The 72,089-nt window shown below is 40.9% G+C and overlaps 3 protein-coding genes across 3 annotated transcripts; 1 reads left to right on the forward strand and 2 right to left on the reverse strand.

Annotated features, from left to right (window-relative positions):
• Positions 1-8,096: 8,096 nt before the first annotated feature.
• On the reverse strand, positions 8,097-12,938 carry tent5aa (terminal nucleotidyltransferase 5Aa). The gene is made up of 2 exons (XM_085473405.1): positions 11,774-12,938; positions 8,097-11,319 (listed from the first exon to the last, which is right to left on the reverse strand). The coding sequence occupies exons 1-2, from the start codon at positions 12,197-12,199 to the stop codon at positions 10,540-10,542; spliced, it is 1,206 nt and encodes a 401-aa protein (XP_085329531.1). The 5' UTR covers positions 12,200-12,938; the 3' UTR covers positions 8,097-10,539.
• An 11,987-nt stretch (positions 12,939-24,925) lies between these two features.
• Positions 24,926-47,735, reverse strand: ibtk (inhibitor of Bruton agammaglobulinemia tyrosine kinase). Its single transcript, XM_085473406.1, has 29 exons — positions 47,549-47,735; positions 46,104-46,959; positions 45,866-45,962; positions 44,489-44,613; positions 42,960-43,070; positions 41,459-41,629; positions 41,174-41,291; positions 40,621-40,801; positions 39,409-39,532; positions 38,909-39,086; positions 38,552-38,705; positions 36,349-36,733; positions 35,898-36,154; positions 35,725-35,811; positions 35,538-35,620; positions 34,610-34,647; positions 34,384-34,480; positions 34,141-34,242; positions 32,647-32,764; positions 32,416-32,476; positions 31,689-31,816; positions 31,402-31,514; positions 31,167-31,312; positions 30,886-31,004; positions 30,516-30,614; positions 30,151-30,306; positions 29,065-29,265; positions 25,777-25,909; positions 24,926-25,331 (listed from the first exon to the last, which is right to left on the reverse strand). The coding sequence occupies exons 2-29, from the start codon at positions 46,425-46,427 to the stop codon at positions 25,206-25,208; spliced, it is 4,032 nt and encodes a 1,343-aa protein (XP_085329532.1). The 5' UTR covers positions 46,428-46,959; positions 47,549-47,735; the 3' UTR covers positions 24,926-25,205.
• Positions 47,736-50,056: 2,321 nt separating this feature from the next.
• tpbg (trophoblast glycoprotein) lies at positions 50,057-52,303 on the forward strand. The gene has a single exon (XM_085473408.1). The coding sequence runs from the start codon at positions 50,565-50,567 to the stop codon at positions 51,696-51,698; it is 1,134 nt and encodes a 377-aa protein (XP_085329534.1). The 5' UTR covers positions 50,057-50,564; the 3' UTR covers positions 51,699-52,303.
• The last annotated feature ends 19,786 nt before the right edge of the window (positions 52,304-72,089 follow it).

Raw genomic sequence — 72,089 nt, forward strand, 5'->3', positions numbered from 1 at the left:
GGCCTCCCTGCTGCTGCGGAGTCGGGGTGGTCTGCCTCTCCCCTCCGCAGGGAAAAGGGTAACACCACCTGGGTCTGGGTGCAATTCCCCCCTCCAGGGGCAAGGGTACCTAGACCCGGTTTGTAGAGTACGCTTGGGGAGTGTGATTGTGTGTACAGCGTCTCTTTATGTCTGTCTCCACGTTGGTTGAGTGTGGAGTGAGTGCATATGAGAGCATGAGGGTGGGAATGGATGTTTGTGTCTGTGTGTGCCTGTATGTCTGTGTCTATATGTCAGGTTGGGTATCAGACGCCACCTCTCTGGGGACACCTCAGGCCCTCCAAGGTTTGGAGGCCTATCTCCACCCACCACCACTTCCCCTGCCGGTGGCGGACTCCCTCAGGTGTCGGTGTGTTGGTGGTTCTTTGTGTCTGGGGGTGGGCGTCCGGGTACACACCGGCTCACTCCTTGGCGGCCGCTTGTCGGGGCCTGGGGCTCGCTCGGGCCCCTTTGGAGGTGGGGTGCCCCCGGCCTCTCGGCCTAGGGCTCGGTCACTCAGGCGCAGCTGGGGGCCGGCGGAGCTCACGGGCGCGTCACTGCAACTCCCCCTGACTTCTGCTCCGCGGCTGCTGGGCGAGCCCTCATCTGGGACTCTCCTCAGCTCTTACTGGGACAGTGGCGCGGCTGCCCCTCTGTTGGTCTTCCATGGTCTCTTGTGTTCTGGGGGCCTCTGGATGTCTGGAGTTTTGATCTCCTCCATACCCGCTTCACACCCTGGAGGACGGGGCTGTGGCCCCCCCACACTCCCTAGCAGATCATTACATGGAGAAACCTTTGGAATGCAAGCATGCTGATCCACACAGGTATGCACACATGGGTATTCACAGACGCGGACTAAAGCTTTCTTGGCTGCTGCCTCAAAGCACACTGTGCGCTGTCTATCTTGCGTGCTGCACAATATCGTTTATTACTTAGTAAATACTGATATCTATGACTAGCTAGTTTATTGTGATGGTGCTTTGTTTTCTCTATTATTATGTTGCTCTTTGTTGTTTGCTGTCTCCTCTGTTTGTTTTTGTTTGTTTGTTTGTTTGTTTGTTTGTTTTTTCTCCATACAGGTGACCCAGGAGTTTTGTTTTTTTTTTTTTTCTCTCTTCCCCCCCCTTCTCACCGTCTCTTCTCCCCTTTGGTTTTCTTTCTTTCTCTCCCCCTCTCTCTCTCATTCATTCCCCCTGTCCTATTTATTAAAAAAAAAAAAAAAAAAATGACAAAGGATGAACTGAAGCTCTGCCATCACGTAATGTCGCATACTGCTGTTTCTGATGTCATTTAGGAAGAAAAAAAAAAAAAAAAAAAAAAAAAAAAAAAAAAAAAGAATGCAGCTCAGAAATAATTCATTTAATTGATGTGAGATTAAATGTCAAATTTCCCTCCAGCTGACCTCAAATTGTATCTCCAATCTTTATTGATCTATTAATGTGGCTTTTTTTCACTTCATTTCCAACTTAATTTATTTTGCTGGGACATTGATTTGTATTCATCTGTATTACATGCATTCATATTGTTTCATTATCAACACACAAGTCAGTGATAAGTTCCTCTCTCTATCATTGCTCTCTACTTGCCAGTGGACTCAATGATAAAAGGCTTATGGGTCAAATGGAAGAAGTGTTTCATAGTTTAAATAATCATCTTTTAACGTAGAGTCTAAATTCACGGTTGCAGATAGGATCTCCCAGGGCTACACACAGAGAGACACACGATGACAGTTTGCACTCACATTCACACTCATGGGCAATTTAGAATCACCAATTAACCAAACCCCACTAATTTTATGTCTTTAGACTGTGGGAGAAAGCTGGCATACCTGGAAGAACCCACACAGACACCGAGATAACATGGAAAACCAACATAAAAAAGAAGTAGCTGGATGATGGATTCAATCCAAGGATCTTCTTGCTGTGGGGCAGCAGTGCTAACCACCTTTTCAACCTTTAAACCTAACTTCTTTGAGTGTCACAGAGTTGATTCAGTTCATCTGGATGTTGTGTTTTCAGTGGGAGAAACATTTCATCACTCATCTAATTCAGCGGTCCCCAATCCCCGGGCCTCGGACCGGTACCGGTCCGTGAGTCATTTGGTACCGGGCCGTGAGAGTTGAGGCTCAGGTGTGAAATGTATGGTTTTCAGGGTTTTTATCGGTTTTCAGCGTTATTTTGTTATCGTTTTTATCGTTAACTCGGTTTTCCTGGGTCTTTTCACGTGTGTTATGAATAAATCTACTTTTTTTCGGTACCGGTATTAGTTTTATTTTGTTGTATTTATTTTTGACACCTTAAAGGCCGGTCCATGAAAATATTGTCGGGCATAAACTGGTCCGTGGTGCAAAAAAGGTTGGGGACCGCTGATCTAATTGACTTCTTCACTCTCAGCTGACTGCAGGTTTCCCCAATCTTAGAAACGATACATTTGACCAGAACTACTGACTAAAAGTGGGCTGTGAGGTCAGGTTCACGGTCATTCATATGCACAGAGAGTTGGGGAAAGCATTTAAACATTCTTGCGACCACATATTACAATATATTTACTCAACACCTTTTAATTAGTAATGAACAATACATTGCAGGCCATGAGAGAGAAAGAGAGAGATCTTAATATCACTAAACTATCTTAAAAACTGTAGGCTCAACAAAGACTTATTAACAGGTTAAGAAATCCTTGCTATTGCATCTGTGTTTGCAGCCATCTAGTAAACTCGACCAACTCATTAGGAAAATGTCGCTAAACTAATAGCTTAACTTCGCCGACTAGCTAGGTTAATGCTAAGTCTTTGCGTCTGATGCTGGAAAGACTGCACAGAGTGGATTTCAAATCAGAATATGTGAGGTCGATACTACAAATGCACATTCTTGTGTAAAATAGTCATTTAACCTTTTGCTGATGAAAACCCATTAATGAGTGCATGTTTAAATATAACCTTTTTCCTATTATGTTTTGCACATTCCACAGAGTGACAGAAATTTGCCACAGGGTAAAGCAGGAGACAGATATGCATCGCTTAAAGCATGAAACAAGGCCCAAATTAAGGTAATGATAGCCAGTAATTTAGTTTGACATGATTATTATAAGGGTGACTTGGGAAAGTTTCCTACAGTGATGGGGAAAGTGATGTGTAAAGCAGTTCTTTTCAGTGTCCTGAATATCTTGACTCTTTATATTGGTCACTGAATCTTTCAGAGCTCTGACTGTACTGTCCCAGTCACTGAACTCAATCATGGGTGAATGGTGTATTTTACTCATGATACCTTTGATCACTTTGACTAACATTTCAAACCTTATAAATCTTTATTTTTTCAAAGTCTCTTGATTGAGTAAAGGAAATCGTGGAGGGTTTTTTCCAGCCCATTTTAAACTGGATGAGGTTGTATATCATGAAGGGCTACGGAAACGGGGTCACGTCACGAGACAGTCTGGTATGATGGCCGAAACCTTGCTGTAAATACAAATTCTACACAGCACAGCCTGAGCACACTGAGTGGGACATGCTGATGTAAAGCATTGCCAAAGGCAAGTCGGCCTGCAGCTGACCTTCACTCTTATCTCACTTATGGCTGCTAGCATGCCTGATGGATGTTTCCTTATTGTTTGTACAGACTGACCCGTGTGGAATCTGTTTACAAGATTTGTGTGTATGTGTGTGTGTATGTTAGGGGGGGTCTGGGCTTTTATGCTGTCTGCTCAGTAGTATCCCACACTACTGAAAAAGAAAAACACACACACAATACTGAAATGTTCCTATAACTGGGATTTTAGAGAAATTGAAACAGCATATTAGTCTGGCCACAGTTGTAGCTCCTCACCAGTGGACTGGAGTCGGGACCAAACTAGGTTTGGTAATGCTGTGGTCCAAACAGTTCCCACTTATTCCATAAAAACCTTCATCTGGAAAAAATTCTTCACAGCAACAGGGAAGGAAAAAAGGAGCAAAATCACATGAAGCCAGCCACTCTCCAATCTTTGCGGTGGAAAAGCCATTAAAGAACAGATGAGTACAGACTACCAGAAGGGACGAAGAACTACAGGATGAATGACAAGTGTCTTAGACGTTATTTAAAGGTAAACAGATAATTATAACGACACTGGATCCACTGTGTGGATTCCCTCTGTTTCATCTATCTCCCTCTGCCAGCTACCTACTGTGGTAGGAGTCTTTCAGAACTCTCTCTTTAAACTCTAAATCAAAGCTTCCCTTAAATTAAGAGGGCTACTTCACTTCATGCTGCATCTCAAATTAGGGACCTGAGATTTAGGTCCTTTGGCGCCATTACATCAATCTGACTTCTTTATAGAGCCAACCACAAGTGAGATGGGTTCTTAAGAGAGGATTAAGTAGAGTGATGCTTGAAATCAAGACTTAGACTAACAGCACCAGAAGGCAGGCGTTGACAATAAGCAAATAAATATTCCTGCTGGTTGACGGTTGAAGGACAACATGATAAAGGTGATGTTACACAACTTTGACATTTGATACTTTAAGTTATTTTAGGCTCTATATGAATGATACTGGGCCTCTGGTGATATGATTTGCACACTCCTTGTCTTTTATATGCCCCAACAAATGCCAAGGAGTAGCCTTGATGAGTACTGCATTAGATACTGTATCAAAGATGTGTGGTGCACACTGGCCCCTAAATCAATAAAGGCACAAATATCAGTAAACAAAACACTGCCAACCAGCCAAAAATGTTAAAAACGTAACTCAAGTAGCCATCACTTATAGAATAGAGAAACATTAAACTGCATCTAGGCTTGTGTTTCTAGCAATCTGATTATGACATCTCTCCTTTTAGTTTTTTTTTGGGGGGTTTCCACTAAATTCTGAGAGATAAGAGGAAACTGTGCCAAAAAAAAGGGAAATTCCTTGAATGGCCACTTCTACTCTCCAGAAACAAGTCGATCTCCATGGATCCCATCCCTAAACACTGAAGTGTCATAATAAAACTAGTTTAGGGCTCTTGGACCTCTGAACTGCGCTATAGCTGTTATCTGACAAATAATATGGTTTGCCATGCAGTTAATTGACACTATTAGCTTGTACAAAAACTATGTATGTATATCTATGTCACACACCTTTATCGTAGCTATACGGTCTATGGGTGTACCTTGCTAAGAATGTTTGCTAACACCGATAAATGACCAGTCTGCCATCTTGTTTAAATATGTTCTGGCTGCAAAACAAAAACAACAAAAGGCTAAAAGGCAAAATGCTTGAGGTTTCAAAATGCTAATTCACATGTAGAGAGGTTGATGGTTGCTATATGCAGTTTATTTTTAACCTGTAGTTGCTAAATGGCATATTCTCTTTTGCTAAACGGAACTTTTAGCCTTTGATTCTAAGCAGAGGCGCACAAAGTGTGCTGGTTAAAGGAAATTAAAAAGTTCTGTTAGACGAGCAGGAATAAAGCAAAGTAAAGTAGAAGTTACTTATTTAAAATCCCCCAAAATGGGCTGAAAGATAGATGGTGAAAACATGGAATAACACTTTGTGTAATTATGATTATAAGTGACACCAGCATAGATATTTAATCCTCTGTTCATTTTATTTATATAAAATTTGTATATAAATCCCAACAGTTACCTCAAGGTACATTTATTGTAAGGTAAAGACCCTACAATAAAGACATTTATACACCACGTGTGTAATGTTCATGCAATACATGCAAATATTTTGTGTATTAAAAATATTTCTCAGCCTCACCTACTCCTAATACAGCCTTTCATACCGACCACTTTATTTCATAGGACGATTTTGCAGCATTTATTTTTTAGGATCATTCTCAACTTTTTTGGGATCCAAATGAACAGATCTGACTAATCAGATCGCTGCATTTAGCGACAAGTGCACGTGCACTTCAAAATATGCACTAGTACTGAATTTACAATGATATAAAAATGGTCAAATAATAATATTTTACCTCAGACACACAGTTAGATGCTGCTCTGGGTCAATCTGCTCTCTGAAATGGTTTCTCTGCCTCCTTAGATGTGGTCCCAACTCTGCCTGTAAGAGTTCAAACTGCCCCTCTGACATCCTGAAATATGTTGTACAAAAGCGTTCACGATACAGCTTCAACTCCTGGATGAAACCACGAAACTCTCCCTGCTGCTGCCTTCTCATGAAAACTGGATGAACCCAAAACCTCAGTTTCTTCCTTTCCTTATGTAGAACCTCAGGACCAGCTCATCATCGCTTGATGTTGACTTCATTTTTTTCACACTGTGTCTTTTAAGGATGAATATTTCTCAAAATCACAACATATTTGGAGTGTGTATACATTACACAACAACTATGCATTCAAAAAATTCAGAATTTTGTGTTGTTTTTTCCACACATTCTCTGCATTAAGGCCTTAATACAGCAAAACCCCAACAATTAGACAGTGGGAATGAAAAACTCCCCTTTAACAGGAAGAAACCTTCAGGGGAACCAAAAGTATTGACTAGCACTGCTTTACTAGAGGTAACCCTTCTGTTTTCTAAACTCAGCAATTTCTGTCAAATTTCCAGAACAAAATGACTGGGTGTGCATCAGTTAGTGAGCGTAATCTCTGCCTATACGGCATACAAGGGCTACCCTAATGGTCGTCAAACCACATATTCACTGACATACACACTTGGTGTCAAAACTCATCATTAAAGGTAATGGAGAGGTCATTCGATGTCATCTTTCTGGAGGAAAGCGTTAAAGAAGGACATATGCAGCATTGTGCTTGGTCCTGTTAATAATGGAAGGAATCTATATTGCAGTGGTATTGCCTATTATGTGTGTCATCATGACAAAACGTGGTCCTGGAGATGCTAACTGTAGCGAGAACTGCCACAAAAGTATTTTTGAGTACTTTGGCTGGTGTGAAGTTAAGATTAGAATGAATTCTTAGCCTTAACTACCACAGGGGTATTTTTTGATTAGGGATTCATATGTTGGTGTGATCACATCTTAAAACTGCCTCTTAGTTAAAGGAATGTTCACTTTCTTTTCAGGTCAATATTTGTAAAGTAAACTGGTCAATACTGGACATAAAGAGGCGTTTTCCTCAAGCAGTTCCTTTGTAGGTCAATGGAACTTCCTACAATGCAGTTTTAGGAAGTTAAAAGCCTGCAGAACTTGTTTTGTGCAAAAAAAAGAGCCCTCAACTTTTCACCTGAATATAGAGATAGTAAAAAAATTCCTTTTCTTCAGTGTGTAGGAATGCTAGTACTGTTTACAGTACTAGCATATGAACCTATCCTGTAGTTTGTAGGAGTGGAAGGTCCAGTAGAACGCATAGGCATACACAGCAAATATTTCTCTTGTCTGTAGGTGCTCTACTGTTTAGCCCGGCCCTGTCAATCATTCCTCTATTGCTCAGATTTAATCAGCTGCAAATGCGCTTAAGTTCAAGCTATAATGTCCTTATCTTATCGACTATATATAGGACCATGTGGTACAGTGAATCTCTTACTCATTATGTGTTTACATCTCTATATCCTTCTGTATCTAGGACAGTCTGTCATGTGACCTGTGTGACAATCAGCTCTGCTGTGGCAAGTTTTCTTTCAGCCTGACAGCCATGAAACATTTGGACTCTGGTCACAGTGGGCCTCAGCGCTGATCGTCACTGCATTTCTGTCGGCATATGGAGGGGCTGGAGGGGTGGGGGGGTTTTGTTAACAGAGAGAATTCGATGAGCAGGCAAAGATATTCATTCTGCAAAAGCGCTAAAGTCTGTTTTTATTGGGTGGACGCAAATCCCTTCACATTCAACAGCTCTTTCTGGCAGCAACGAGCCAGTTCTGGATGGGTTTCTGGCTGGGCCTGTTGGGCCCAGCAGGCCGTGACAGGGATTTGACTTTCCCAGCAAGTAAGCGGGGAGCCTATGTGAAAACCACTGAATGGCTCACGACAGTTAAGAAAGAAAGAAGAAAAAAAGAGAGATTACGACTCTAAAAAAAGAAATCTGAGGTTAATCGATAAATGAGTAATTTCTTGCATTTGGCAGGAAGTTTGTTTCTGGAGCAAACCAGTGCAGTAAACTTGATTTACAGTCAAACAGATGCATAACAGAAGACATAACAAATCTGGTTTTCAGATATTTTATTGAGGAAAACATCTTTAACCTTTTGACCCATTGGACAAATAACATAATATAGCAAAAAAAAAAGAAACCAAAAAAAAAGCTACTGAGAACATTTCCTCTGAAGCTCGATCACAGATTGAAAATCACTGCAACACCTGCAGTGTCTGATACATTTATAAAAATAACAATCATAAAAAATATACATACATGACAAAGATTTTTTTCTTTTCTTTTGCGATTTGTAAAAGACTGCATGAAACTGAGCTTTGGACAACACATACAAGACGCTGCAGCAACCCACAATCTCTAACTGATAGGCACGATCACTAGCTGACAAGCAGACTGGAGCCACTAGCTAGTCCACTGTTAGGACTTCACTGAGTATAAAATTACAATACATTGCCTGCACAATCCAAAGGATACCATCAGCATGGACAGCTATTTAGAAGAAACAACTGAGCAAAGAAGTTATGGGTCACCAGACTAGGGGATGAGAGCGAAATGCTTTTCCATCGAGAGAATTTCTTTTTTTGTTGCAGTACTGACACGATGCTAGTCGCGGATGTTTTCAGATTTTTTTGTCTTAATGCAGCTGGGGGAGAAAAAAGCTACAGTATAGTTAGCAAGCATGTAATCATATATTTATACACAATTCTTCAAAACAGGTGAGGAATGAAGCCTTAAAAAATCAAAAAAGAAAAACATTAATAACCATCAACCCTCACAACGGAAACATAAGGTGCAACTTAGTCGTCTGATGCTGAGGTGGACGCATGCATGCGGGATTCTTCGCTTTCCATTCTTTGTTTCAATGAGCAGATAATTAAAGCAGGCGCTGATAACAGGATGGTTTGGTTTCAAGCTCTCCGACAAGTTGTAGCTGTAATCTGACCTTAACAAAGACAGTTTGTACAGTAAAACACAGTAGCCCCAGATAGATAAACCCCATCACCAGCTGCACCCATCTCTCCAGATCATCAGTTGGGTTTTTTTCCTACTAGCGTCTCACTCTCTTCTGCCTCTCTTTCTCTATCAGCATCTGCTTCAAACAATGGCCTCATTAAACTTTAGGGCTATCAACAAAGGGGCAGGAGGGAGGAGACGCCTAAGTGTTTGGCACTACATTTCCTGAACAGAGTATCTGCATTCCCAGCTAAGTTCAAGCTCTTCAGCAGCAGCTGCGGAATTCCCTGCCAGGGTGCTACAGCAAACAGTTTCTCATCATCTGAGGTGTCTCTGCAAGCCTCCTCCAAAACTGAGGAACACAGTCTACGATCGAGCTCTCCCTGCATCGATCATCTACTTATTGTCACTCCCACCCCTCCTTGTTTTTGTTTTTCTTCTCAGATGAGAAAAAGTGAAGCACCACTACACAAAATATACAGGAAACATTGTTTGTGACTCCATAAGTCGCTGATATTTAATCGGGCTCTGTCATGACATGCTGGTAATCTGGGACGTTTACTGAATATACACAAGAGGAAACGTGAACCTTGCAGGAACTTTTCGTTCGTACGTTTGGCTGCTACTTTACTGCAAAATCCACACAAACAGTGCTCCTTTTTCACCCGAACACACGCGTGTACACAAACACTGACTGTGCAGGATTTCACATATACATTCACAAGCCTCTGGGGGTGCTACTGTCTATAAACAGCGTAGGGGGTCATGTGGCCTGCTCGTTCTTTTCTCTGCCTGCTGTGAGGCAATAGGCACTTTATAAACACATAAATGTTCACATATACAAACAGACATTACAATAGCTTCATATTTTGTTTCTATTTCTCCCTTAAAAGTGGGTGGGGTATTCGAGTTAGAAAAAAAAAATCTTTGGTCTGTAAACAACAAGAATTATATCCAAATGTGAGGTGATGTTTGTTGTCCACTCTAGTTTAATAGGATCTCACCTCGGTTCAGATGATGTAAAGCACGGCGCGCTTTGGAGCACTGTGCACCTCTGATTTCACCTCAAAGTGCATGTGAGTGTCTCGCTTAAAGACTCTGATGCAGCTGATTGGGCTGCTGCTGCTGCTGCTGCTGCAACATGCTGGCTAATGAGTTTCAATTAAAGATTGAATCAGTCTTCTGCACAGTGTCAATGATACGTCTGCAGCTGGCATTCAAGGCCTTAAAACTCAGATATTGCTTCCAAGCTATCCAAATGAGTCTTTTCCGAACCTGGTTGGCCTGGGCAGGATCAGGAGACTGTCGGTGTTTCGGTAAATGTGAGATAATCACATCTGAATTTTGCCAACTGTTCTGGATTTACCATTCATACTCAAAGTATGAACAAAAGCAGAAGCTTTGATGCAAAACACAGAACAAAAGGATGCCTTTTTTTCAGTCAGCTGTCAAGCACTGTGCAGGGTTAAGGGTACGACTGTGCCACTCGCTCCTGTTTAAAGACATCAGGATCCCTCCTTCCTCTCTCATTTAGGGATACTCAGTTACACGGCAGCCAGGTGGAGTAGGCAGGCTGCTGGCAAGCAAACACTGGCTGCACCTGCGCTATGTAGTAGTTACTGAAGTTGCCATCTGCCACATAAGGAGCAGGTTGGTAGTAACATGTAACATTAGCCACATTGGGGATGACATTCTGCTCAGCCAGGACACGTACAGCCAGCATGGCTATGAGCCCTAAGGTCTGCCGTCTCTCGTGTCCCATCAGACACACGGTGCTCTCGTTGACCACTCCGTGGAGGGTCATCAGGTAGTCGTACTTGCGGTCCTCCAGGCCCACAAAGTGGTTTTGAAGGTAGGACTCCAGCTTGCGCTGCTGCTCGCCAATATCAGGGAAGTCAATGAAGAAGCGCGAGCACATGTAGCGCTGCAGGGACTTCATCTCTGACTCTGACGCAGCCCGGAACCCCCTCACCAGCAGGTGACAGTACTTCAGGAGACCCCCTCCACGGATCTCCTCCGGGTTCCGCGTGCAGATTATCTTGTGACGTAGGTGGTCCAGAGCCTCACTGAAGTCACCATACACGCTCTCGCCCATGATGGTGGGGTGGAAGGTCTCAGCCATGGGGTTCTCTGAGCAATCATAGAACAGCAGCAGAGAGTCAAGCTTGATCTGAAATGAGTCCACGCTGAACTCAAACTGCCGCCGGAGAGAGTCCACAAACTTCAGCTCCACATTCTTCCCCCGGTTATTGGAGAGGGAGATGAGACTCCAGCGGTCTGAGTCATTGCACACCTTCACCATCTTTTGCACATAGGCTTCCTAAATGAGTGAGTGTGCAGAGGGTGAAAGAGAGTGAGAGAAAAAGAAGCACAAACAAAGTGAAAAGAACTGAAGCTGCAATTACTAATTCAGTAGAATTCTGCCTAACTTTGCATTGTACAGTAAGGATTTGAATTTAATGCCTATATTTATACAAGTAATTACTGTATGTTGTTGAGCTATTAATGCTACTGACCTCAATATTAAAGGCTATGGAATGTACTTATATGGCTGAGCTCAGGATCCCTTCCAAATTGGTTTAACTCGATCCTCTTAACTACAGCAAACAAATTTTTTAACTATCACTAAAGTGATATCTAATTGCACATTAAGCTGTGCGTAATGGTCGCTAATCCCTGTTGGCACAAATACAATTCAATATTATCACATATATAAAACTAATCTAACAAATCTGAAGCAGAAATAAAAATCTGCCAGGGCGTGTGTAGCCTACCTTTAACGTTAAAGGGGTTATTTTCTCCTTATTCACACAGTCGGGTAAAAAATCCAGGAGACAGTCCAAAACTATGTCCTTCACAGTCTGAAAATCACTCTCTCCTTTCATATTTGCGCAAAATATGAGGTCAAGGTCTTTATAGCCCAGTCCGCTGTCCTCGTGCAGAATGTGGCTGGCCGCAGAGCCGTTTAATCGAACGTCCCGGACATGGATCTGTTTTTCCTCCATCCGACTGCGCACCACTTTAACTATCTGCCGCGGCTGCATCTCCAGAGTGGGGAAGTTTCCCCGGCCGTGTATCGGGATGGTCTCCGTCAGGATGGCATCCAGTCGCTGCACTTGCTCCCAGCTGAGGACGCTGACGTTGCTGCTGTCTGTGTCGGACACACAGCTGGTAGTGGAGCTGCTATCGTCCTCTGACATGGTGTTGAAGTCCTCCGGAATTTCAATAAAACAAAATTCAATCGTTTTCTCAAAACAGTAGGGTCTTCCGCATGAGGAGTGCCAGTATTTGAAATAGTCCAAAGTGACTGTAAACAGAAATAATAATAATAATAATAATAAAAATATATATATATTAAAGAGCAGCGGGGCTGGTGGCTGTGCGTTACAGTTTGCGCACTCTGGTTGGAGATCCAAGCGGAGAAGTGGCGCAGCAGTCGAGCTGGTGACTGAGCTAAGGGAGAATCTGAGCCCGCTAACAAAAGCGTGCGGAAGAGCGAGCCCTAACTTTCTCTTCTGTCTCTTTTACGCCTTTAAAACATTTGCCTCGGTGCTGCTGTCAATGCGTCCGAGCGCTGCGCATCACAGTCTTTGAAGGTCGCTGATGATCCAGGAGGGTGTTTGCTTTTCCGACTGTGACTCCATCGCCCAAAAGGCACGCCTATGACTTTATGAATTTGCATGAATAAGCTGCTGCTCAAGTCGCGCTTTTGGCACAGTCCTCCCACTGACGTTCAACCCCCTCGGAGGAATCTTGTGGATTTTTACGCACGGCTCCTACATATTTTTTAATATCTCCTCCTGCTGCCAAATAGTAATCCCGTTAATGCAGCTGTGTGCGCTCAGGAAATCCAGCTTCCTCTCCTCGAGTCTCTTTAGATCAACATATTCCCCCCCGTGCTTTTTTTCTATAAGTTAACCGATACTTGCCCACTTGACACGCAGCATCCTTCTGCAAGACTCTGGTCTGTAGTCTGAAGTTGTCAAGCTGCACTTCACCCCGCCCCCCATCTGCTTCTCGCTGCTAACGCTGGTCAGTTTGACAATACTATAAGGCTCTGCTTTATCAAGCTGCTCCATAGCCTTATAGTAAAATTTTAAAATGAATTTTAATGAGAAGATATATATTAAATTTCATATCACTTCATGAGATAACTGAGGCTCCGAACCACACTGAATACGGGAACAATCATTCAGTTACTCATGAGATCATTCCCGTGGTCATGATCCCTCTTTTGTCAAATAAAATTACAAATTAAAAAAAAAGAGGAAAAAAAAATAGAATTAAATTGTTAAAAAAAAATAAGCAAATAAATAAATATAAAAGTATTCTAATCTGTTTAGACTGAGCTGATCCGCAACTCGCTACACGTCGTCATGTCGCCATCTATGGGATGGCTGGTTTAGGCCTTTAAGTAAATCAGCTGAGCTACACTGAGTCTAAGGCTACCTTTACAGTGTCACTATCTACAGTCATTGTTAAAAGTCATCAAAGAAATGCGACTTTTAATTTTAAAAGAAAAAAAAAGTGGGTAAACATTTTGCCTGTGACATTAAAAACCTGTTACCTCTGACCTCACATACACCTTCAGCTGCTGATATGCTCAGTGACCAATCAGGATACTCTCTAAAACACACTTTAGCACAGGGGTGGGCAATTCCAGGCCCCGAGGGCCGGTGTCCTACAGGTTTTAGATCTCACCTTGGGTCAACACACCTGAATCACATGATTAGTTTGTTACCAGACCTCTGGAGAACTTCAGGACATGTTGAGGAGCTAATTTAGCCATTTAAATCAGCTGTGTTGGTCCAAGGACACATCTAAAACCTGCAGGTACACCGGCCGTCGAGGCCTGCAGTTGCCCACCCCTGCTTTAACATGTCCATCATGTCATTGGTTGCAATTAAGGGTTTGCATTGTGGCATTTCATCTCTTTGATTAATGTCATTATATTTCTGTATGGCTTCTTATGAACCTCTCAGACTCTATTAAATCAGCATGTGAGAAGGTCAGGGGTTGCATGAGCCCGAAGGGATCAGTGATGCCCAGGGAATGCCATGTGGAGGCAAAGGAGGCTGTCGTCACGGACACTCTATTAGGCACGGGTAAAGCCCTGCGTCACTGGAGCCACCCAGATCTGTAAACCCTGATTATCCCATATACTCTACTGCACTGTCTTAACTCAGAGTCCCACACAGGAGCTGTGCGTAACTCCCTCATCATGACAGGATGCAGACACACGCAGTCAGCTATAATGGCGCTTACAGTTAACTTGCACCCCTGTAAAATCAGCCTTAATTAAAGAACGATTTTCAAATTTGGAAGAAAAATATTATTTTTAGAGTGTTTTAAAAAGCTTGACCTTCACTTCATCTGTTGCCTGTAATTGTGTGTTTTGTTTTCTCTTTACTTTGTTTTGGCATGTTGAACTGCAGACAGGTTGAACTGAAACTGAATCCCACATCTGGAAATATACATGGAACCGTTAGTCAGTTACAATGGACTGAAAGCAGCTCTGCCAATGTGTTTCCCAGGTGTGGAGACACGGTTTGCAAAGCATTGGACTGGGCCCCGTGGCCATGCATGGTGCTGCTGCTCCCCTCTGCAAAGCTAAATCAAAGCCAGCAGCAGGTATACACATCCATTACAACACCAAGGACTGCAAATGAAATGTTTTGTATAAACACAACCTGGCACCTCATTACTCATTGCGAAATGGATGATTTATTCTTTTGAGCGTATTGAAAGACAGGAATGAGATTATGTTGTCAGAAATTCAAATGGAGGCGCAAATTCAAAAATAATACATACCCTTTCCTACTGGTGATGTTAATGCCTTTTCCTGTCAGATGACTTGGTGGTTATTTAGATTTAAAAATCATTTCCAAAACAGAGCCTTGTTTTCCTGCTCTGCAGGATCTAATGTATGTGGATGAGACGGCTTCAATGCCTCATAAAGCAATCTTTTACAATCACACAAAGTTTTCCTCTGGGGTCTATGAAAACATTTCTGGACAGTTCAGCCCAATAAAGAAAAAAAAAGAAAAGAAAGAAAAGAAAAGACAGGGAGGGAGTCATTTTGTTTTCCAGTATCATTTATCAGACTGCATGAGCTGGTTTTATCTACCATGAAGTGAAATGTCGCTGCTCCCTTTGAGCTTTTCCCTTCAGATCAGGACTGTGTGGCAGATGGACCTTTAAACGTACTTTTTACTTTTCCTTCTAGTGACAAAGCCTTTGAAAAATATTTATAGACATTACATAACAGATACAGACAAACTAGTCATCATTGCAGGTTCTTCACTTGAAAGGACAAGTCATTATCAGACACTGGATTACAGACAAATGCCATTAATAATGGATTGGATTTATATAGCGCTTTTCAAGCCACCCAAAGCGCTTTACAAGGCCACTATTCATTCACTCTCGCATTCACGCATTCTTTCATTCTTTTTATTTTAAGTGCAGTTTCAAAATGAATTGGACTTATTATCTGCATAGATAAAAGTAAAACATCAGTGCTTTTTGACAATACAGCATCGCACTGTGGCTGCAGTTTTCAGCTGCACATCCAAGATAAGAATCTCCTCTTCTACCCCATCTTAACTGTGCTCTGCTGAATTGAGATCTAGTGACTGAGGAGCAGATCTGAGTACAGTCAACCCATTGTCATGTTCAAAAAACCAAATGAGATTATTTGAGTTTTGTAATATGGAGTGTGGGTATTTACCCCACTGGAAGCGCAAGATGAGTACATTGTGGTCCTAAATTGATGAGCAACAATGCTCAAGTAGGCTGGAGTTTTTAAATGATGCTTAGGTGGTACTAAGGGGCCCAAAATAAACCAAGAAAATATCCCCCACACCATTACAACACAGCCAGCAGCCTGAATTATTAATACAGGGTAGGATGGAGCCATGCTTTCATATTGTTTACATCAAACTCTGACACTACCATCCAAATGTCACAGAAGAAATAAAGACTCATCATATTATTAGTATTATAATCATACTAGGCAACATCATTCCAGTCTTCTATTGTCGAACTTCTGGTGAAACTCTGAAAACTTTAGACTCAATTTCCTGTTCTCAGCTGACAGAAGTGGCACAAAGTGTGGTTTTCTGCTACTGTAGCCCACCTTTCTCAAGGATCAAAGACGCTCTTCTACATACCTTGGTTGCATTCCCATCACCTCAAAGCAGTCTGGCCATTCTCCGCTGATCTCTGGCATCGCGATAGATAGATAGATAGATAGATAGATAGATAGATAGATAGATAGATAGATAGATAGATAGATAGATAGATAGATAGATAGATAGATAGATAGATAGATAGATAGATAGATTGATTGATTGATTGATTGATTGATTGATTGATTGATTGATTGATTTGTAACCACCTTGTTGGCTTTGCTTACTGTTAGCTGAAGCCAAAACCTCTCCTACCTCTCGTTTTATTGTTGTTTCTTATCATAAGTCTAAACATTCTATAAGTTAGCATTAGCTAGGTTTGTATTCAAAATAAAGGCTGAGCTACTGTTACTAAATGGCTAATTTAGGGTTAGCATTTTTAAAGACATTCTTTTTTTTTTTTAATCAAGAACAAAGTCAAATGACAAATTTACATCACAATAGATGGAGACACAAAAGATTTCCACACCATGTGTTTTTATTTGTCAAGCTGAAACTCTAGGTAACACTATATAGTAACACTTCAGCTATTGTGCTAATGTCACTAGCAGTGCATAGTTTCGCTATAGTGTTTTAGCTAACCTTGTTGCATGTTTTACTTTTAGAAATTTAGTAATACACCCAACCTTTATAGTTACGAAAAACAATTATTATGCTATTATTCTTATATACTGCAAACAACCACGTTAGCATTTTTTGTTTGTTTGTTTTTATTTTTCCAGTTTGGGCCAGTGGCAATTTTCCTATGTTTGTCATTATGATTGTCGTGTTTCCTCTGTTCAAAGTCTTGATGACATTGTGAGGTTTTGAGATGAATGTATCACATCTGACATCCTGACGTAGACCCTTTGCATTCAAAGAAGGTGGAATTGACTCCAGAGTAGATGGTGGAGATGCAGCTCATTAAGAGCACAGACTGAACATTGACTGTAGGATGTAGCCAATATGACATCACCCACTGCTTTGGGAAGTCTCATTTAGACTCTTCAAAGTCAGCATTTTGGGTGCCGTCAAGTTGGCCTCTCACCACCATGCTGGTTTTCTGGACCAGGCAGTGACCATTTCTGGACAAGTGGATGGAGCTCTATAGTATCAACTAACGCTAGCCTAGCAAGTTTAAATAAAAACCCCTTTATTAAAAAGTCATTCTAAATCCCTGCTGTGGCGGAAAGTTAATTTTAAATGTAAATGTTATGTTTTGTTGAGGAAGGATGCTGAGTAGCGAGGTGTAATGACATATAATGGTTGTGCACTACATTAGCTTAAGCACTTATGTAACATTAGCCACTGCAAACATTTTACCAATGGAACAGTTGATTTTACAACATCAATCTGTGTACATGGCTCTACCAATAGGACCATCTTGTGCGTGCATTATTTTTGGTGCTTTTGCTGGTAAACTGTTTCAGCCAGGAGAGATGGTGACTGAAACAGTTCCTCTAAGATAAATATGTCTTTCTCATTGCCAGCAAAGAAACCAGAAGCAAAGGATTTACAGTACAAGCACTGTCACATAAAAGACAATTCATTTTCAAGTTGTTTTGGGGGGGTGGGGTTCCTGCTGCCGCTGTAACTTAGAGAAGAAAAGAAGATGGAATAATTGGATGTCAGATTCGATCAGAAACACTTGCCCTGAGAAGCTCTGCAGCATGACTAAGATCTCACGTATGGGTGACCAGTTTCTAAGGCAATGTTGCCTAAGAAAATACATGCATAACTAGGAAACAAAGATCTACTCATGCTTCTCAGCTCTCTGTCTCCCCTATCATCCTTTACCCTCGTCCTCTCTTTTCAGAGATAACTGGATTTCCAGGAGGGTCGCATTAGTTTGTCCCAGCTGTCGGAGAGATATTCCCACTGCTGACAGCAGAGTTAGTTTTGGTTTTGGATCAGAGGCGCAGAGAGAGAAATGGGATTTCCAGCCACCTTCAGTCGAGCTGCTTCTGACCCCCAGTGGCAAAAAGCTGGAGAATCGCTCTGCCTTCAAGGAAAAGCAGTGCGGGGTTATGTGGGTTCTGTGGAGTGGGAAGGAACAGTCACCTTTGCACAGAGGATCCCATTATTTCAGCTTCTTTTGATCCAAAAGAGACACAAACTGTGGTGTGCTTGGCTTCAGATTACTCAAGGTCGATTACGGCTAAAAGTTACAAAACAGGTCTTATTTCATTGGGAGATAAGTGAGGCCCATCTCATCTAATCTTCCCCATTACAGGGTCTTTGTGCAAGACCAGGAACAGCAAAGGATCTGAATGCTGCTCCTAAATTAATTCACCACCTAATAGATGCTACAGATATGCTGTTTTTTAGTACTGTATGTGCTTGTGTCTGGCATACTTGCATTCACTTGACCAACGCTAATGGTATGACAGCACTCCCCTGCACCTGGAAGCTCAAACTATGCTGGAAAGCATCCACATCAAACAGCCACACCTTAAAGTTGAAGGCTTTTAAATGTGGTTTTCTAATCTGTGGCTATGTGACTTCACACATAATTGTACCCTGCATCCTTTACGGGTGTGCCCATTTATACTAACAACACGTCTCAGCTGTCATTTGAATCTAGAGGTAGAACGCAAACCCAGCTAACTCTACGAGGCCTTATACTGTCTATTTTTTATCCACTGACATCATCAATTTTGGGCAAAATGTTTATTTCTTTTTTTTTGCTGAGACTGACAGAAAGGTGGAGTCTTGGGGCTATACAGTAAATATAAAGAAATAGCAATGAGTGCTAGAAGCCAGACCTCAAGCCAGCTAGTCAGGATATGCTGTCAATGATTTCAAAGAGGAAATCCAAAGTTGTCAGGTCATAGGACAAATTTCCACTTTCTGTCTCTTATATAATCATGGGCCAGAAAACATAGTGGCATTTTTGATTCCTGTCTCTATATTTTCTTCATTTTCTTGGTGTCTTGCATTTCTAAATCTCGTTTCACTAAAGAAGTGTTCCTGAACCCAAAACAGAAACTTCCATCAGAGAATCACATAATAGTTTTTTATATTTATGTATTCTCTGACAAAGCCAATAGACAGTGTATTCTTAAAGATCCCTTTTTGCCACACAGTCATTCATATAGTAGTAAAACCTTCTTGATCTTTATTTAACAGAGCCAGGATGCCTAACATATTTTAAAAGATCTATTAAGAAAGGCCATAATTAATGCATCACGTTTCTTGGAAAACAACGTGAAGCTGAGAGGGCACCTCCTGAATGAGATCCAAGACGGCAGGTAGGGTGCCACGTTTCAGCCACACTCTGGGAGTAAAACACTTGCAGAGGCTCTAATGGTCTTTGTAAAGCTGCCAGCTCTATGACGGCCGTGGTTAGGTCAGGTAATCCTGAGCTAACTGGCTTCTTGTCTGGCAAATAGGATTGAAGAAGCTTGTTGAACTTTTATTCCTGACAGAGGCTCTGAAAAGAAACCAAGCAGCGGGCAGACTGGTGAACAAATTAGTCAATTCTGCTGAAAAATATTTAATCAAGACATCCCCACTGTGTTTCTATATAACGCTTCACTGGATGACGTGGACACGTTGCAGGCGTAATTTGTATTTTTGTCTCACTTCCAATCCATAAAATGTTTATTTAATGTAACACTTGACGTTACAATGGGCAAAGATAGCAAAGGTAGATGAGTTTAAATACCTGGGGTCAACTATCCAAAGTGACAGACAGTGCACAAGAAAAATGAAGAAGAGAGAGACCAGCTGTGTTTAATGGTTTAGAGACAGTGGCCGTGACACAAAGACAAAAGGTGGTGCCAGAGGGGGCAGAGCAGAAAATGCTATTATTTTTCATTTCATTGTGTTACCAGAATGGAGAGGTCAGAGTGCATGAGGATGGCTCAGGCTGAAGGGTTTGGAGACAAAGTTAGTGTGACATAGCTGAGATGGTCTGGACATCTGCAGAGGAGGCATAGTGGATAAGCTGGAGATAGGAGGTTGGACGTAGATGTAGTGAAGGAACTCGCAGAGGATGAAGAGGAAGCTCGGAATAGGGTGTGATGGAGGCAGACGATAAAGTGAAACTGAAACAAGAAGAAGAAGAACTTGAATATGTATTAAACGCTTGTTGGACTGAAAAAAAAAATAACAACCTTTAGTTAAAGTGCTTATTTGTGTGTTGTTAACCTTAAATTTATAGTGTGAGTTATATTGGAGAAACGTTCCTACTAACCTTTTGTATTAACTTCAGCACATCATATAAATTTTTACCTTCATACTGTGAAAACTGTCCAAGTTACAATTATCATTTTAATATCACTTTTTCCCATCATTTTTGAGCCCTTTGATAGTCTGCTTGCCTTTTGATCCCACTTATTTCAGTTCATGTGACAGAGGAGAAAAATAGTACAGTCTACAGCATGGATGTGGACATTACTTTTATTTTTATTGTGCAAAGGATGAGAGCGTGATGGTAAAGTGCAAACTGCATCCAGGGCAAAAACAACTGCATTATACTGCTATCACAACTCCGGCTCTTTGCAAGCACCTGCACTGACTGCATGTTAACGTTAAGCTAGCCAAGAACCCAGAGTGTTGTTACAGCTGAGTGACTGTTGACCCCAAACCAGCAGCCAGACCCTGAACTTCAACAGGTAACTAACCAATGAGCAGTCAGCGGCAGTGTGTGGGACATTAGCCTATAGGTTCATGCTGTTAAACGATCATTTTATGAAGAAACACGAAAGTAATGTAATGAATGAATTTCTCCTGGGAGTAATTAAGTAACGCACTGCAGTGCACGTTTCTCTCAATGACCCCAACACTGATCGCATCAAGAGCTAGTCAGATGAGGACAGTGTCAGGACTGAGTCAGGACCTGGATGAATGAGAACCTACACAGACAGTGATGCATGTAAGTTCTGTTAAAAACGCACCTTGTAATAGTTCTACATGTTGAGATTGAATATATCCATTGAGAACATCCAGGCACAATCATTTTCCTGGTGCTGTAGAAAAGAAAAGCACTAGATCCTGAGACAGCAGGTCATTATTTTTCACATTTTGATAACAGAAGCGCCAACTTTCACACCAACAACACTATCCAGCCAGGTATCAAAGAGTAGGTATAAAAGAAGACCTATCAGATACTATAACTTGATTTGACTGGTCGCTTATGCCCCTGGAAAGTGTACCGGCCACTAAAAATGCTACATCACATCACACACGGTTTTGTTATTCTTAGTGAAAGACACTATTATACTCCCATTATACTGGTGCTCAAATCTGGTTATAGGAGAAACAAAAAAACTATTTCTTCAAATAGCTTCAGATTGTGACACTTGGACTGAGTTTAAAAATAATCTGACTGCAGTTTTTAAATATAACAAATATTTTTTTCAGCCCTGAAAACTTCACGTATGTATCTCCTGTACTTAATAAGTTCGGAGGCATTTAAAATACTGAAAAAATAAGGATATCTGGAAAATGCCAAATTTGCCAAATTTCTGTCTGTTATGTACTTTGATGGACTTCATTAAATTTACTGAAGGAAAAAAAAAGAAGAAGAAAATCAATAATTCTGTGGGGGTGAGGTGAATTTTCACTGAATGACCCAGATAGTAAACAATTCACCTCAGGATTAAAGAAATGAAAACAAATTACTATTCTGGTATTTCCTGGCATACTGTATACGCAGTATTTAAAAAGAAAAAAGAAGAAGTCGGAGCGCTGCTAAAGCATCATAATTATAACCATGACCATGAAGAGCAACTCGATGAGTGATTAAATCTGGCTGGATGAATGGGGGTTTGACCTTGATTTTGCTTTAACCTGGAACTCTCCAGGCAAAGCAGTTGGGAATGTAGGATGTGTTCCATGAGACGTCAAGCATGTCCCTTTTTCTCCATAAACAAATTAATCCTGAAGTGATCTTCACCATCCTGAGGACAGCCCTATGATTTTCCCATCTGCCCGGCTGGAAGGCCAGGAGTGAGCACCACTTGAGAGGATGAGCGCTCCTTCCTCGAACATGCCGAACAGCTCGGTCACACTTCTCCTTGCCAAATACTACAGCACTGATTCCTAACCAGGGTAAATATAGCCCAGGAGGTACTAATGCAGCTGTCAGAGGGAATGTAAACATTACTTAATTTAAAAAAATATAATCTACATTGTCAGTCACTGAAACTGAGTGAAAAGCATCAACATAGCTAAATGGATATAGATGAAGTAAAAGGCTATAATGACATGTAATGATAAAATTGTTAAGCTTAAAGGTTGCTAATGGCTATTTATCTAAAAGTAAAGGTTAAGCAGTTAACAAAGAGTAGCTAATGGCTAAAACAATCCTCCCATAGATTTCATTGTCTCGTTTCTCTCCTATAACGTTTCTGGTAAAGGCTGCGTGGCTTGCTAATCTAAATGGTAAGAGCCAAAAGTATTGCTTAAATGGCTGCATTTGCACTGAAGTGTTGATGGTGGCATCAGCCCCAAGGTTCTGAGGACCTGTGCTAGCCAGCTGTCTGAGATCCTGGGTGAGATAGCAGAAGATACCAGCTGTCGAAAACATAATTGAATGATCCCTATTTTTCCTGCTGTTGTGCAGTGAAAATCTTTTTTTATTTGTTGAACTTTTTGCCACACAGCTATTCACCTCTCCTTCTGAACAACTCTAAGATGTTCCTTTTTTTTTTTTTAAACACAACTCTTCTACTCATTAACCTAATTAGCAGTGAGATGTTTGACCAGTTTGAATGATTTTTGGTAATACGTTTCTTCTGTTAAACTCACGCAGCATCCCAACTGAAGAAAAACATAACGGTGAGACTTTAACAGAGCCAGGCTTCCTGTTTCCAACACTTCTAGTCTGTGTGACCCTCTGCTGTTTGTGTACAAAGAATGAATCTAATCATCCACATGCTGCAGAGAGCCTGCTCCCATTTGGGTGGTAGCAGCTGCACAGTGAAGATCACCTCCTTTAACATGATTCAGCTGCTGAAAAAGAAGCTATAGGAAATCTCAGTAAACATGTTGACCAGCTCATACATCAATGACCACCTGACAGACAGGGTGCAGTATATAAGACTGTTGCTCTGTCTGCATTCCTGTTCACAGTGTACAGCTCAGATTTACAGTACTACTACGGGGTCGTGCCACCTACCTACAGTACTGACAGTTCTGCAGTGGTTGGTTGAATGTGTTAGTGGGGTGGAGGCACTAGTGGATGAGTTTGTGAAGTGGTTTGGAAAGAATCAGAGACAATCCATGTCTACCCCGGGGCAGGATCTTGATGTAATGGAGGAACGCAAGTGCGTCCACATCAACAACAGGCTGAAGGGGATAAGTGGTCTCTATTTCCTAAGAAAACCGAGATCCTTCAGAAGCCAACCCACACAACCCACAAGATCTGCTTCCTGTCCTGTATCCATGCCCTGAGGGGGCTCTACATATTATTAGGTTTTAAAGTTATAGCTTATTGGTTAATACTCCTTAATACTTTATCTGAGCTTGTGTTCTACAGTCATATTTAGGAGACGTCGTGTGGCACTACACTACACGCTAAACCACTTAATTTTTATTCAGCACACAAATGCACAGCATGAGCAGTCCTTTTGAAAAGAAAAAAAAATCTCTCATTAGTTTCCAGGCTACGTTGGTGTGATGTCAAAAAGGAAGTTTTCTCCCTCCGAGGCATTGATTCATGTGTCATCTCTGCACCAGCTAATAGATCTTAATCTGTAATTAACATTTTCCCCGTGAACTGTCTCTTCCTGACTTCCAATGTGATGCTCTACCTGTAATTACAGCCAATAAAATCCCTCAATCACCGTGCTCTCTGCTCAGATCGGGGTCATCACAGTTAATCACAGGTTGAGACTTAATAATGGTCATTTGCTCATGCAGGGCAGATGACGTGCAGAGAGATGGAGAGCTTAAATGTTATTTTTTATTAGATACTTTGAGATCCACATTATCCAGCGAATGACTGAGTCTCTCTGATAAGACTTTATTTAGAAATTCTAAAATTCTATTCTGTCCACTCAGATCTATGAAACACAGAGAGGAGCCAGGTTCATTGCACAGGTGAGATGTTTTATTATTGCATGCCATTTTCCCATCACATCTTTAGGCCTCAAACATACAAACGCACTGGCAAAAATGGCATCTGAAAATGAGAACATTACCTACCAAGCTTACACTGGCTCCAGGAAAAGAGCTGGAGAGTAAAACCATAAGGAGAAAAAAAATTATTTTTAGCTGCTTTACTTTGTTTATCATGTAATAGAAAGGCACCGGAGCATTTCTAGAACACAATCAACCCTACTGAGTATAGTCTGGCTTAAGCATTCGCTGTAACTGCATCAAATAACGCTTTTTATTCTATGACAAATGTGAGCGTGTTTGAATTTAAAGTAAAGGTTACTGTTTACTGCAAAATTACCATGTCACTGCAGATCAACTGAAGCACACAATGTTGATATAAAGCAGGGGGGTCCATAAAAGAAAAAAAAAAATGTACTGCCTTGCTAAACAGCTCACATACGACTTGCTCCTGATGCTCTACCACAGATGATGTTTGGCACTCTTTAACTTCTCTTAAGCTCCAGAGAGCCCCTGTGATGTAGCCTGGACACATTCTGTGTGGCCTGGAACGTCTCACATTTTCACTTCTTTGACAACTTCAACTTCACATCACTAATAATATTCATTTGTAAGAGTTGTTTAGTTTTTATGCCATTGTTTTTGCTGAGTAAAGAGTACATCAAAAGAAAAAAAAACATGCACAACTCATCCCAGTCCCAGTACTGTATTCAGTTGTGGGAAAAACACTCATTCTTTCACACACAAACAAAATGCTGAGCAGCAATAAAACAAATTAAACCTAAAACTGCAGAGAGAAGCGAGCTTCGCATCACACTCCTCTTAAACTAGGATGATGAGTCCCAAGTACGTCTTAGTATGGACTGATGGATCTTGAGGAAACTGCCTGAAGTATAGAGTGACTATGGGATGAGATGTTCTCACATTGATGGTATGTAGCGGTTGCGGTGAACGTCACTGGCGTTAAACATCAGTGTTTGTTCCAGGTCGGGACTGCTATGGGACCTCTGGAAGACCTCTCCACCACTATCAGCTCATCTGGGTTGTCATGGGCTTTATAGTGGAACAGAAGATCCTGGATGGCCCGCTCTTCAATCTATAAAGACAGAAAATAACAAGGAAAAAACTGAAAAAAAAAAAACCAACAAAAAACAAACTTCAATTGAGAGGGAAAAGAACAAAATGCTGACGCTGAAAGCTTAATGGTAATAAGTGTTTTACTTAATAGCAACCAGAAAACCTCACAGGGAAAAAGTGTTTTTGTGAAGGCTCTGACAGAAGTCTGGCAACCAGCTGGAGAGGAGAAGAGTGTGCTGTCAAAGAGACAAACCTGGAGACACCTCATTTCTAACCAGCACTGTACAGAGTGCAATGCTGATTAGGTAAAAGTCAGTCAGATAAGGCAAGACAGGAGACACAAGAAGCATCTTCTGATGGACCACTGCCATGTTTTCCATACCGACGCTGTGCACAGAAGCTATCCAATCAGTGATGCCAAGGGTGTGTGTGCGTGCTTGTGACACACAGACACAATGTGTTACCTGGATGAGCGCCAGCGGCTTCTCTCGGCTGCGGATCAGCGCGGCTTCCTGCTGCTTCTCTTCCTCCACGATGGAAGCAAAGGTCACCAGGGAGGAGAGGGGAGGGCTGCCCACTGCACCCAGCACCCACGGCCTGAGGGGATAGATGGTACACACACACACACACACACACACACACGTTGGTATCCAGTGCTGCAACAAGAGTCTGAGTCAGTGGACAAAGGTTGAGTCAACCACTACTGACAAGCTCCGGTGTGTGAATGGCCACCTGTCCACCCGGCTTTAACAAGCCTCTGCCACTACTGCACAACAGTACTGAAGTTAAAATGCTTTGCTGAAGACTTTAACATGATTGCTGCACATGCTACAATAAAAAGTCAAGCTACAACCCTTTCTGATCTCTGCTGCATTTGACACAGCACTCTTCCTAGGTGTGCTGTGTCAAATATCATGGTATTTATTTGGGTCTGGGTCAGGGACACAGGGATGGATGGGAAGAGACAGAGGACATAGTGACATTCCCAAGCCAGCCAGACAATAGACATAATCTCTCTGGGGTTTCCTGGGTCTGCCCCAGAGTCCTCTCTAAGTAGGATGTGCCTGAAACACCTGATCTAAAAGGGATTCAGGAGTTATATCCCTCAACCACCTCAGCTGGTTCATTTTAATGTAGAGGAGTGTCTGCTCTACTCTGAGCCACACCAAAATGACTGAGCTCCTCATCTCTGAGGGACAGCCTAGAAACCACTCGGAGGAACTTGTTTGTTCCTTCACTTGTATCTGCAATCCAGTTCTATCACTACCCACACCTCGAGGCCATAGGTGAGGGTAAGAATGTAGACTCACCAGTGAGATGATAACTTGGCTCTGATGTTTGGCCCTCACTTTACCAAAACAGACTTGGTAAAGCGTCTTCATTACTGCAGACCACATCATCCGCAAAAAACTTTTTGCAAATTCAATTTCAAATTTCTAGTTTCACCTCTTGGCTGAAACTAGAAATTCTGTTCATAAAGATATGAGCAGAATTGATGACGAGGGGCACAAACCACTGGAGTCTGACTTACTGCTGAAGTTTAAAAATACCAGCATATTCTAATGCTGCCTTGTGTAATGCATTTATAGAGTAAAGCTGTGTCAGAGTTTGCAGTTCTCACTGCACTCTCCCACTCATTCAGTCCCCCCCAAAGCTATTCTGATAGACCAAGTTAATAGCTACATGTTTCATTACATTCAGCAGCTCAGTGGGGTTTCTGATAGCATGCAGCACACTGTTCAGTCTGTTAATCTTCCTTTGTCAGAGGAATGAAGGTAAGAACAGTCACAAGCTATATCCATTTACACACCGAGGACATACACAGCAACATTTTTTGGGATTTGCGTTCGCAAACACATTGTTTAGACTTTTATATTCAGCATCCTTGTTGACTCTAAAAATTGTAGAAAAACAGACTCCAAAACGTGACGGCTCACACATCAGTGTCCAAATGGATTAGCCTAAAAATAAAATGCAGACCTTGCTCCAACAGTATAAGAAAAGTCACACCTGTTATCATTTGTAAACATGAGGCGAGTTACTGCAACAGCAGGAAAAAAAAAAAAGCTGTCAGAGGATTCAAAGTGTGCACAAAGGTTGACTGAAAGTCGACTTAAACCCCTTTCCTGCTGCTTATAGATGGTGTTTCAAGGGAAAAACACCATGTATATATATATATATATATTCACATTTCTAAATCCTCCTAAAATACTTGTACAACAACTTAGAGAAGAGGGTATAAATATATAATGTTTGTTAAAGAATACATCTATTCAACACAGTGGGTAAAATATGACCTGACTCATACAAATGAGCTACCTTTAGACTGATTTGTGTGTGCTTTAAGTGATTTTTTTTAGTTTGTAGGTCGTTTATATAGCGGGTTGTTACAAATCCTGCCAAAAACACTCCATTATGGCGCACGCTAATGTCGTATGGAAAGAGGGGCCTCCGTTTGTCTGATCGTTCATCTGGACGAGAGACAACGCTGGAAATATTTCCACAAGACATAAGCAGAGGAAAAAATGTCTGACATTCAATCACAGCGCAGATTATAAAGGCATCTCTATTAAATCTGATTTGGGATGTGGAAACTGTGTCCCAGAAGGCAGACACAAGAGCGTGCACGGCTGCTTCCTGAGCCTTGAACTCGTCCGTGTCTGCTCATCCAAATACCCGGGCGAACCTGAAACCTGCTCCCGTTTCTGTGTGATCTGCTGTGACACAAGGGCTGCCCTTATCAATTCTGATTAACATCACTGATTTCACTTGACTTACTTTCACAGCTGTTTAATATCTAGCAGTCTGCTCTTAACAGCATGAAGCATGGCCAAACATACAGCAGAGGAGGATGAAATCAGATAAGAGATGTGCTTACATACAGATAGACAAGATTAACTTGACTTTGCGGACCTGAAAGGAATTAAAAGCTGCAAAGGTGGCCAAACATAGAGGATTTCATTGCTTCCGAGCTACCCAACGTCAGAAAGAAGAGCACGCCACTTACTACAGCTAGGAATATCTTCTGTGCATGCCGTGTTTATCCAGCTGTTGAGGAACATTGTAAAGGTCAGGGTGACTCAGTCAAGGGCAGGTCAACCCAGCAGCACTGGGTCATTCAGAGCCGTTCACCTCACACAACAAAGAGCTTAATGCGTTTCTCAGGCTGTCAGCCTATCCAACTACAGCACATCTTATCAGTGCCCTGGCACTAGTTAGCGTTATGGTTAGTTACAATCACAGCTTTTATTTTTGCGTTTCCTGAACAATAAGTCTAAACAATCACTATCACTTCCTCTTTTATATGTCTTAGCTGCGAAACAGTGCCTGCCTGTGTTACGTATATACTGTCTTCCTGTTTTGGGGGCCAAGTTTGATGTTCAGGCTGCAGAAATTAGAAGTAAAAAATAATGGGAGATTACTGCTAAGACAATTGGTTATCTACAGGGCTGCAGACTGCTGGAAAAAAAAAAAACACAACAGCTGATACATGATGAAACCTCAATAGTGCCTCCAAGTGGAAATCAGCAGCACAAGTCAGAAACACTCAATCTTACTGCAGCAGCAACCTATAATATGTTTTATGTAACAGATGAGGTACTCTTTGGCCATCTCAAAATATTTGGCACAGATTCGAGTCTCAATTCAGGACTATTTCTATCTCCTTAAAAAGAGAGGCTATTTTGGCTCTACCTCCAGTGTGTAAGGAAGAAACCCTTACTCCTGTACGCTACACTTTGACTTCTGCTTACCCCGCGGGTCTCTCTGACTCGCTGCCTTCAGCACACTTGAATGTGACCCTTCTGGCAGCAGGTGCAGCAACGATGGGGGATCCCAGGGTGCTCTGGCCCCTTTGCGTTCCGGTTTGCCCTGCTCGGATCAAATGGTTCTCTTCCTCCTCCAGCAGAGCCCGAAATGAACACGAGGAGGGTGGGGACTGGACAGCAGTTACCCTGCAGGTGGAAAGAAATCATAGAAGGGAAGAAGAAGTTCACAATTAAAAGCAAAAGGTGGCTACCCTTTCTGTAGCTGCTGGTGCGTTTAAGACATTACATAGTGGCTCACAACTTTCTTCATCTTGTCCCTTTTTGAGTAATTTAACCACAGATTCAGGTTTCAAATGCCCAAGCTCAAAGGGGACCTATACTGTAAGCATGCCCAACTTTGAGGGTAAAAACAAATAAATAAATACTAAAATCATAGTGTAGGGTAGATCACAAGGCAGATGACTGTGGCACATCTTATAACCTGTTTCAGAAACAGAATGCAAATTGATCATATTGCTAGTATAGTTAGTGTTACCTAATCCAAGCACAGCAACAAATATCCACCACAAGTATTCTCCAAGCCTTTTAACTAAACACTGGATGCAACATAAGCCTTCTGCTGTCAAACCATCAACAAGCAGGCAAACAATCACAATGATGCATTTTCACTAAGCCAACTTTTATCTGTTGTACAATGTAAACAAATATTTTTCTTAATAAAGCAGATCTACTTTACAAATAGGAAATATAAAGCTTTTGTAGCTGTTTGTACTTGTATTAGCTGTAAACCTGCTTTGACACACACACACACACACACACACACACACACACACACTTACTTTCTGTGGAAGGGATTAACAGTAGCATTTTAGCTAAGAGGAGAAGGGAGATTTCCACTCTTGATATTTTCTACATGCTACACAATTTCACAAATACTTGTCCCATCCAGAGTAGGAATGTGTGGGCTCACTGCACAAAATGCATTTTGTCTCTTTTGAGATTTCCTGAAATATATCAGGAACACAAAGGTATTCCATGACAGTAGCGGTATTCGTATTTGGGCTCACTCACCAGGCCTTTCCACTGCTTTTGGATGGAGTGGCTGTGGGGGTTGGTTTGGATGCTGTGGACTCCGCACTGGCCTCCTTGTTAGCCATGGCCAGCATCTTCCTCTGTTTCTGGGACAGTTTAGTGGAAAGAGGGGAGTGCTTAATGCTGGTGCTGACACTGTGGACAGGTGGGAAAATAAGCAGAGCTCAAGTAAACAACAGTTCTCATTTCCAGACAGTGGATTAAGAACTGAAAGATACATGTGTAATGTACAGATATTAGTCATTAATTAAACCCATCACTCCCTTCTATTGACTGGAATAAGTGGTATAAATCATTTTTTCATTGAAGATTTCTCAGTTAAACACTGTAGACCACCCGCCCACCTTCCAGGGCTTTTAGGAGTTGCTCCAAGAGTCTGCAGAGAGTTGGCTTCCATGTCCATGATGGTTCTCAGATCCAAGACTGGAGGTGCACGAGCAGGACTGCAAATTGAAAAAACAGAGTCAAACTTAATATGAAAGATATACTGCTCAGATTTCAGTGGTTATTCATTTATCAGGGCTGAAAATGCTTCCTTTCTGTTAACCACCCCCTCAACATAAAGTGGGTGGATATAAGGATAAAATGACATCCTCTCAAGATAGCCTTTGTTCAATCTTAAACCTGCATTTCTCAGCCGAGGAGATGTGGGAAAAACAAATTAATAAGACAACAAAAATGTTGATAAATTTCAGACCATCAAAGTTACCCTACCAGGGAAGGACCTTTGGGATGGTTTGCGGAGCAGAGTTGGGGGGAGTTGGGAGGCAGTTCTTAATAGATGTTGGGGTGCTGGGTGGGGTCTTCAGCCTCTGGCTAAAGGTTTTCTCATCCTGCAGATAAAAAAATAATAAAACTCACAAACACTTCAACTCTAACTTAACAGTGTTAACTCGACCATCTTTGCAGTCTTGATTTTAATCTAGCAATTCATCTAATTATTTCACACTTCTAACTACACGCAATGTGCAACATATTAAAGATGTAAAATTAACCTCAGCTCTCTCATGGAAAACAGGTGACTGCATGTCTCTGGGACTGCCGACCCCCATGTAGCTGCCTTCAGAGTCTGATGTGAGGAGCTCCTGCAGAGACTCAGTCGAGTTCACCTTACCTGACTTCACCAGGCATGGGGAGACCACTGAGCAAAAAAAGAAGCATGTGTTAGGTAACGTCATAAATTCAATAACAACAAGATCCAACTTCACAAAGAAGCTGACAGCCACATACCAGCAGCAGGAGGGCTTTGGATGATATCAGAGAGAGTATAGCCCCCTGAGCTATCAGAGCGCCTCCTTGGTTTCTTCTTAGCCTTCATTTTAGCTTTTTTTAACAGGATTTCCCTGAAAAAGACAATGTGTGAAATTATTAGCAGATTATTGTTAGGCTGACACACTGAAGACATTTAATAGACGTCTTTAAAGGTATCACAGATAATTCCCTGCCTTTTAGCTATAAACCGTTAGAAATTAACATAGTGATACTGTGTACCAAGTTAATACCATATTTGACTGTACCTGCAAGAGTGATCCAAATCTGCTTCTGGTTTAGGGCTGAATGTGGAGTCCAAATCCTCATCCTCATACATACTGAGGTCTGGTGCACCAGGATATGGTGTGATAACACGCTTCTGCATTGCTGGGATCTGAAATCAAATGGAGAAAAAGAAAGAAAAACTTATGAAAAACTCTATGCAATAGACAAATAAATCTAAGTATGGCTGTCTTAGAAAACATTACATCACCTACAGTTAATCAATGAATCAATCGACAAACATGTTTTCAGTCTGCAGAGGCAGGAGAAACTCTCTACAGCTCAATCTCTACATTGTGTAGATAATTTTAAGATTTATCAGTGAAAGTCAGAACAACAGGATGATTTCTGTGACAAAAGACTGGAAGTAAAAGGCAGATGTAGCGACATCACTTCAGACTAGGTGAAGCCCCACCTGTTGATAATAATGTACAAAGTGAACTTTATGTTGTGTTCAGTGTAACTTTAACCTAGCAACTGAGCCCATAAAGTCATCAGGAAACTGAAGCCAAGGGTTGCTCCCCTATAGGCTTTTATACAACTGCATGTCTTTCTACAACTACAAGAGCTGCCCCCTGCTGTTCACTTTAAAGAATTATTTTATTTCACTGGGGGGGAAAAGAAAAAAAGAAATCAAGTTAAACAATGAGCATCTTTAAAAAGAAATTTTGACACAGACTGGGGTGTTTTTAAGGGTGGAAGGGGACTCACCATCTTCCTGTAGGCTGCAGAAAGCTCCACCAGCACTTCATCACTGAGAATATCCAGAGCTCTGAGGACACCAAAGTAACACAAAACAAAAACATATTGATTAGAAAACACTTCTCCTGTTTGCTCTGCTCTATGGATCCATATTTACATGCACACGTTCTACTAAACATATTCATGATCTTGAACACACCACTTTGAATCCAAAATGCTACACTGGCTTTAAGTTCTCACTTTGATTCCAGCAGAGCGGCCATGTTGAGCACAATGAACTGGAGGCAGGACAGTTTTAACTGTTCTGCATTGTACATGATGGCAAACTCCAGGAGCTCTGCAGCGTTCTTCAGAGTCACTGAGGGCAGAAAAGCAGCGGTTTGAAACGATGCAGCTGTGTGTGCTTATTGTTTTCATGAGTTCTATGTATAAAATTATTCAGAATCAAGATGACACGAGGACAATGTGAACTTAACTTTAAACAGATGCCCCAAGGCTAATGCTGAGAATTAGATACTCTAGATTAGATTTCAGTCCTGGATAGAGAGTGGACTAACAACATTCCATTCCTTCACACATAAAGGGACACTACAGAGTTTCCAGTCTTTACAAATAAGAAATGGCTTAAGACAAGTAGATTTCTTCAGGTTTCTTCAAATGAGGGATTACTTTAATAAACACTGCAATATCCCAAACCCAATATGGTTGAGTCAGAAATTTTTAAGATAGTCAAATTAGCATATGATAGTTCTCTGAGAAAGGCAATCTCCAAACTATATGATGTGCTCCTTCAAGCAAGGAAGGATACTACTCAAAATGTTAAGATTAAATGGGAATTGGAATCGGGGATGTGTATAACAAACGAGAACTGGGAGAGGATTTGTAATTTTCATTGGTACTCAACAAGTTCTTTATCTTGGAGAGACCACTGTTGGAAGAACATTATTAGATTTTTCAAAACCCCTCATCAAACTAAATATAAAAATGGGACAGCAGAATGCTGGAGAAGATGTGGATCAGAAGAGGCACATCATTATCATATCTTTTGGGACTGCCCTAACTTAAAAAATTACTGGCTGGGAATCCATAAAACTTTGTGTGAGGTTTTTAAGATAAAATTTGACATCAATTTTGTAAATTTGTACTTGGGCTTGGTTGTTGACTCGGTCCGGGGAGGGGACACAAAACTCTTACAAGCGCTATTAGCGGCCAGCAAAAAAAAAAAAAAAAAATCACTAACCAGAAAGTGGTTAAATCCAACTCCGCCAACACTTGAGGACTGGTTTAATGTGGTTTTCGAAATATTTAAAATGGAAAAACTGACATTCTTTTTAAAAATTCGGAAAGACAAATTCTACAAAATATGGAATAAATGGCAGGTTGACCCTCAACTTCATAATATGTACCTAATGTAGTTTTTGTAAATAAGTTAAACATGCTGCATTATGTAACACATTGTCAAGCCAATGAGTTAATTTTATTTTTTTGCTATCAGAATGTAAAACAAAAGGACTAAGAAAAAGGTTTTTTTTTTTTTCCTTTTCTCTTTTTTTTGACTAAATAATGTCAATGCACTTTATTGTAACAAGTCCTTTTTTTTTTTTCTTCAATAAAAATATAATTAAAAAAAAAAGAAGAGAGAATTAGATACTCTCAAATGAAGGGGGCTACTAAAAGAAAAAGAAAAGTGCAAGTGCAAGAAGTTATGTCACAAACTGGAGTAAGAGAACGTACGGTTCTCCGTGATGACGACCTCGCACATCTCCTTTAGCCGTGTGATGAGGAGCTGGTCAGCGACAACCAACACGTTGCAGACAAACTCTACATTCAGAGACTCTGGCAGGGAAAAGTGAGAGAACAGTATGATCAGTGTGGGGTTTTCCCCCACAGTCATCTAAATTTGGAGAGCACATGACCATAAAAAACAATTCAAAATGTGTTTTCATTAGGAAAAAAAACCCAAACTTGTTAGGTTACCTTTAATCGTGGGTGACTCATCTGTGTAAATGTACTCAAGAATGACCTGCAGGATCTCTGAGCTAGTGGGCATCTCGAGTGCAGAACAAGACGTGGCCTGAAGGGTTGCAAGACAATATTATCAGAGTACCAGTACGAAACTGTATGACTTTAGAGCTGTGACTGGTTTAAAAAAAAAAAAAAAAATTATATATATCACAACAGAAGGATGGGGGACTTGGCATACCTCAATCCAGGGGTTACCGAGCATACTGTTGAAGTACTCTGCAGAAGGACAGAAACAAGAGAACAATTGAAGTACATTTTTCCAAAAAAAAAGAAAGAAAAAAAAAAAGTGTTTCTAATCAACACTAAAATTTGGCTACTCACGTGAAGCGAACATTTACATAAAATACAGGTTTCAATTTTGGTCAAACTGGATGACTATCGAAAACATGTTACTAGGTTTTCTCACGTGTACTTCTGGAGAATATTGTCTCCAAAAAGGCCTACAATAATTAAGGAAGAACTGGATGTGGAACTGCCTCGATTGCATTTGCAGAATTTTGGGTTGGGGGATTTATTTATATAGACAGCTGGTGTTGGGACAGAACATGGACCAATATTAAGTACCCTAGGAATGTCAGAACGGTTGGCTGCAAAACTGCAGCCAACCCCACAGTCTTCTAAGAAATACTGTTAATTACAATCCTACTGCTTGAACAGAAACTCTGCATTTACATTCAACTGGGTTTTTATCTTAAAAACAAACCCATTTTAAAACATCTGGTTCACTTTACAGGTATTGTATTTTGTGAGGTTCATTTTTTACACGTCTCTTTGTTACCTCAGCTAAGGAGAATATGGTGTACGGGATTACTGAAAAAGTCATTCTGGATCCAGGAGGGGGTAGCATGTGTATCTAGATGACATGCATGATAAAAACTCATCTTTTCAGTAACAGTATTTGAACCTACAGACTACCTTTGCATGCTCTCTTACAGGCAAAAGGAAGGAAAACCAGTTGTGCTACAAAAGGTAGTGAGTTACTTTCTTAAGCGGTTAGCCCTTTTAGAATTAAATGGTGCAAATGATATGTTATGCCATACACAGCTGTGCAAAACAAACTGAAGTTACAGTTTTTATTGATTTGAATGCTACCTGATTCATCTTACCTAGTCTGGCACAGAGGACACTTTTATGACAAGAAAACTCTTTCCCATCTTCAGATTTCAGAGTGACATCACAAAGATAAGAGCTGCACAGACATAGAAAGAACAAAATATACAAACAGTTAAGTTGTGTCTGACAAGTTTGCAGTTTATTCAGTAACTAAAGCTGATTATAGACACACATACGTACCATTTCTTCTGGTAGAATTTTGGTTTGTTGCCTGTTTTCTTGTTTGTAACATTAATTTTTCCATTTTCGTATTTGACACCATCCAGTCTGTGCAGAAATAAAAAAAAATGGATGAAAACAAAGGACACGAAATCTGTATTGCCCTTGAGCTTAAAGTGCGCTCGGCTTCTCACCGTGCCGACAGGCTGCCCAGGCCGAGTTTTTTTGCAACACCCTGTAAGGTTTTCACTGGGTTGGCACCTCCCTCGTTGGCTCCGGCCTTGTCACCTTTGCTTCCTTTCCCCTTTTTGCCAGGCTTGGAGCCTTTGCCCTTGGCCTTGTCACTGTTGCCTTTGGCTGCAGGTGGAAGGGAACGGTACACCTCGAGGGCTGAACGACCACTCAGACCCAAGTCCTGCAGGCTACTGATAAGCCTGCCCTCCTCTGAATCCTGGCCAAGGCAATGGATACAGCAGAAGACAGTCTTCATGAATCAACACAGCCGAGTCAGAGCTAACAGACCTCCCAGGTCAATGAAAATGAAATTATTGTGGAGTTAAAAATCAATGTAGCATAAAGAAAAAGCTACATTACAGTACAGCGTAATCAAGCACATATGATTTTCCTTTTTTTTCCCCCCCTCACCTGGTTTGGGACTGTAATGACCCCTGACACTCTCGGCCTCGCCCCGTGTACCAGCAGCTCACAAGAGTCTGTGTAGATGAAGTGAAGAGCGTATTCCATCATGTCCGGTGGGATTTTTTCCAGAATGAGCAAATCGCACCCCACGGCATCTTCGCTCTTCCTCACTTCCTTATCGAGCTCCTCATCGACCCCACAGTGCTCAGACATGAACTGCTTCCGGAAGAACTCGGACCTCATGGACAGAATGTACTTGTGAGCCGGAAAAGTGCGATCACCAGCCTGAAGCGTCACATCGTGGATGCTGTCCATTTCGTCCGCCTCATCCAGAAGGCTCCCGAAGTGCTGGGAGAAGGATGACGGAGAAATGCTGGGAACCTCGTACAGGCTGGAGTACATATACACAGGGAACATGATTGAGGTTTAAATGATAAAAACTCATTCATTACAAACACACACACAAAAACCCAACTGGATTTAATCTTTCAAATCCAGTTTAATCAGAAATGATATAACATAGCTTTTGAATAACAAGAGAAGAATGATAGCAAGTAGCTTAGCCCTTAAAGAGACAAGAATCTTCCCAGCTGACTCCTAATAAAGCAATGAATGTAATGAGCAGAGAGGAGATCTAAAAATAAAAAATAAGGCACGAGCTGCTCAGAGAAATAGTCCACTCTCCTGATTCATGCCTAAGCAGCTGCAGTGTGAATCCAAAACACATCATTTAGTGACCTTTTTAAGTATGAAGGGGGGGGGGGGGGGGGGGGGGGACTTTAAAGTACCTCTTTTTAAGTATTTAACATTTAAGATTTTACCGAAGTGTGGATAGTAGGGCTGGGTATCGTCACTCATTTCTAGAATCGATTCGCTTCTGATTCACAAGGTCCCGAATCGATTTGATCCACGATTCGATTTAATTCGATTAGATTCAATTCAATTTGAATCTGGGAAATTTTGACAGTCAGAAATATTATAATTCAGATCAGTAGATTTACATATTTTTGTATCTATAAAAAGGAAGCTGACACTCGCAAGACTTTATCAAAGGTGTGAGCATCACAGCAGATGCCTTTGTGTCAAAGTAGCTGAAGATAAAACACAGAAAAACATGAAGGTGATTTTCCTGGCCTGGATTTTATAAAAATATTCTGCAGTACATCAAAAACGAAAGAAAATCATTAATCAACATATGAACATTACCTCTGACGTTACAGCGGTTTTATTAGAGACACGGCTAAGCGTTTTGCATTTTGCATAATTTTAAAAAGTTTAAATTTGTTCAGTATTGAACAGCAGAAATGAGGGTGGTTGTTGAAATTTTGTGAGGTTTAACCTGAGATTCTGGCATTTCGGGCAAAATAAATTTATATTTATATAAATTTATATTAAAGAAATCGATTCAGGATTTTAATGAATCGATTTCACGTTATCCAAGCCAGAATCGATTTTAATCGATAAATCGATTATAAAAACACACCCCTAGTGGATAGTTATAACCATGTTTTTATTGCGGATGGAAGAACTTATTACACTAGTGATTATTATTAGTAAAGATCAGAATATTAAACCTCTTCTTTTTACTTAAGTTTAGATATCATACTTCATAGACATAAAGAACTAAGATTTTAAGACTTTACTTCTTCATGTCAGTTGTTCCTTAGGTGTTAGTCATTTCATTATCTACGCCTTGTTCGCAGAGGCTGTGTTTAAGCTGCTTTCTTTCTCAAGCTTTAAGTGGATAACCGATCCAAAAGTGGCTCTCTAGGCAATAATAATTGAATTTTATCCAAAATGTTTAAGATAAAACTACCTTACAATCATTCTGGACAGTGTACCTTCTGGTGCTGCATTGTTGCCTTCATACTGGGAAGTAGTCTGTGCTCACTGGCACACACAAAAAACTTTTTCATGGCCATTTCACCTACAGTGGGTTACCTAACAGAGATGTATAAACTATTGCATGTGTGGGCTGCTGGATTAGGCAATTTTTTAGGTTTGTGTACCTTTATATAATATTTTGGTTTTTTTGTACACGACATTTATTTTTTCTAATCCATCTCTAATTCACTTTTTCTTCCTGACCTTGTACTCCTGTAACAACTGTATTTTCCCAGCGTGGGATGAGCAAAGTCTCTATCTACAGCTCTACTAAAGTGTCCGTCCCTTATTGTAGTGCCTTTTCTTCACTTGAGGGTATGTGTACCTGGTTTTTGGGTCAGCCTGGAGAACTCCAAAATTCCGGCCCTTTGAGTCCATGGTAATGCTGACAGCTCTGTGGACATAGGGGAGTTTCTCCAGGCGGATTCGTTCATACAGTGTCCCAACATCCGAGTGGCCACACACCTCCACACTGCCCTCTGTAACACAGAAGGAAAACATTTACCACATACTGTAATAATCCATTTCAAGGCACTCCTCTTAACTTTCATTGAAATGTATTTTATAGATAGGCCACAATATAACAAAGTCTAATCCCAGCACAGATAAAAAAAAGTGTGGAGGAAAAATAAATCAATCAATTGCCAACTTAACACACCTTTCTCCCCCCTAAATTCCTCACCTTTCTTTTCCCCGTACTTCTTATATTCTCCAGCCCACACACCACTGAAGCCCTCTCCATCCTGAGTCACAAACATCATGCTGTTCTTGCTGAGAGCGATGTCCGCCATGAAGACCTGACGCGCGTACGCCCACCGGCACTGTCTCACCGAGCTGCCAGTGGAACGCCAGCAAAACACCTGACAGAGACAAGAGAAAAACTAGTCTTACTCACCATTTTTATCTATAGGCTGTCACACAGGTAAGGCAGATTTTGGATTGTGTAACCGTGTAGCATAGGTTAGATAAGAATAGGAAAAGTAAAGTGATGATAAAAATAACAGGATGTATTTCTTTCCATGTACCAGAATTTAATAAGTGAAGCACAAGTGAACTACAGCTTTACTGTTGTACATCCCTCTTCTGTTGAAGATACAGGAACTAAATGGTGCTTGTCTTGTGGTTTTTAAAGCACCTCTAAAGTAGAACAAAAAGCACAGCGCTGCATAACAGTGCACTTACCCTCCCAGCTGTATCCAACGCCAGAATGACCACCTTTTCCGCTCCTCCCTCGTTCAAGATCTGTGGAGCTACTCGATGGTCCAGACTCCCCCCACTGACCAGGACCTTCCTGATGTTGAGCTGCCTGTAAGAGACCCATCAAAATCAATAATCGGAAAAGAAAGAAGAGCAGGAATGTATTTACAAATACATACATTTGTATGTACGACACTAAACTACAGAACTCACAGAATAGACAACTATTTCCAATCTAGGGGATGATATTTAATACAATAAAATCAAACTTCTAATAAAGCTGTTCTCAAATATTTTTTGTCAGACACAGAGCAGTGCCTGAAATGCAGTTCATTAAGACTACACGTTAAACAAGCAGCAACTTCTGAGCTGCAGTGAAAGAGACTTATATTTATAGATAAAACAATCGCTCGAAAACAAAATAAATGAGAAAATTGCTGTGCTTGTAAAAAAATCTTCACATCTGGCTCTAACATAATGACAGATAAAAGCGCTGCGTTTTTTGCCAGAGTATGAGCAATTTTCAGTAGAAAAATATGAGAAGGTTGGAGCAAAGTGAAGACTGTCCATTAGTTATTTGATTCCAGATGGTATTGTTCTATCAAATTAAAAGATGGGCCATTTAACATAGCTTAATCTAAAAGCTATTTATTGATTCGGGTATAGGATTATGGTCTAGTCTAACACAATAATAATATGGCAATGTGAAACCTTTGAGTCTCTCATAGTGATGAACCGACAGAAAATTATCAGCCGATTCTGCAGCTACGCTTGGCTTTGCTACGAAGATCAATTTAACCCTTTAGCCAGCCAATTTTAACCCTTTTTTTTTTTTCAACTTTTGTTTAGCAGTGAGTATAAGCACAGAAACACAGTTAGCAAACCACTGCCAAACTGAGTATATCATCTAGCAATCAGGAGTCAGTGGAAACAACAGCGGCGAACAAAACCAAAGCTAAAGGAGACTGAATACTAGATGCAAGCTTGCCAAATAGCCAGACAGATGACTCAGAATAAGTTACTGCTCAATGTGTAAATGATTAATTATTTGATCACAACACCAATCTAAATGGGGATCATGATAATGTTGAGCTCATACTTTGTTTCTGCTGCCCCCACATGGCCCAAATATACATTTTTGCAGGTTTAAGAGTGCTAAACTTTAAGGTTGGCACGATATCCTACTGATTTATTCACCTTGAAGCCATCTTCTTGCATTGGTAGTCAGCTAAGAGGTACACATCCCCCTTCTCGGTCACAACTACCGTTGCACCATCACTAGCTGCTGCCATAGATATGGCTACATCCTTGTGGTACAGAGCTGACACCTGCCGGGGGGCTGTTACGCACTTTTCTCCATTTGGATCCAGCAAGTAACCTGGAAAAGAGGACAAAACATACCAGAAAGGAAGTGATTATTAAAGAGTTTTTTCAAAACATGGAATGATTTTATTTTATTTTTTAAATCTCCTTATTATCTTATTAATGGCATTTTACAAAAATAAAACGTCTCTCCTACAATAAGTAAACTGGAAATTGTGCAAAGCTACTTTTGCAATACAATCATTATTCATGAATTTGTGCTAAATATACTGGCTCTGTTCTCTGGCATGGTCACACATGACCCCTTGCTGTGTGTTTCATCTTAAACTGACTGATCTAAACTGTTAAATCATATCATGTATCTGAAAAGTGTTTATTTTTTTATTTTGTGGTAATATTTTGGCTGACTTTAAGGATGAGGACTTACCCAGTTGGCCTCCATTGAGTCCCATTGTATAGACAGCCTCCCTGGTCCACAGCACTGTGTGGAACCTTCCTGCTGCAACTCCAATCACAGTCCTACCTTTGAGCATCTTGGAGAAAACCTTTATGAAAAGCAAATATTACATCATAAAAAAAACAAAAAACAAAACAGATAACATCAATTCATAAGGTCCTTTTATATACTAATAATGACCAAATTAATTAAAGGTAAGCCAAAGCTTGATTGATTCACTGCAAAACATCAGCAGCTCCCACTGCTACCTCCTACCTGTTTAGGTACAAATGCAGAGGCGGGAGGAGGAACTAGGCCCAGCTGGTGGAATGTGTTGAGACCAAACGTATAAACATAGCCTTCCTCTGTCAGGACCACTGTGTGGTCTTTAGCTGCTGCCACCTGGGAGCAGTGATGGGACATCAGGCCTTCTACCATTCCAGGAACCTGAAAAAAAGCAAAAAAAGGAATGAGACAAAAGAAATATAGCCAAAAATATAAAACAAGATAAAGAGAGAGAAGCAGAGGGTTTAACAACTGTTTCCAAGCCCATCTGAAGTACACGAAAGAAGTGTTAAATTCGTATCAGCAGAAGGCTGATACCACAGCTCTACATTTCATTGGTTAAACCATTAAAAGCTCAGAAAGCAAATGAGACTGTGCATTTAGCGTAACAGACTTAAAGACATTTCTGTACCGTATATCTGTGTAGTTGGGATCTTAAGTTACAGATGCGATACAAGCACCTCTCTCACTTACCATCCCCGTCTCCAAGTCCCACAGACAACCATAATCCTCTAGTGAACACAATTATTGTACTTCCTGTGGCTTTATTGAACACAAATTTTTCAGCATGTACTGAAAAGTGTCAACTGAACAAAGTAAGTGAACCTTTGTGCTGACAGCTTTTAAAAATCTCCTTAAAATATGTGTTTTGAGTCAAGGAGATATTGAGCGCCCCTCCAGTTTGGCAACTGACAAAATCTGCTTTTCTACAGAAAAGAAAGGAAAAAAACGTTGGTGGGAATAATCACGTCACTAGAGTGATGTGGACACCCAAGATTGTGAACTCGAGGACGAAGTGGAGTGACAAAAATAACCCATCAGCCTTTTACGGCTGAAGAGTAAAAATAGAGGATTTTCAAGACTGTAGATGCTCACAAGATCAAACAACAATGTGATGTATGAAGTTAAGTTCTGTTAAGCTTTGTGCATTAAATCTCATGACTAATATTTAATTCTGCAGGATTAATCTAATTTTATTTTTAAAAATGCTACATTTTACTGACATTTTTGTATTATTTATATATTTTTTAATCACTATTTTATAATCATCATCATCATCATCTAAAAACATTTCTGACTGGAGGAGGCACTCATAGGGATCATTTTGTATGTGAGCACACATGGAGACCAAAGCAGAAAGCTTGGCTTACCAGAGAAAGCTGATAACCACCGTTATGATACCCGTTATCTACAACTGAGGTTTAAGGTTTTCCCAAGCCAGCAAGCACAAAGAAAACCTGGCTGTTTTGAACTTCATTTATAATAGATTAAAATAGATTGTGTTTGTCTAGAATTATGATTTAAATGAATATCAAATCCAGATCAAGTTTCAAAACCACTTTTTTTTTTAACCTAAATTTTCTGTAACTGAAGCAATAAAATGCACAAGCACATGATTATGATGATAATGCATTGATATATTTGTTCATTAAAGAGGAAGGAATTCTTCATTTCGTTTTAAATATATTTTGACATGATGACCAGATCTCACCAGATAAGTCTGTTCATCTCCATGGCCAAGTCTGCCTCCCTGTCCATGCCCGCAGGTGAACACCTGGCCTTTCTGAGACAAGAACACAGAGTGGAACTTGCACAGCACCACCTGCAAAAAGAAGAAACAAACGTAATTGTGGTATCCCCTTGTTGCTTTCAGTTTTAATAGCCTGCATATCCCACTACAGGAAAATTACAAGGTGCTTGGTTGTGCTGATTAATGCTCTTGTCATTATAATTTTGACCTCACGTACGAGGCTGCAATGCATCTCTTTCCATGTCCCTGGGCCAACCCTTCTTGTAGCGATAGTAAAACACTACGGCAATAAAAGGCCAGGGCACAGGTGGAAAAGCAAACATCATTACTAATACATCGCTCCCCTCAAGCCTTCAATAGAGCACAGGGATGTCTCCTGAAGTATCGCATTGATGTGGACATCCACACACATGCGTACACATGAGTATAGCTCATTTAATTAAAAACATGTCATTGTGGAATTAATATTTAACCTCTGGCACCTGCTGGATTGGACTAGGTAGACAAAGACTACACTGAGTCTCACAGGGTCATGAAATGGTCATGAAATCAGATCCACCTGTCCTCGACTAGCTTTATGAAATGACTCCTGCAGGTTAGACGAAAAAAAAGAAAAAGAACAACCCTCACACTTTCAGCTGTAAACAGCAATTACACAACATTGGGCACAGATAAATTATTAGTCAACAGATAAACAGAAGGTGAAAATATAGCAAACGCAGTCTTATCTTATTCCGACACCCATTGGGTACACAGGCCACTGGGGGTAATTGAACTGGTTCCAGGAGCTATATTAATCACACTAAGAGCCTAGACATGACAAACGCATGAAATTGTAGCCTGGCTTGGCACAGTTTAGCTAGCAGGGGTTAACAATGTACAGACCAGCTCCACTAAGTCACAAATGAAGGTTGTACAAGAGATGGTAGACCACGCCTGATGATACAGAAACAATGCTGTATTAGACTCAAATAACATTACTGATCCAGCCACCTCCTAGATGAACCGGGAAATGAGGCCATGACTCACTACAATATGCCCCATTATAGTATGTAATATGCTTTAATGTATAACTTAATACATTTATCGCAGGTACAGTTTGAAGCTCTCCAGCATAAGCATTATTTCAGCTGCTGTGGACTAAACAGTACTGGACAGCTGAAAGGGGGAGGAAAAAAAAAAAAACATTGCAAATTTTCATGTGCCCTGAGGAGAAGGTGGTGTAATACAGGGCTCTGGGGATAGGAGTGTTTTACTGGTTTTACCCAAGTGATGTGGCTTATCTGAAACACCCATGTGCACTGGCTTTTTTCTTTTTTTTTTTTTTTCAATTTAATGTAATATCTTGGTACTCAGTCAAAACACGGAGCTATTACAGCATTCCTGGTGCTACAGGGATACACATGAGTTGGGTTTTGAGGGTGTGAGGTAGAAAAACACTTTCCCACTCCCTTGAGAAATGTTAAGACAGCAATGCGTTGTTAGCCTACCTGCTTGATGTAAACTCCAGTCCTGGCAAAGACATCGACAAGCTCAGGGTGCTGTCGGCTCTCCTGATTGCCATGACCGAGGCTGAAATTTGTATTGTTTCCCCACGTGTAAACTTCAGTTGGGTCTAAGGTGAAGAAAGAAACACTATTTCAAAAAAGAAAAGAAAAAAGCCAAAACACTGTCTCCACCTAATGTTCGATTTAACTACAGAGGCCTGTAGTGCAAAACTGGATTTGGGGTTCAGTGAGACAGCACATATGCTGCAAACCTAGCCTGCTCTTGACAGACGGCCTAGGTTTGCAGCCTGCCAGTCCAGAGCAGTCCTAGGCTGCTCTGGACTGTTCTGTTCCACAAAGGAGATCAACGCATACCAAACAACTACCTGCTGACCAATCAATTCCCTGGAAAATAACATAACTATTCCTAGAAAAGCCTGGAAACCTACTACATACACAATGAGGTCCACAATGCGCAGGTAGGAACTTTTGCAGACTTTTGAAGCCTCAATATAGCAATATGAAACTAAAGTGGAGAATTTTAGCTCTTGACTTGGTGATTTTGAATCAAATCGAGCACACTAAACATGGTTACTGGTTTAAATTCTGTTTTTGTAGTTTGCCATCACCAGTGTGTGAATGTGTGGATGACTGAATGTGTAAAGCGCTTTGGGGTCCTTAGGGACTAGTAAAGCGCTATACAAATACAGCCCATTTACCATTTTTATATTTATTCTTTATTTGTTTTCAGACCTTTTAAACACCGCAGGGGCTTCAGCTGCAAGAATAACACAAACACGTCACACAACACAGACTGTTTAACAGAATACGCAATTGTAATTATATGTCTGAATCGCCTGTGTTCCAGTGATACAGCTATGATAATGATAAGTCTGTTACCTGACACAGTGAGCTTTTCTGGTCTCACTGAGCAAAGCTCAGAGTGCACTTAAACACATTTACACAGAGCTTTTCAACACTGAACTACTCTGCAGCACTTTGCCTATCACACACACTTGCATTTTGCTTATTTGACTGCAGCAGCCGTGTTGCTTTCAGCAGGTGGTTGTATTTTTGTACTATTACAATCTGATCATCATAAAATAGACTGCTCGGTTGCCATCGGACCTGTCCCTATTTGTGGTTAGTCATATGCTGCCAACACAGCCTCTTCAATGTGGGCTACATTTGACTGATCCAGCCGATAACCACTTACCTATTACCAGTGATATGATAAGGGAAGGCAGAAAAGACAAAGATATCACATATATATTGAATCGTAGTATATGCCCAAGCTTTGTTCTTTTTTGAACAAGCGAAGTGACATATCTCCAAACCAAAGCATTAAAAGCAGCGTCTGAGGGGGTCGGCTTTTCTTACCAGTGTTTCTAAACAAGACATGTGATGGGCGGTCCTTCATGGTCAAGTCCAGGACTGAAAGACCCTCCTTGTCTTGGGTGGAGAGAAGTCCCCCATGCTGCAATTCAAAATTCAAATGTAGGTCAAAGTTTGAGTCTCTTCAGAATAAGGTTTGTCATTTTACAGTACTAAAAGCTTTGATTGGACTGTTTCTTCTTGGTAATAATTTGAATTTTGATGGCACTCCATCAACACACACCTTGACCAGTGATATGAGACAGTGGATCTGTCCATAGAAGGCGCTGCGGTGCAGAGCGGTCCAGCCGGACTCCTTATCTTTAAGCATCAGGTCAGCACTTTTGATTTCCAGCAGCCACTCCAGCAGGGCCTTCTTACCCAGTGAGGCTGCCAGGTGCAGGGCTGTACGACCGAAGGCATCCCGCAAAGTGGCTGCATTGTGGCAGTGTGAAGTCAGGAAAGCCCGGAGCTGCCCCTCAGAGCCGCTTGTTAGTGCAGCAACCACCTGGTCTGCATGCTGCTGTGAGCGGCATTTGGGGGTGCAGTCCAGCGGTGCCTGATTCATCCTGACCTCTGACAAATCTTCACAGTGAAGCCCTTGTCCTCTTGGCAAAGACCTTCTGCCAGCCCACCACCAATAATGGCAAACACACTCAAAAACAATGTAATGTGTGGCAACAAACAACAGAAACAATCGGGGAAAAAATAGGACAAAAATAAAACAGCCGAGGTAGATTGGAGTGCTAGAATTGTGCTTGTGTTGAGGTTCCACCGCACCCTAGCGACTCCAGAGCTCTGCGTGACTCGTTTCAGTCCACCATTTCGACCAAGGACCGCACACAAGGCTGGGTGCTCGCAGTGTACAATGGCATCAGGACTTTAATAAATACAAAACTTCTTTATGAATTTATACAAAAGAAATTGTACAACATCTGCAAAAATAGTCTTCCCTCTAATTATGTACAAAAGGCAACAACTTCACCAGCCCTCTGACCTTCTCCTCCTGCAGTCCCAACCATCAAACCTGAGGGGAAAGGCCACCTTCCCCCCCAAATTTTGACACCTCTTTTTCACAACTCCATAATTGTAGAGTGTACCTAAAGGAGAAAGTTGAAGCACACATTAGTGACAAAACAGCGTCCTCATTTTGATTACATGTAATCACGTGTGCAATAGTCAAATACAAAAGTGTAAACTTCAGAACAAGTCTGCCCTAAAATCAGTCTGAAGTAGCTCGAGTCAGCTGAGTTTACAAGGTTTAATGTTGACTAATCACCACGATTATGTAACAGGCTAACTTAGCTTAGCTTAATGTTAACTGCTGTTATTGTCCACTCACCATTTGGTCTCGCTAATGGTCAGCTAAAACACCCTTGATGTTAAGGCCTAGTGGCCCCATTTCTTTAATAGAAACAGTCGTATCTCCTTTATTGCTTATCTAACTTGCTGCAGAAGCAGGCTGTGCACAGCAGCTACTTCACCCAGTAATATTAGCTCATCCTGCCTAACAGGGTACTGCAACATAGATAATTTCAAAGCGGGATAAACGCACGGATTTGGACAAGTTTGAAAATCAGCCCAGTATAGTTAATTAAAGACAGTTACCTAATACTACTTTGATAGCTCGCTTAGCTGACACATCATCGCAAGCTAACGTTAGCAAGCTAACGTCGGGGTATTGCTTACCTTCCGCTAGTGAAAGAAAAAAGAGGACATGGAGAAAGTAGCATCAACGACGTAAATCCACTTTGTCATTACTACAAATGGAAAACGCAATGTATTTTTTCGCCGGTACGAATTTTGGACAGGTATGAGCCCCTGCAGGTTAGGTAAGAGAGCTTGCGTCAATGTCAAGACTTCTGATTGGCCACGGCTCCTGCATCCTGATGTCCTATTGGCGGATTTTTGGGGCGGTCAGTCGCTCTGTGGGTGATGTCATAGGATGCGATATTGACATTTAGTTTCCTATACCAAGATTATTCTGGTTAACTAACACAAAATGAAAAACTAAAACTGCATAAAAAATTTTTTTTAGGTAGCTACAATAAAAATAAAATATTCTGGGGAAAAAATAAAGCTAACTGAAACTATTTTGTGACCCCAAAATTAACTAAAATATAATAAAAAAAATATAGAGGAAAACCTTAGTTTTAGTATTTCTTAGTTTGATGAAAATAAAATAAATAATAATAACTATTATTATTATTATTATTATTATTATTATCATAGTTACAGTTTGGCTGATGACTCTGTGTGTCTACAAGACTGTTAAAAAATTTTAAAAGTTCAAAAAGTAAACTGAAACAAGAAAACCCAGTATGGAACCAAACTAAAACTAAACTGAATTAAAAACAAAAAGTCAAAATGAAATAAAAACAAAAAATGATCAGAAAATACAAAACTATAATAACTGTACCTTGTACATATGTTAATGAATAATAACATAATAAAAACAAAAAATGAAAACATAAATACCATAAATATTACATCTTAACAAGCTTGCAGATTAATCAAGAGAAAAGACAATAATAAGCGTTCCATAGAAGCAAGAATTCATTATTGAATATTTTTTAAATGACTAATGCTATTCACACTTAAATATAAACTTTGAGGATAAACTAATAGGATAGAAAAGGTTTTAAAAACCATCTCTGATCATTGTTTTGTTTCTTCAACGGTGAATAAAACTTATGTGATGATCAACATTTTGAGTTTACCACATTTAGCGTTAATATAACAAGAAGATGTAAAGTTTCTAGGTTCTCCAGAAAAGCATCATGTAGTTAGATATTCAGAATCCAGGTTTCATGGAATTACACAGATGACTGGTATATTTGCCAGGACTATAGCAGAGGGTCAAAGGAGGGTAAAGCTAAGATTACGCTCAGATACACACTAGGGGCTGCTCCCAAATATGCCATATTAATGAGCACTCCCTCCCTCACCGTTCAATCTTATGACTCTTGTTCAATTGCCCAGACGATGCTTCTACAAGGCCGCAGTCAGGTACAATTACAGCCAAACAGTTTTGCCATAATTAATGGGGATCAAAACCATGTTTAGAAATTACACATATAGTACTATATTAATACACAATATCCAGGCACTTTTTGTGTTTTCTTTACTGTTATTTAATTTAGTATTTCGCTGACATGTAATAAATCTTCACGGTGTTCCTCGTTTATCTTCATAGATTCATCATGTAAGCAAACTGTCCCCAGTTTGAGACCAGGAGGAGACACACGAACCCAGACTCAGGAGGACACAAGCTGGTGTATTCCCAGTGCTGGTCCCAAGTCTGAGAAATTCGGATGAGTGGGCATCTGGTGACCCTTTGACATAAGAGACCACATGAAAGCGCCCTTTTCCTTTTAACTAAACAGTGCAAAATACTGATTTATGGTCTGTTGCTTAGTAAAAACTACAATTCATAAAAATGCAATAAGGACTGATAATCCTTTACCTTCCCTCCCTTTCCTCATGCAGGGTCACCTCCTCTTTTTGTAGAATATCAAGTACCGCTTCCGTTTTATTCATGAGTTATTAGAGCTTCATTACATTTATTTTTAACTTATGTTTGACAAGTCATTCAATCCAAACGCTACAGTTATTTATAAAAGGAAATCTAGACTCCTGTAGGGTAGAACAGTGACATATTAAAATTTAAAATATAAGAAAACAACTGAAGTGTGCATGAGCACAAAACCCTTCCATCTCTCTTCATAATGTCTTCACATCATAATACTAATAATGACAGTGCTGTGTCTCGTTCTTTCTAATATATAACACTTAATCCAACAGCCAGACTGGCTTGCTTCTTTAAATCTGTTCTTGATTTCTTTGAGACTATATAGAACATTTTATTATTTAATACAGAAAGTAACTGCGATTTTCAGGAATAAAATGAATGTTAACACTTCCACACTAAACTATCCATAAGCCCATGTCCCATTTAAGATGAACTATTCAGCCCTCTTCATACATACTGCGAGCCAATTTATGAATACTGCAAGAGTTTCAGGTTAGGTTTATAAAAAAAATAAACCACTTATAAGCATAAGCATAAGAAATAAAACTGAAGGCCGAAGAAAACTTGTGGGAGTTTTCTGTTCACCCCCTCTTTTCTTGAATAATGGTACGCTCCCTCCTTGCAATGGTCTGCACTGTGTTGCTGCGGTTGGTCTTTCCCTCTTGACGCGCAACGATTAGGAGGAGCGGAATGCTGGAAATACGTTTGTAATATATGGCACCTCTGGGAGAACGAGAGTTTTGTCTGTTTGGAAACCGGCAGCCGGAATAAGTAACTGGATGTAAAAAAAAAAAAACGAAGAAGAAGAAAAAGAAGAAATAAATATTCTGGATTTGCTTCTTTTGCTAAGGAAAGGGGGGAAAATATCGTGTACCTCTAATGTTCCGAAAAGCCTGAGACTGGGAAGACAAAGAAACAGGATCGGAGAAGTTTGCCTGCTTCACTGAAATGTAGACTCATCCTAAACAAGGATGGTGTGGCGGTAGTTGTATGGAGTTGGAACTGGGGGCATTTTTCGAAAGGATAAACGTGGGAAACGGTGTTAGAAAAACTTTCCTTTGTTCCCCACACCGCGGACGAATAACGAAGCAGGGGTCGCACGCTTGGATTGTTTTAAAAACGATTTCCTTACGCACGCTCTGCGCACACTGATTTCCAAACTCCAAGAGGCGCATGTCAAGCACGTTGTGCGATAGTGACTGCGGAGGCACGCGAGGGAGACTCCGAAAGTCCGGCGTGATGTTTTTACTTTTCCTCCTCGCGATCGTGCCGTCCGGTCACGGGTGCCCGGAGGAATGCTTGTGCTCCTCACAAACTGTGAAATGCCAAAACAAGGACTTGGACAGGATCCCGCATTTCATACCAAACAACACCAAAATTCTATTTGTGTCAGGAAACAGCATTTCCCGTATTAGTGGGGACTCCTTCCCAACCCGCCTGGAGCTATTAACAGAGCTCCATCTCAGTGGGAATGAGCTGGAGTATGTGGATACAATGGCATTTAACAACTTGCCAAACCTTGTGTGGCTGGACTTGAGCAACAACACACTCCAGCATTTCAGTGAAAGCGCTTTCCCCAGTGACAATAAACTGCAACACTTGAACCTCAGTAGGTCTTTGCACAATCACTCCACCACAGATGAGCTTCTAAATTTCCTGCACAGCAGGAACCTCGTCCAGCTGACAGTCTTGGATCTGTCCAACAATGACCTTGTGATTCTTCCCAGCGATATATTCACTGGTCTTTCCAGCCTGGTCAGCCTCAGCCTGCAGAACAGCTCCATCATCAACATCCACAACGGGACTCTCAGAGTGCCCCCATTGCGTGACCTTGACCTGAGGAACAACAGCCTGAAAGATCTGTCCAGCATCATGATGGCAGAGTTCAGCCTTAAGCCCGACCTCCGCATCCAGCTGGCAGGGAACCCCTGGCATTGCAACTGCTTTATCGAGGACACGCTGATGTGGCTGAAGAACTCCACTCAGGTCGTCGACGTCCAGAACCTGACCTGCACGAACCCCAAGGACCTGAGACGCCAGCCACTTCTGCAGTTGGAGAAGTACGAGCTGAAGTGCTCGATGGAGATGAAGGGCGTGCTGGGGACTTCTTACGTGTTCCTGGGACTGGTGCTGGCCCTGATCGGTGTCATATTCCTGCTGGTGCTCTACCTGAACAGAAAGGGCATCAAACGGTGGATGTACAACATCCGGGATGCTTGTAGGGACCACATGGAGGGGTATCATTACAGGTATGAGATAAACTCTGACCCACGTCTGGCCAACCTGAGCATCAATTCAGATGTGTGAAGAGGGGGCGTACAGCGTGGCACCAGCCTGGGACCGTGTAGTGAGATAATAAATGACTTTATACTATTAAGATTTGCATGAAAGTCTTCCTCCCCCACACCCCATGATGATACTCAGACTTCGCACCTGTCGCCGCTCCTTTTTACCCACCCCTTAGTGACTTCCCCATCAGCCACTGCCGCATGTCCCGTACCAGTCACCTGGCAGCTGCAATGTCAGCAGCATTGTCTCTGTGTAACAGTGCATGGACAATGAGTCATGGGAAAGGGGTTTTCTGGACAGTTGCAAAGAGTGATATGTTCTATTTTTACTTTCCCCTAAAGGATAAACGAATGAAGGGAACTGACTTGTAACTAAAAGAATAGTTGGTGAAAACACACTGCCAGTCGTTGCATCCTTCTCGTAAAGCCTCAGCTGCAGACAAATGTTACACTGCTTGAGTTTGTTTTTTAAACGTGAACATGTGTAATACAGTATGCCTTCTTTTGAATGATTATAGTGCACACTGCATTAGCTCTTCGGATTTATTAGGTGGATGTGATTGCTCTTTTTTTTTTCTCCTGTGATGATATTGAGCTGAATAAAATGCCTCTGGATTGCTGGTATCTGTCTCGACTGAGGGCTTTTTAATTGTAAGACTGAGGAATGTGATCCCAAAGCTGTGATGAAGGAGTTCACGGGCACACACACACACTTACATTCCTGAGGCAGGGCCACAACTCGGCTAAAAACCACATGACAAACACTAAATCTCACTCCAGCTGTCAGCGAGCTCAGCAATGTGTGAAACGTTTGCACTTTTGCCACTTATAGTATCTCCAGGGTAACAGTGTACGGCTGTGTTCTCATTAACAAGCAACTTTCTGTGGAAAGAAGTCAAATTCTGATGTTGAATAGAGGACACGTCCTGAATTCAAATGAGCTTCTGTCTGCGGGTTTAAAGGTGATGAGAGTAGCCCAACTGTTATCTCCGGTCCAATTTACTTCACGCTGTGTGTTTCTGATAAAGAACCACTGGCTCTGCTGTGACCCCGTCCCCTCCCAGAATAATGTCTGTGAGCCTGCACTGCAGCCAGAAGACTAATCTCACTACTAACAGCTCCTACCAGCGTTTACTGTAAGCATTTCAATATGCTCCAGCTGCAAAAACCCGGGAAAAAAATCAGTATTCGTGTCGCTCCATGGCACATGCAAATGAAGAAAAACCAAACCAGAGATGCTGGCGCTCATGGGGGCACACGGAGGTATTATGGAAATGAGCCCAAGCAGCTTTTCTTTTCATGTAACCCTTCTTTAGGTGAACTTGCATCCCTGGAAGTAAGTCATTAGTGTTTTTACTCATCTGTCAGTTGCTGTTGTATTGGGGGGAGGGTTATTTCTTTTTTTTCATGTTGTCCACTATAGTATGGATTAATAATTTAATAATGCGTGGTATTCCTTTGAAGGGATGCCATGCGTGTTGCCATCTAGCAGTACAAAATAATGATGTTTGTTGTGTCTGCATGCAGGAACAACTGTGAACTTCCTTGGCCTTTAAAAAAAGAAGAGATTACAGATAATCATCTCCCTATTCCTCAGTTTCTTTAATGAAGAGGCTCACGTTGCCCGCAGCATGCTATTTCCAGTGCACGCAGCGTGCCTCTTGCACAGATTTCCTTCACAGTTTTGCCAGGCCTGCGTGTTTCTGCACATCTGTGTGTTTCAGGGTAGGGGGGAAAAATAAGAGCTTTTGTCATCAGCTGCGGCTGCTGTAGTTGGGACTGTCTCTGGATGTGTCTGATTAGACTTGTTGGATATCAGAAAGGGAAGTCATGTGGAACGCTGTCTGTGTTATCTGGTGCTCCAGTTAGTGTTGATGCTTTGTGTGTCTCCTGCAGGTGCAGCAGGTAGTGCTGTGTGATACTGCAAATTTTGCTATCAATGTGATACCAAGTAAATACGGGGCCAGCGCTGATGATATCCATACCAATGCTTTTGACTTATTAAGGCTGCTTATGGAGGGGAGAGCAGTGTGTCATGATTTCTGAAATGAATCGTTATCAGTTTGCAAATTCTGAACACATTTCAGTGATCACTGAATCATTGCGATTTTTACTTTTCACAATAATAACACAACAAAACACACCTTTCAGCTTTGCAGAAAAAATAATGAATTTCATAGAATTCATAGAATAGGTTACATATTGAACTTGGTAGGTAGAAACAAAGTGTCAATCCAGTCATGCTATTATCAATCTGATACCAATATCAGTGGTGTTATCTATACTATCGGTATCTTTAGCTTTGTGCGTACCATGTGGAACTCTTGCATCTCTCAAGACATTGGTTCAAACAACAGCTTTGCCAGTTTTAGAGATGGGGAGGGTACTTTTGTGTGTAATGTGTGTGTCCTCTAATTCAACAATGTCACCTTTGATTTATACCTTCCTCATGCACGCTTTAGCGCTGAAGTTTTAGCCCATTAAACAAGCCCTTACCCAACTGTGCATTCGAAATTGTTGCCGGCTGATTTTTGAAAGCGGATGGTCTCATTCTACACGCACACTTTATTCCCCAAAGTGAGGCTTCTCACTTGGCCTTCCCAGGAGGGGCGTACAGGTGCAGGCTGCTTACAGCCTAATGTTTCCACAGAGACCATCAGTAAGTAGCTCTCCTCCTCGCACACTATCTGCAGATTCATATTAACAAGTGATTTTTGCCCAGCCACGCCTCAAGCTACGCTTGGCAGAGCAGGTGTAATTACAGTGAGAGAGAAAAGGGAGAGAATGAATGGCTGAAGGGGAAGCAGAATAAAATAGATGAGTGAGGGGAGGGCTTTCTTTTCTTTAAGCATGACGACACCGTCTCTGAACCCTTTGTGATCGTTAACTCTAGTCTCCAAGCAGCCTGGATGTCTAAATAGCTGGCCGCTGACTTGTGGTGTCAAGTGAGGTCCAGTGAGGAGGTGGTGTCTCGGGCAGCTCTCTGGACTCCCTCAGCAGTCTGTTAGGGCCGTCGGCTAAAGCTCATTTCCAGACAGGGGCAGGACTGATGGTTGTACTTGTTAGTAAGCAGATAATGTTACAGATATTGGCACCAGAGGCTCAACTGGTACATATATTACCTACTTGTTGCCTCTTGTATGAATACTTACCAACAAAGGTTTCTACTCAAACCTCTGTACGTGCTTGAGAGGTCATTTTTTAAATTAATATTAATTCTTTGTTATAAATGAGTGCTTTTCATGTTTAAGAACACATATATAAGAAACTATGTCTTTTTATACTTTGGTACTGTACAGATTGTATTTATGGTAATATGTTTAATTATGTTCAGTATGCTTAATTACTATGACCCACCCTTTAAAATGTGGTTTTCTTTTAGTTCCTTTCTACACAAGTGCCCATATTTATGTTATGTTACACAAATTTTGGTAGACAAATCAGGTAAACTTCTTCCCTAGAGACACATGTTCTAGGCCCAGGTCATATTTATTATAAAAACCATGGAGTATGTTTTATTTCTTTTTTTTAAATCTCCCTAGAATGGCACATGACCCAAAAATAATAGAGAAAAAAAAAACAAAAATCAGACAACCCCCTATGAGCAAGCACTTGGCAATAGTGGGAAGGAAAAACTCCCCTTTAACAGCAAGAAATCTCCAGCAGAATCAGGGTGAGGAGAGAAAGACAGGACAAAAACAATGTGGAAGAGAGGCAGAGAATCATAACTAACTGTTAAATGCAGAGTGGTGTATAAACACACAGAAAGTGAAACGAGGTGAATGAAGAACAAGTGCATCATGGAAAGCCCCCAGCAGCCTAGGCCTGCCAATGTGATTAAGGGATGGTTCGAGTTCACCAAGAGTGTTAACTTGCAATTTCCTAAATGTTAGTAAGTTGGGGATTGTTACTAGCAATTAGAAAACTGAATGGTAACACTCACCTACCTCCTAAGTTATGACCTCATAACCTATAAAAAATGTCCTTTAATGTAACTAAGTTTCATCTGAGAACATTTAATAAACCATAAATTTACAAACCTAATAACAAACAGCCTGAGATGTTTTTTAAGTGTCTTCCTGTGAGCAGGAAGTGGAAGTTTAAGTGGGATTAAATAAATGTGCAAAAGTAGAGACTTTGTCCCATAATTAAACATGCAGAAATTATCTGTATGTAATTTCTCTGATAGCTCCAATTGCTTAGCAAGCCTTTTAAAGCATTAAAAGGGAATGTTGGTACCCTGCTCTCGAAGACCCCCACTTTATTCACCCAACACGCAGCTGAAGCCACATCTTAGCATTCAGCAAGACACAGAGCCACTATCACAGCTGATAATGGAGATCAAGGCTGCAGCTGATTATGTAACAGTCATCTTACCTGTCCTTTAGTGCTCACAGGAGACTTTTGTTCCCTGACTTTTGCTGTTAAGGTAGTGCATCCTTCTAGACAACAGACATAACTCCCAGGGGGCAAACCCAGCCTTGTGCATAAACCCGAGGAGGAAAAGTGCCTCCCTTGTTACTGTCAGCCATTCCCATAACCTGGGTGTACACAGTATAGCCTCCTAGCAAAGAGAAACTGAAGTTGCAATGCATTAGTTTTTATATATCAGAAGGTCTGAAATTTGTCAGTGTTTTGAGAACTGAATAATAAAACACCTACAGATGAAAACTCCTGAAAACCCGACAGAACACTTACCCCATTATACTGCCCACACACACACACACACACACACACACACACACACACACACACACACACACACACACACACTGTTCCCTGTTTGTTAAGCCACATTTAATATGCCAGTGCACTTTCCTACTGTTGAGAGACAGGCTGGCAGGTTATCAGATTGCCAGAGTGCCGTAATTACATTCACCACACTGCACTGGTCTGCTGCTCCGCAAACACCTGGCATGTTGCCCCAGCTGCTGACCTTTCCCTTAGTATAAAAAACAGAAAAAATCAGACTATGTAAATGGCGGTTGTGAGTGTGGGGGCATGCTTTGTAGATATTTTAAACAAAGCAACACGAGGTACAGAAATCACCAACACTGATCCTCATCCTTAAAGGTTGTGTAGCAGTTTTTATGAGGTCTTTACGCGTACGTTGGGGCATTGCTGGTCCTGGAGTATTTGTTATCGGCCCAGCCTTTTTCCTTCCCCCTTACGATGTCTTGTCCTTCTCTAATGTGGATTTATGATGCCACACTTGAGCCTCCCGCTGAGCCACACCAGGGCTTGACGACCACAAGCCTCCGTAAACGAAGAGGGATCTGAGCTGACAGTGCCGTGGCCTTTTCCAGCAACCGGAAGCATCTGCCACATCTGCTTGAGGGACACAAATGCAGGGATGAGTGAGAAAAGGACACAAATGCTGTGAAGCTATCCGGCGGCTCCAAGAAAAATAAATATAAAAGGTGGAACTCAGTAGGATGCCTGTAAGATGCTAAAATGCATATTTGCAGTGACCTTTATGTGTAGATTAGCTGGGGTTATGTCATATGTCACTGAGTTTTTGGGTTTGTTTTTTTTTTATAGAAGCTTGGGTAACAGCATGATGGTTGCAAAATGTTAATAATAGTCTAGCCTTTCCTGTGACCTTTGTCTGTTTGGATGATGGATTTGATCTTCAATAGGTTTTTCATAGAACATCAAAAATTCACTCTTAAACACATCAGAAAGCTCTTGATATTCAACAAACTGGGCCAAGAACATTTGATTCTTATTGCACGCTGGTAGATCATATGCTCCTGTGTTTTTTCAAGTGATTTTTTTGTAGAAATTCTGCAGATAAACATGGTTTAGATGCCCCATGAGTAACCCTGGTTGCCTGGCTGTATTATTTCACATTTCAGTTTGATGAAGCTCACACCTCTGATGAGTCTACTGCAGGAATATCTTGACGTAAAAGTACTTCAGTGTCACCACCGCGGCTACGAAAACAGACTGATCCACGCACCGAACGCCTCCCGTGTAAAGATTTATTTAGCTGTGCAACTCTTTCTCACTCCGCTGAAAATTACCTGTGCGCCTAACAATCTATCAGGCGCACGTGGCTGATTCTCGTGTTGATTTCTCAGCGCTCAATAACATGGCTGATCAATGGGCCGGTCTCAAAAGGAGCCCCGTGTTTTTCCATCGATATGTTTTCTGTGAACTTGGACTTGAAAGCTGCCCGATTCTAGCAATGTCAGTAACTCAAAGGCAGCCTTTCCAACACTTAAAAAAACCCACCAGAAGCTGATTAATGTATGGCCTCAACCAAGTGCTTGAAAGTGACATGTTGGAGTGTTTTCACACTCATTTGTTTCTTGAATGAAGTGGTAGCAGGCAGACGTGTTTAAAAGGTGACAGGGGGTTTCTAAGAATCACCCCGCAGTTCTTCAGCTTGAGACACCTGAGTTAGAAAACACAAACACTGCAGCTGTCTTTCACTAGCGAGGGCAGTCATGGAACGCAAGACCTGCGTCTCATCACTGTCTGCGTGCTTTATTTATACTTTTCTGTGTGCTCCTCTCCCTTCAAACTGACTGTCTTCTGATTTCCTGCCCCTCTCAAACAAAAGGTTTCAGCAGAATGTGGGCGCATCGTGACCATCTATTATCACAGTTTCCCTGTTATTAAAAAGAGAAGTAAGAGTTCTCAAAAAAATCACAAACCTTTCAGATCAGGTGTCAGAATGGTGTCTAGGAAGAGTTATTAATGATCAAGAGACAATAGGACAACATATTGAGACATGTTGATGTTTTTATTTAAAACAAAATGAAGGGATTGTAAAATGAGTCTCATGATGACTTCACAGAGGGTCTGCCCTCAGGTGGTGCCACAATACTGAAGTTTAATGATAATCCAATTCTACATAGAGTAATACTGACGATTCTTTCTTATTTAGCTGCCATGAATTACTCTTTGATTCTCACCAACAGTGACAACGAGGTAGAAATAAAGGGATTTAAATTACCGCAGGAAGTGTTACCACCTGATTGGTAGTCTGGAAACCTGATCTGGACTAGGTAACACCCTTACACCTTTAGCCCTGAGCTCATGGAAACATGTTGCTCTACAGTCCACTTATACAAACAACATGTTTACACTGACTCGCAATCAGGACCTCACAGCTCCGAGTTGCTGTTGAAAGCATTAGGTGAAGCTGTATGAGCACAGTCTTGGCAAATAATGTGTGTTTTATAAATGTATTATAGAGATTTACAGAAATGCATGCCAGCTTTTTTTTTGTACTGTGATGTTTGAGATATTGTGTTCATAGATGGAATTAAAATGACGAATGTAAAATGTAGTTTGAGTTTGAAGTGAAATTTTGTGATTATAAAAATTAAAATCAGATTTTGACATCAGAGCTTTGGTTCAGTGTGGGATTATTTACCTTTTCTGCCATCTGGTGACTCACTCCTGTGGAGAATTTCAAGTGCATTCCTGTTCCTGACGATGAGACTAAAATCTCATTACAGAGAAAGCAGTCTGGAACTTTAGATCTTATCATGTAATCTGAACACAACTGTAAAAGTTCATGCTTTTTTTCTCAGATTACAATCAGATTTCCTGGCAGAGACTGAAAGGAGGTCAAAAGTCCAATATTACCTTTTTAGGCAGCAGTTGGAAACAATAATCTCTACAAGCTCCATTATAGTGGTTTCAGTCACAGCATGCTATCAGCTTTTAAGCCGGGACTTCTCATTTCCACATGGACAAACTCCAACCACGTACACAAACGCAGTTAGGCAGAAAAATAAAGATTAAAACGAAACACATTCACAATCTAATCTAAAGCAATATTTCCCTAATGTGCAAATACAGCACAACCTTTCTGAGGCACATTTGTGCTGTATGGTAAAGTAGTTCTTATGAAATCTTAGCTACAGTATGTACCATCTCAGAGCAAGAAATGAATCAAATTTAGAGAAGAGCAGGAAAAATAGGGGATTGTTAGATGGAAAGTCATCTTTTTTCTTCTTGTCTTTGTGCAGTTTCCAGTTTTGCAGTGGGGGGTGGGACTGAAGACAACAGGAGTGGAAAACAAATGCAAGCTCAGAATTGTTTGTTATGCTGGGCTGAACACATAACACCTCAGGAGGTAAAATGTGAAAAGGTTTTGATTGCATAGTGTGTGCATTTTCTCACATAATGCGATCAATTGCTAATCAACCAGAATGTCAAACCAAAGTTGCGAAGCAAAACTTAAAAAAGTTTTGCAAGACACGAGAAGGATTTGCTGAGGAAAGAAGTACTGAAACTATCGTGATGATGTATTTAATTTGGCTTTTTGGTGCTTGTTTTGCGAGGCCACGCGTTCAACACGGAACAATATTAAACGCTTTGTAATATGATGTAGACCAGCAGAGGGTGTCACAATGAGTAATGACCTCAGCGGAACAGTAGCAAGCAACGGGAGCAGAGACAGCCAGAAGGAGCTTGGTCGCGCCATCCAGTACTGCTTTTACAAGGTCATGTGGTGCAAAACCCATTTAAAAACATGTACGTTTCTTTCCGTGTCCAAATTAGAGTGCTCAGCAGGCCTTGAAGAATCACTATAACAAGGTCCGCACAGAATATGAAAACTGTGTTCCTGCCATTAATCTGCTGGTACAAGAGGTGCTAAAGTGGATGCTGTGTCAACTCCTCCAGCTACAGCACTTAGAGAAGAAACAAGAATTTATGCTGCCTAAAATTATCTTCTTTTTCATGGCTCTTTACACATGGCAGCCACATCGGATTAACTTGCACTTCTTTGCTCGTTTTATGCTTGGTTTAAAAACACATGCTCTTCCTGTTTACGATAATGTAAAAGTTGATTTTACACGATATTTCTGGCCGCCACAGGCGACTATTACACAGGATCAATTGCAAAACATCACAAAAACATCACAGAGGAGAACCGGTGCAGTATGGCCGCTGGATTATCACCTGGATTAAACTGTGTGCAGTGTGTAATACGGTTTTAGTATTTAGTAAGTTTAAAATTGATTGTGTCTTTGGAGTTAAATTTGTTCAAACTAGCTGCTGATCATTGTTACCATCTAAAATCACTGCTGCAAATATTGTATATGCTACTGCTGCTGCTACTTTTTAACTGCAGCAAATACAGGGGAATGGCTATATTAAAGATATAACATGTATAAAAGGGATAAAGATGCATTAAAATGAATAGATTTGTGTTTTCGATAATTTGGTGACTTTTGTACTTACATTATACTGCATATCTGCAAGAATTCCTAAACTTGATATGTTAAGTTGGACTGTTTTGAACACAGTGATAATTGGATTTCAACCGAGTTACGTTAAAAGTTATTATTTTATTTCCTAATGTAGAGGAAATAAGTGCCAGTCTTGTTGCTTATGGCCACACATAAACAAAGCACGGGACCGTAATAGTTAAATTACATAATAATGCATATCCACAACAAATATATTTTATTTTTGTGACGCAATTGATAAAGTTCTGTAAGGTTATTTTTACCTAATTCAAAAGTTATTGTATAATTTTGTGTCTGAACATGAAACTGAACATTTTTTTTATCTAATGTGATGCATTTTTACAAAGAAAAAATTAACCTTGTCCAACAAAAGTAATGTTTGGACATCCAATAATTTCCCAAGTGTATTCAGGAATATTTTACCCCCATACACATCACTCTGAGTGCTGCATGAGTACTATCATGTAGAATGATGCTGATATTAAAATAAAGGTGCTTCCAAGGAACTGTCCATGAAAAAAAACATACATTCCATGTTACTTTTAGACACCATTTTGAAAATTACAGTTTTTATAGCAGCATTCAGCTATAACTTGGACTTTTTCCTGCACTTTGTCAGTTTTAGTGCCCCACACCTTGTTAAAATTTCATACATGTGCATATTCAAGACATCAAGTGAAGCCTTTTCTCTCAGCAGCTTCAGTGCACGTGGAAATACTTACATTCACATTTCTCCTGTTACAATCTCTGCCCCCAGTTGTCAAGTGTGCCGTTCCGCCCCTTTGCACACCATCTTGTCATTTTCTATTCTCTGTATGAAATGAGACGAGTCTCCACGCCAGAAAGGTCTGACAGCAGCGCTTGAGAATAATGAAACCGGCTTCAGATAGAGCCACAGACAGCCCCCACCCCGCCCGACAGATGACATGCAGCATTCTTAAAGTGCTGTGTAACATGAGCTTCATATGTAGACATCAGATAGTACTTGACGATGCCTCCATTACCATTCACAAGCCAACGCTTTGGGCAAGCTAGATTTCTCCGGTTACCCTTCTGTACACAAGCCAATCTGAGATGAGAAGGATAGAAACTCAATTAGCTTTTGTAAAGTGCTGATCGCTCACATACCTGCTGACATATTCCATACTATACTTGCTAAGCTACGACCTTTCTTATTTCCTTCTTGTCACTACTTTGCATTTTGAGATGAATTTCCAGGCCCCCCTCATAGCAGCAAAATTTCTAAATTCACTGGAGTTTACAAAAAGCACAGCTCAAGGAGGATTAATCCATCACACTCCCTCACAAATCCCTTTAACAATGTGAGGATAAACATGAACAGAATATTTGATCTGACAACTGGTCCTCCGGTTTATACGTCATTGAGTGGGCAGTCTAAAGAGGCGTCGGTTCAGTAACTATAAAGGTATGCGGCGAAGTCACGGCCTTCTTAGTTGTCAGAATGAAGGAGCTCAGACAAAAAGTAACGTTTCTCCTCATACTGTCTCCCTCCCCCTTATCTTTCCCTCAACTTCTATTTTCTCCTCGCCCCGCAGAGACACACTTTGTCAAAGATTCATTTATTTGAGATGAATCGTTGTAAATCAGAAATATGGGGATTGCAGCCAAAAAAGCAGACAAAGTTCTGAAATGATGTCTGTGGGGCATTGTAACTCCACAAATATCTCTTTGATTTGATGGAGAATATGTAAATTAATGAAATGAGGCGAGCTTCGTGTTAATGGTAAAAAAAAAAAAAAATTCCTCTGCTCCAATCCAGCCAGGTCACATTGAGTTTAAAATGTGACTCACAATCATCTGATAAAGATCTCCTGGCTTCCTAAAAACTCGTTTTCTCCCTTAAATCTTTTATATCTGCAAGTAATGAAGCTGCAACAGAAGCACGCTCGTTTACTGAAGTGCAGTAACACAATAATGTCACTTTATTCTTTTTCTAACAGAAATGTCCCTACTGAACTTTCAATTAAAACAAGGTCATAAAAAGAGCTGAGCGTTTATAGTTGGGCATTTATTTAACAAGGACAGTATGAACATTTATCACATCACACTTTGCATAAAAACACAATCAGTCAATACCATAGCTGAATGTATAAAATACATTATATGTACATGCATACAGGCCAAATCTTTTATATCTACTATAGATTTAATATAGACTTTTATCACTATGATGGTATATTAGGAGAGATAAGTATGATATGCATATAGCAAAAATCAGGTGAGGGAATAACTAAATCACTTTACCTTTAATGGATTTTATTTTATTTTGCCGGCTTTTGATTAGTTCTTTTACGGTTATTATCAGTTCAATGTTTTACTAAGAAATGCATTGTCCATTAATTTACTGTCGTAAACCATGATTGTGATCATTCAGATCATAATCAAAACAGGTTTGGTTTCCAAACAAAAAGTTCTATCAGCTCGTGTACACTATTGGTTCTCGACTGTAAATTAAAGCACAATTAAAATAGTTCAAACATGTTTTTTCCAAATATGATGTAGCATTTTTGCATGTCATTTTCTACAAGATTTACAACAATATTTACATTTTTAAATGTAAATCTAAATCGTAAATTAAATCTAAAATTATCAAAATTAAATCTAAAATTAATCATGTATTTTAAATATAAATGCTAAATATTAAAAATAAAATAGGACGTAAATGTGACAGGTAATTAGTAAATATGTATATTTACAGAGTTCAGTCAGCAGCATTATGATCTTGTTAGATCATAATGCTGATCAAAGCCCATAGAGTGCTTTGAGTACTCCAAGAAAGTAGAAAAGCACTTTTGTTTGGCAACAAAGTTTTCATAAAGCTTTCTTTTGATGCTTCTCTGATCAGCAGTTTAAATTTGTATAACAGATAATTATTTACTTTTAACCATGACATTTAGGTGTACTATTTAAATGTAACATTTAAAAAAAATTAGATTTGATATTTGTATTTAAAATTTAGATTTAAATTTTATATTTAAATATTAGTAGTGAGGTTCTGGATTTGAATTCACCGGCGCTGGTTTTGCGTGTTCTCTCCGTGGCTCCGTACGTTCTCTCCATGTCCTCTGACTTGTTAGGCTGAATGGTGAATGTAAAGTTGCTATAGGTGTGACTGTGAGTTTTGATTGATTTTCTGTCTCTCTGTATTAGATTTTTCATAGACTGGTGCTGGGACCTGTCCGGGGCCTTGCCTCTTGTTTCATGATAGGTTGGATATGCCCCAGGCCCCCCTGCCACCCTGAATCGGATAAGCAGAAGGGAATGTATGGATGGAGGATGAAAGCATTGTATAATATATATTATTTTATTTTAAATTATAAACCTAAACTTAACTTTTTCCCTTTTTTCTAAATTTTGGAGCTAAATGTAGTAACATGTTGCAATTAATTTGGAGCTTTGATTTACAATCTATGTCCTAAGTTAACCTATTTCCCAAAGTGTAACTGGTGAATGTAACATTTATCAGATAATCATAATACATGATGCGACACGTCTTGCTCCTTCATGAAACTCCAAAAATCTGTTTAATGAAATACATTTGAAGCTACAAATCATATTTGTAATTGTAAAGTAAGGTGCTATAAATTTAGAGTAGGATCTGAATCTCTCTCAACATAACCATTTATCATTTCCTTAACAGGAAGAAGACGGCCTTTAGAGCTGGCAATAGGGAGGAGGTGAGAACAGTTCAAAGTGAACTGAATACATCAATCAAGGAGGCTAAGGGCAATTACAGGAGGAAGCCGGAATACAAACTACAGTGGAACAATGCAAGGGAGGGCTGGAGGGGCATGAAGACCATCACTAGTTTCAGGACAACCAGCAGCAGTGGAGGTGAAGCCTGCGATCACCAACTACCTTCTGTTCCTTCTCTCCTCTTCACAGTCCTTGTGTCTGGAACTCAGGAGTGATGTCACTCCCAGGTTAGTGCATTCGGGGGGGAAAGTGAGGAGCTAGGTACAGCCATTCATGTCACTTACAAAGCCAAGAAAATATTGATTTTTGTGCTTAGAAATAGCACTGTAGAGCATTCATGGATAGAGCCTGGTCAGTAGTCTGTGTATGGTTTATTCAGTTAGTCACAAATACACAAAAAAATTCCCACAGCGAACTGAGAATTTCAGATTTAAGCCTACTGTTTCAAGCCTATTTCACACCTGCTCCCCAGGTTCCCAGATACATCGCACTCTCGACACTCTAGATCAGGACACCACCACTCTCTCCGCTCCAGCCACCTTCACTGTTGACTAAATTAGGAGACAGCTGTTAAGAAATCACTCAGGCAAGTCTGCGGGGCGTGACAACATGAGCCTTGGAGTTCTGGTTCTGTGCCCAACAACTTTGAGAACCAGGCAGATGAAAAAGCCTGAATATGCAAAAGAATCCCCATGATATCATATCCCAGTGGCCCTAAGGAATACAGAGCTGTGGCACTCACATCACGCATCACGGTGTGGAGAGACTCAACCTCTTTCTTATGGTTAGCCCACCGATAGATTCCACCCAGTTCAGGTTCAGACCTGTGGGCGTGTCTACACCCAACTGGATAAGCCAGTGTGCGCTGTGAGAGTCGTGTTTTTTGACTTCTTCAACACCATCAGAGTGTCTCTAGTAGGTGAACAACTCACAGTGATGCAGGTGGCTGCCTCTCTAGTGTGCACCTACAGCAACGTGTTTCAAACAGTGTGGTCAAAAACACAGGAGCCCTGCAGGAGATCATCATCTCTCCCTATCTCTTCACACCACGCAATTCAGCTACTGCAGAAAGACCTGCCACCTTCAGACGTTTTCTGATGACTCTGCAGTAGTGGGAGGAAGAGTACAGGGCTGTGGTGGACAACTTTGCTGTGTGGTGCGAGCAGAACCATCTGCAGTTTAACGTGGCAAAGACTAAGGAACTGCTTATAGACATGAGAGCAACCCGAACACCAGTGGCCAAGTGAGAACAGCCCATGATCATGATGTTTCATGAGTTAGTTACTATTGCTGTTGTTACATGTTACTGTCAGTATTGGACAGCTTCTATAGCTAATGCTGAATAGCCACAGAAGCACATTCAGCAAAAGACTAATTCCAACATGATGCACCACAGAACGCCATCAAACTGTCCAACTCTTCCTTATGACTTATGAAATATATTGTTTATACAGTACATCTTATTTTTTAACTTTTTATTAAAAACAAATTAATATTATTATGCAATAATATTAAAGTATTCTTATTCAGATAACCAGTTCATTTTGGCATTGGTCTCATTGTATCTCATTAAACCTTAAAATGTACATATAGCATATATAGCATTTTACAAGTGCTGTGTATATATGTAATTATATAATGATGGTGTTTTAATAAGCAACTTGAAAGGGAAGAACTGCAGACTGTGAGCTCATTTACCTTCACAGACTCAGGTAAACTCCATCTTTAATTAGTGAGAGAGAGAGAGACCAGATAGGTGTGGCTGTGTTTGCGTTTGTGTGTGTGTGTGTGTGTGCGAGCGCGTGCATGAGGGGTACAAAGTCAAACAGACAGCTGTTGAGGAAAAATGAAACGCTTCTTCCTTGTTGTTCCCATTAAGGGAGTTTTCAAACAGTTTCCTTTTATCAGCAGTGATCCTGAACAAGGCTGGCAGGGTTACGGCGAGGCCAAGGCTGCAGGCAATAATGCTGTGCTACACTGACGTTACAAAGAGGAGCGTAAAATGTTAATGACAACAGATCGACTGGGCATGCACACACTCTGTAATCACATCATCCTCCCTATTGGCCAGTTAGTCAGCATCCTTAAGTAGGAGCTGCGCTTTCACCATGAACGCTGGTGAAGATGTACACGCAGCGCCCTATAAGCTCCACAACCGTGTGACATAAGCCCAGTCCTCGAGGCCTGCCGCTCTCCTCCGCAGCGACTCTGAACTATGATGATGGGGCTGTTCGAGTGATAAAGGAGCTATTGGATAACAAGCACAGACGGGAAGATCAGAGGAAAAGGGCTGCTGTAATAACATCCCCTGCTTGAGACGCTGACATCCCTGAGAGGCATCATTTAGTGGTGTGAAAACAACAGAGATGCATGGCTCACAGGAATTAAAGTCCAGAAGAGCTGATTTTGGGTCAACTTACTTTCCTCTACCAGAACAACATTAATGCTAATTATACAGACGAGCAGAGGAAACTAAGGGGTGATTGTTACCTTTAAAATATACCATAAAGCATAAGAACAGAATAAGAAAAGTATCATTAATTTAAAAAAACTGTAGGGTGCTTTATTGTGTTTAAACTTTTCCTTTTCTTTTTCAGGTGGAATATATTCCAGGGCCTCTCGAAAGTTGTATAGAAACTCTTTAACAGTGTAATATAAACGAAAGTAAAGCATTTTTTCTTGTTGTTATGGCGGGCTGAGGGTAGAACATATAGGGCAGGCATCAAGCCTACATTGTTCTTTGTATTCCCTTGTGCTGCAGCCAAACTTCCACCCAGAAGCAGCGCAGATAGGTCACAGTGCAGATCGCCCATCATAGATGTGGCATCATGTTCCTCACTCTTCTCATGCTAAGAACCGATGGCTCAAATCACCTTATGTGATGAATTAAATAAACAACCAGAATAATATAATATGATCCCAGCAACTAAAGAAACTATGTGATATTGTTTCAATTGTGCTACATGTGAGAGGCAAACTGTCTCATTTTCTTCTGTTTTCCCAACATAACCACGCTGAATATGCACTTGTTCTCTGACTGCTGCCAAAACACTGCTCATTCTGTTTCTGACTACTCCCTGAACAGATGCTGGAGCTGTTGCTTCTGCTTTCTTACAGCGTTTTTTTACACTAAGTCTCCTTTATACACACAGTATAAAGGGCAGCTCCTTATAGTTAATTTAAAGGTTGTTAAATCTATGTCGAGTCTATGACATAACATACTCAAGTACGTCCTTGAAAGATTGGAAGTGTGGAGTTTGGTATTATTATTGCCTAAAGTTTATGTTGAAAACCTGTAAGAATCAAAATCAGACATTTGGTGCTAGGTTTGACTCATTTCTTGTTGCTAATTGCAGTAAAATCATTCCCAGCATTTATACTTGTGCGTTATGTGCCTGTGTTGTTCTGCAGTTTCACCATCAACATCAAAGCTAGCAGCAGGCTTTCTCTGTTCAGCTTCATCCATTCTCTCCAGTCAATTTAGTAAAAAGTAATGACAGAAGAAGAAGCAGCAGGCAATAGGTAGGGGAAAAAATGATGCTACTGAACTGGAGCTGGCACTGATGCCACATGTAGTTGTATTTCTAGAGACATACGCGTACGTATATTATGGCGTACGTTACAGCACAGGGTTTCAGAAAGGTTGGAACAGCTTGAAGACTGAATGGGCAAGTGCCGTAGGTATTTCTCTCATATTTCAGGTTGGCTTTTTGTATTGTTTGGTTGGCCACAATGGATTTTGAGTTAGATGAGTTTGCCAGAAATCCTACATTACAGCAGCTAAATAAGTGTAGAAAAGTAGATTTGATGCTAATTGCAAATTCTGAAGCTTAGATTATGATGTGGCTAAGGCTACAGTGTTGGATGGTTATGAGTTGGTGCCTGAAGCATATGGACAGAAATTCCAAAATTGTGAAAAAAAAAGATCAACCTGGGTTGCTTTTTCATAAATGTTGTCAAGCTAGCAAAGTCAAGGATTTTGCAAAGCTGAAAGAACTAGTGCTTTTCGAAGCTTTTAAGAAATGCATGTGGTAGTCTATTTAAATGAACAAAAAGTTGAGTGTTTTGCAAACACTGATGTCCTAGCTGATGAGTTTGCCCTGACTCACAAGGGTGCTTTTTCATCTCCGACGTGGCATGACACTATGGTTTCACCTGGTGTGGATATAGCACGATCACCTCAGGTTTCCCAGTGGAACCTCATAGTGGCTGGAGGTGTTTCTATTGTCAGGAACTTGGTAATTTCTTTGCTTTTTGCCTGGTGCTAAGAAAGAAAGAAATGTTGAAGGATAAAACTTCTGCTGTAGGGTCAATCTACTGTTGATTAACATAAACCAGTGTCTGCCAGAGTGCCAGCAGTAGAGATAGATAAGGTGTTCAAGCCTTTTATGTCTAAAGGCTTTCTTTCACTGACTGGGAGTGAGGGGGACCAAGTTCCAGTCACAATTTTAAGGGATCCCAGTGCAAAGCATTCTGTGGCGCGATGTGGTGTAGTGCCTTTTTCTGACCAGTCATACTGTGGCTCAGATTTGTTGGTGTGGGGAGTAAGAATGAATATGTTTGGCATGCCGCTTCATTCATTTACCCTATTTCCCCCCTTTCGGGTGCGAGTGGGGGTGCAAGATCAGCTGCCAGTTGCTGGTATTGATCTTATTCTTGGAAATGATTTGCCTCGGGGAAAGGTGTTTCCTGCCACACCCAAAGTCACTGAAAATCCTGCTGCAGATGTTTTCGTTCATACCCCCTCTGGGCTCAGTGTCTCTTCAGTTTTACCGGCATGCGTGGTTACTCGTGCCCAGGCCGTCACCTTGGTGATGTGGTGGACATTTCCAATAGGTTCTTGAAGTTTAAAACTGCTGTTAAGCTTTCTCCTGGGATAAAAAAAAATAAATCTAGATCATTTAATGTGCTACCAAATGACTTGTGTTTAGCAACAGACAGAGAGCAGTTCATTAAAACTCAGCAGTCTGATGCTACTTTGTCTGGGTCCCTGTCTGCTGCCAGGCAACAAGCGCATGTAACCCAACCTGTGTTGTACTATTTGACCACAGTGTATTGCTACGTAAGTGGTGGTCTCCGGTGTCTGGAAGAGAGTGTGATGTGGTCACTAAGGCTGCGATGCCAAAAGATTACCAACTACAAGTTTTAGGCCTTGCCCATGATGATCCTCTATCTGGCTAGTTAGGAAATAAGGAAACTTATGACAGAGTTTGTCGCCTGCTTCCAAACAAGCTGTGCATTTAGCCCTGTACTTTGTGTTTAGCTGTGTGTTACTGAGTGTGATTATGGCTAGAACTAGATGGTTGTTTTTGTATATATTGTAAATAGTGTAACTAGACCGTTGTTGATTGATCTGGTAGCTGTAGGGGTGGGAAGCCTTTTTCTTTCAAAACTTTGTTTCTCCTGTTTAGGTTAGGGACACAGGTAAGAGGCCTGTGTTTCATTTCTAGAGCGTTTTATTGGTTGTTTTGTTCATGCCTACTGCTATAACCTCACGATAAAAATGCTTGGAAACTCAGGTGCCACTTTTAGGACGTTTACTGACCACTTTTAGAAACAACCACAGCTAGTCGCAACACATACAGGAATGTTTTTCACATAACATTCCAACAGGGAAAACCCTGAAAAACCTCTGAAGGTTCCGGGGTGCAACGCCCCCAAACATACATTAACAACAACACGGTCTACAACACCCACCCTGACATTTCCTACCTTCAAAGAAAAATAAAATATTCGGTTGTAAAACTGCAAACTTTGTGGCATCATTGGTCCTTCCTTGGGAGCAAGGAGCAGGGGAGTTAGCTTTTTGTGTTCTTGGACTGTTTGTACGACACTATAGGCCATATCATTAAATGAATAATTAATTTTAAATGCTCCAAAAGGCACAAAGAGCACAAACAGAAATCCGGTTCAAGTGGCTGTTTGAGGAGCTACAGCTTTTGGTCCCTTTCACATTGGCTTACTTTTTCATCCTGAGGTATTACAGCTTGGTTCATTATGCTTGAAATTAAATACCAGTTCTTTTTGGATGATATCAGCGGTACTGCAAAAAAGCTGATAAAATCATCTGGGTTATTTCTTTACAAAGGTCAGTTAGAGTTGCATAGGACTGTTTCCACTGGCAGAACAGCATATCTTATAACTACAGGTCCTTTAAGACATACACTCTTCTCCATTAATCATAGAGCACCGTGGTTACTTTTCAATATTGCAAAATCTCATCCCTTTTAAAACTGAGCTAGGCGTGTGTTTGTCAAGATTAGGTAAAAACATATTGCTTGTTTGTGACCTAATGCTGGAAAGAGGAAAACTTTAACAACTAGCTGATTATGAATTTAATTGGCCTTTTCTACTCAGTGTGGGTGACAAATGACATTCCTCCTACTTTCTTACAATGGTTCGATTTGTCAGTGTGCTAAAATGATCATTTTATAAAAATGTGCAGAGGCCACTGTATGGTACTGCCAAGGGTGACAGTCAAACCTGCTGTATAGTAATTATAAAGCCATCACTGTTGAAAAAGTCCCTGCTAACTGCTCTTGATAATAACGTGCACTGCAATTAAAGTAGATATAAAAACCTCTCCCTCGCCCTCTTTCCTCCACAAAAATTACATTAAATGCTGCTTGTCGTGGCCGTGATTCATTCACCGCATACAGCACAGTACAACGCATGTAGCCTTCAGCAAATTGAAGTGAATCATTTCTTACTTTGTTACAGGAGCTATTACAGTCGACACAATGCACTGCAAGATCCCCAGCCAGAGGCACAGCACGGACAGGCTCTCTTATAGATGAGAAGCAGTGGAGACAAGCAGGTCCAACATTCAAATGTGCTTTTTTTTCTTTGAGAGAACAATGCAAAGATATGCTCTGTGTCCAAAATGTAACAGGAATTGTTTTTCTCATGATTGTGGAATTACGAGGTTTTCTTTCGAGTGAAGCAACCTGCATTTTAACCATTACTAAAAACTTTAGAAGGGGCTAGTTAAGTCAAATCCCACATATCCTCTATGATTTCAAGGTCTTTCGCTTGAACTTCTGTCACCCTCCATTGCTGAAAATAGACAAAGAAAGGTAAGCACACTTAAAGAAATATTATACTCACGTTTTCTCTCTGGAAGGTATGAAAGTGTTGCAAAAGAAAAGGAAAGCGGCACTTTGACAGAGAGGAAATGAAATGACTTTCTCAACTTGTCAAACTGTCCTCCCCTCCAACTCAGTGGATACGAGGGTCGTTGTTCAGTCTCAGCGATAACCCCCCCCCCCCCAACTGAATAAAGGCTTCTGTCTGATGTAGCAGGCCGCCTAGGGACACCTGCATGTGGAAGGTAGTATAATTTGGGAGAGGTACCAGGAAATGGGAATCTCGAACCTCAAAACATCAATGCCTCAAGAGGCTCATAATGTGCACAATCCTGGAACCATTCAGAAAACCGGACTCATCAAACTGAATGCCATCTAAAGATAGATTGTCGG

The sequence above is a fragment of the Copadichromis virginalis genome, linkage group LG11 (genome assembly GCF_057382275.1).
Source record: "Copadichromis virginalis isolate Kocher_CV1m ecotype Utaka linkage group LG11, C_Virginalis_male_GT1.1, whole genome shotgun sequence".
Taxonomy (NCBI): Eukaryota; Metazoa; Chordata; class Actinopteri; order Cichliformes; family Cichlidae; genus Copadichromis; species Copadichromis virginalis.

Coding starts and splice junctions, on each gene's coding strand:
- ibtk (XM_085473406.1), bottom strand. CDS start 46,427: ATGAATCAGGCACCGCTGGACTGCACCCCCAAATGCCGCTCACAGCAG. Junction 38,706..38,908: donor GAAGTACGGGGAAAAGAAAG/GTGAGGAATTTA, acceptor TCTGTGTTACAG/AGGGCAGTGTGGAGGTGTGT. Junction 31,313..31,401: donor CCAAAGCCCTCCTGCTGCTG/GTATGTGGCTGT, acceptor TTTTTTGCTCAG/TGGTCTCCCCATGCCTGGTG.
- tpbg (XM_085473408.1), top strand. CDS start 50,565: ATGTCAAGCACGTTGTGCGATAGTGACTGCGGAGGCACGCGAGGGAGA.
- tent5aa (XM_085473405.1), bottom strand. CDS start 12,199: ATGTCAGAGGACGATAGCAGCTCCACTACCAGCTGTGTGTCCGACACA. Junction 11,320..11,773: donor TAACCCCTTTAACGTTAAAG/GTAGGCTACACA, acceptor TCACTCATTTAG/GAAGCCTATGTGCAAAAGAT.